Source organism: Hordeum vulgare, chromosome 1H, assembly GCF_904849725.1.
Source record: "Hordeum vulgare subsp. vulgare chromosome 1H, MorexV3_pseudomolecules_assembly, whole genome shotgun sequence".
Taxonomy (NCBI): domain Eukaryota; kingdom Viridiplantae; phylum Streptophyta; class Magnoliopsida; order Poales; family Poaceae; genus Hordeum; species Hordeum vulgare.
The window spans coordinates 365,520,743-365,592,831 of record NC_058518.1 but is presented as its reverse complement, the minus strand read 5'-3'; the positions used below and the strand labels follow the sequence as shown (position 1 = coordinate 365,592,831).

At 43.6% G+C, this 72,089-nt stretch overlaps 2 protein-coding genes across 2 annotated transcripts; one reads left to right on the top strand and one right to left on the bottom strand.

Annotated features, from left to right (window-relative positions):
* Window positions 1-21,453: 21,453 nt before the first annotated feature.
* LOC123411189 (myb family transcription factor MOF1-like) lies at window positions 21,454-26,030 on the top strand. Its single transcript, XM_045104132.1, has 6 exons — window positions 21,454-21,787; window positions 21,940-22,016; window positions 22,117-22,159; window positions 22,662-22,827; window positions 24,503-24,839; window positions 25,044-26,030. The coding sequence occupies exons 1-6, from the start codon at window positions 21,646-21,648 to the stop codon at window positions 25,317-25,319; spliced, it is 1,041 nt and encodes a 346-aa protein (XP_044960067.1). The 5' UTR covers window positions 21,454-21,645; the 3' UTR covers window positions 25,320-26,030.
* Window positions 26,031-35,794: 9,764 nt separating this feature from the next.
* On the bottom strand, window positions 35,795-39,570 carry LOC123437459 (probable protein phosphatase 2C 47). Its single transcript, XM_045115711.1, has 5 exons — window positions 39,344-39,570; window positions 38,635-38,815; window positions 38,353-38,550; window positions 37,472-37,677; window positions 35,795-36,643 (listed from the first exon to the last, which is right to left on the bottom strand). Exons 2-5 carry the CDS (start codon window positions 38,785-38,787, stop codon window positions 36,085-36,087), a joined length of 1,116 nt encoding a protein of 371 aa, XP_044971646.1. The 5' UTR covers window positions 38,788-38,815; window positions 39,344-39,570; the 3' UTR covers window positions 35,795-36,084.
* Between the last annotated feature and the right edge of the window lie 32,519 nt (window positions 39,571-72,089).

Below are 72,089 nucleotides of genomic sequence, written 5' to 3'. Positions count from 1 at the left end.
ATGACGAGTAGCTGGTGTCCCACCTACGACCTGGCCCCTTCCACAAGGGATCTGTAGATAGTCAAGCTTTATGCCTTTCCCTTTCATCCGTCTGTACTCAGACAGCTTTAATGCTTCCACATGGCTTGTATGACTTGAGTGTCGGGTCATGTGACCCCTACCTATATGAACTTATTCTGCAAGGCTCTTCCGAGTCTTCTAAACAAATGTTGTGATGTTGTATGGTTATGTTGTGATGCCATTGTTGTATCTATGCATATTGAGTATGTCATGCGTCCGTGTGATGTACTGTAATATGTATGGGGTGTGACACCTAGTCGTGTGCCTTTAGTAGCCATCTTTACACAGAAATGCCCCTCTATGCTTCCACTGAGCCTTGGTAGCTCGCTACTGTTCCGGACACATTGATTGACCGGCATGTATCCTTCTTACCTGTTGTATCTGTCCCTACGGGGAAATGTCATGCGGTCTAATGGAGACCTTGTAGCTTGCTATGACTCGTCTACAACACGTTGATGGCCGACACCTACTTTGTTGGGTTATGTATGCCTGTCTCTGTAGAGTTGTGCCACTTGGGTTTATGACTAGTTATGTCGACTCGGGTTCTTTGACATTGGAATGCTAGCGACACAATTGCATACGTGAGTCAAAAGACGCAAACGGTCCCGGCCAAGGTAAGGTGGCAGCCGTGGGGTTAGCCGCGTGAGACCGCAAAGTGATGCAATGTGTTACAGGCTAGATTCCTATGGCTTAGGATCGGGGTCCCGACACCATTCGTATTAGGTGCATGACAATTGAAGGTTTTATTAAAGTAAATAGAGTAACCATTATTCTCTTTAAATGAATAATCGTATTGCAATAAACACGATCGAATTATGTTCATGCTCAACGCAAACACCAATCAATATTTAGGTTTAATACTAATCCCGAAGGTAGAGGGAGCGTGCGATGCTGATCACATCAACCTTGTAAATACTTCCAACACACATCGTCACCACGCCTTTACCTAGTCTCCGTTTATTTAGTAGCTATTATTTCGAGTTACTGACATTTAGCGACCAAATCGGTATCTAATACACACGTGCTACTAGGAGTACTAGTAAAGTACACATCAATAACACATATATCCTATATACTTTTGTTGACGTTGCCAGCCTTCTTATCTACCAAATGTCTAGGGCAGTTCCTCCTTAGTGATTGATACGTCTCCAACGTATCTATAATTTTTGATGGTTTCATGCTATTATCTTGTCAAACTTTGGATGTTTTGTATACCTTTTATATATTTTTTGGGACTAACTATTTAACTCAGTGCCAAGTGCCAGTTCCTGTTTTTTCCATGTTTTTGACCCCTTTCAGAGGAGGATTTTGAATAGAGTCCAAACGGAATAAAACTGCCAAAAAGATTTTTTCCGAAACAGAAAAAGATCGGGAACCCAGAGAATCAGGGCACGGGGCCACCAGGGACCCCACAAGCCCTCATGGCGCGGCCAGGGGGCCCGCGCCCCCCTGGCTTGTGGGCTCCCTAAGGCTCCTTTGCCCTCGGTTTTGCGCATATATATTCCCTAAAATTCCATAAAAATCAGGAGATCATCGAAAGTACTTTTCCGCCGCCGCAAGCTTTTGTCTCCGCAAGATCCCATCTGGGGCACGTTCTGGTGCATTGCCGGAGGGGGATTCAGATACGGAGGGCTTCTTCATCAACACCATGACCTCTCCGATGATGCGTGAGTAGTTCACCATAGGGATACCCAGTGACAGAAGGGGTAGCAAGGCATGCATCATGTTGTTGCCATCAAGGGTAAAAAGATGGGGTTTTCATCATTGGTTTGAGATTATCCCTCTACATCATGTCATCTTGCTTAAGGCGTTACTCTGTTCGTCATGAACTCAATACACTAGATGCATGCTGGATAGCGACCGATGTGTGGAATAATAGTAGTAGATGCAGAAAGTATCGGTCTACTTGTCTCGGACATGATGCTATATGTATGATCATTGCCTTAGATATCGTCATGACTTTGGGCGGTTCTATCAATTGCTCGACGGTAATTTTTTCACCCACTGTAATACTTGCTATTTTGAGAGATGCCTCTAGTGAACATTATGGCCCCCGGGTCTACTCCACACCATATTTTCAGCCTTACAGTTTTTACTTCGTCGCACTTTCCGCCTTCAGATCTCACTTTGCAAACAATATTGAAGGGATTGACAACCCCTTTATAGCGTTGGGTGCTAGCTCTTTTGTGTTTGTGCAGGTACTCTGGACTTGACGAGATTCTCCTACTGGATTGATATCTTGGTTCTCAAACTGAGGGAAATACTTACTGCTCATGTGTTGCATCACCCTTTCCTCTTCAAGGGAAAAACCAACGCAAGCAAGTCTCCATCAACGTGTCACGTTTTGGCGCTGTTGTTTGAGAAGTAGCAGAAGGATTTATGGCGGCGTTGCCGGGGAGGATCAAGTCAAGAACTTATCCAAGTAAGTGTCGCAAACTCATCTCTTGCATTTACTTTGTTTGCCAGTTGCCTCTCGTTTTCCTCTCCCCCACTTCACCAATTTGCCTTTTTCGTTTGCTTTTTTTCGTTCGTCCTTTCTCTCGCTTGCTCTTTGTTCGCTTGTGTGCTTGCTTGCTTGCTGAAGTCACCATGAATGAAAACACCAAACTTTGTGACTTCTCGAATACTAATAATAATGATTTTATTAGTACTCCGATTGCTCCCGCCACTAGTGTGGAGTCATGCGAAATCAATGTCGCTTTGCTGAATCTTGTTATGAAAGAGCAATTCTCTGGCCTTCCTAGTGAAGATGTCGCATCCCATCTCAATACCTTTATTGAGCTTTGCGATATGAAAAAGAAGAAAGATGTGGATAATGATGTGATTAAATTGAATCTTTTTCCTTTCTCATTGCGAGATCGCGCAAAAACTTTGCCCAAAATAGTATCGATTCTTGGGATAAGTGCAAAGATGCTTATATTTACAAGTATTTTCTGTCGGCTAAGATCATCTCTCTTCATAATGATATCATGAATTTCAAGCAACTTGATCATGAACATGTTGCACAATCTTGGGAGAGAATGAAATTGATGATTAGAAATTGTCCCGCTCATGGCTTGAGTCTTTGGATGATTATACAAATCTTTTATGCTGGCTTGAATTTCGCTTCTAGAAATATCTTGGACTCCGCCTCAGGTGGAACGTTCATGGAAATCACGTTAGGGGAGGCCACAAAGCTCCTAGACAATATCATGGTGAACTACTCTCAATGGCACATTGAAAGGTCACCTACTAGTAAGAAGGTACACGCTATAGCAGAAATTAACTCGTTGAGTGGTAAGATGGATGAGTTAATGAATTTGGTTGCTAGTAGAAGTGCTCCTTTAGATCCTAATGATATGCCCGTGTCTTCTTTGATTGAGAATAGCAACGCTAGCTTGGACGTTAATTTAGTTGGTAGGAATAATTTTGGCAACAACAATGCTTTTAGAGGAAACTATGTTCCTAGGCCTTTTCCTAGTAACTCCTCTAATAACTTTGGCAACTCCTACAACAATACTCATGGAAATTACCATAGATTACCCTCTGATCTAGAGAGTAATATCAAAGATTTTATCAACTCACAAAAAAAAAATCAATGCGTCCATAGAGGAAAAACTACTCAAAATTGACGATTTGGCTAAGAGCGTTGATAGAATGTCTAGTGATGTTGATGCTTTGAAAGTTAGATGTGCTCCTCCCAAGATCAATATGGATGAAAATTTGAAACTATGCGTGTTTCCATGATTGAGAGCAAAGAAAGAACCGCCCAAATTCGTGCTAGTCATGAATGACTTAAAAAGGTGTGTTCTCGTGATAAGAATCACGAAGATCTTAAAGTGCTTGGTGTGACTCCCATTGAATCTTTGTTTTATTTTGTCAAACCTAATGATTATGGGGCTAGATATGAATCCACTTTGGTTTAAAAGTGCCCCAATGATTCGGAGTCCATCTATCTTGATGCTAAAAGCATTAAAAGTGGAGTACAAGATACTAAAACTTTGAGTAGTAATGAAATTACTACCTTTGATTTCAAGGAATTCAATTATGATAGTTGTTCCTTGATTGAATGCATTTCCTTGATGCAATCCATGTTAAACTCTCCGCATGCTTATAACCAAAACAAGGCCTTTACCGATCATATCGTCGAAGCGATGATAAAATCTCTTGAAGAGAAACTTGAATTGGAAGTCTCTATCCCTAGAAAGCTTCATGATGAGTGGGAACCTACCATCAAAATCAAAATCAAAAACTATGAATGCAATGCTTTGTGTTATTTGGGTGCTAGTGTTTCCGCGATTCCAAAGTCTTTGTGTGATGTTCTGGGTTTTAATGAGATTGAAGAGTGTTCTCTTAATTTGCATCTTGCGGATTCTACTGTCAAGAAACCCATGGGAAGGATCAATGATGTTCTTATTATTGGAAATAGGAACTATGTACCCATGGATTTCATTGTGCTTGACATTGATTGCAATCCTACATGCCCTATTATTCTTGGTAGACCTTTCCTAAGGACTATCGGTGCTATCATCGATATGAAGGAAGGGAACGTTAGATTTCAATTTCCTTTAAGGAAGGGCATGGAACACTTTCCTAGAAAGAAAATAAGATCCACAAGTGTAAAGGGTGATGTAGCACAGTGACGACAAGAATTCCCTCAGTTTGGAAAAAATGTATTGAACCAGTAGGAAGATCCACAAGACTATGTAAGCAGTACCTGCACACAAACAACAAATCCTCGCAACCCAACGTGTGTAGGGGTTGCCAATCCCTCGTGGGTAAGATAAAATGGTAAATAGATAGATTGATAGATGCAAATAAAGTAACGACAAATAAAACGCAGCAAGGTATTTTGGGTTTTTGATAATGTAGATCTGGAAAAATAAAAGAGAAAATAAATTTGAAACACGAATAGAAAAATAGATCTTGCAAATAGAGGATGAGAAATAGACCCGGGAGTTGTAGGTTTCAATAGTGGCTTCTCTCGAGAAAATAGCATACGGTGGGTAAACTAATTTCTGTTGGGCAATTGATAGAAGAACGAATAATTATGACGATATCCAAGACAATGATCATGTATATAGGCAACACGTCCAAGACAAATAGATCGACTCCTGCCTACATCTACTACTATTACTGCACACATCGATCGTTGTCCAGCATGCATCTAGTGTATTATGTTCATGGAGAAATGGAGCAACGCTTTGAGAATGATGAAAGCACATATGCTCCCTTTGTGGTTTTGATAATTCATGACAACATACATTGTCTCTTGGACTAACACTTTTACCTAGTATATTTCAGGTATAGTCCACAGAGAGCATTGGCTATAGGATTGTGAGGATAAGCCCCTTCATGAAGGAAAGGAATAGGATTGGCTCAAGCTTCAACCAAGAAGACTCTACATTTTATATTTGTGAGAAATCACTTTGAGTCCATAGGAAAGCCAATACTATTAAAAGGGGGTAAGGTATTATGATGAATTGGTTGCTCAAGTGCTTAGAGATGGCCACCAAAAATACTGAGTCATTCTCCGACAATATATTTGTACCAAGCTACATAAGCAAAATTCGTGCCACCAACATTTCCAACTCGGCCCTATCGATTTTACACTTAGACAGATCCTATGCCAAACCCACCATCTCGGTACAACCAACATTCCTATCGGTGCCACCGAGATTGTGTGACCAACTTTCCGTTGAGGAGATTTCAAGTTTCGGAATTTCTGAGTTTGAAATCGGTCTCACTGAGATTTGGAAACCAGTCTAGGTCATCATATTGGTACCACCGAGATTCGTATATCGGTCTCACCAAGAATTCAAAAGTTGTCAGATTTAGTGCAACTCGGTACCACCAAGATTCATTTCGGTGTCACAGAGTTGGGAATAATGTTGTAACAGTTGGATTTTGGGGGATGCCTATATATACCCCTCCAGCAACCTCTAACTCACAGAGGAAGCACTCAGAACACACTACACTTGCCAGATCCATATTTCTGAGAGAGAGCCACCTACTCATGTGTTGAGATCAAGACATTCCAATCCTACCATTTGAAACTTGATCTCTGTCCTCCCCAAGTTGCTTTCCACGAGATCAATCTCTCTTAGTGATGCCAAATTTGGGAGAGAGTGATTGAGTGTTAGGAGACTATCTTTTGAAGCACAAGAGTAAGGAGTTCATCGTTCTACCACATCTATTACCTTTTGTAGGGTGGTGCCTCCTAGATTGGTTAGGTGTCGCTTGGAAGCCTCCTACTTCGTGTTGTTGAGTTGAACCAAGATGTTTGTAAGGGCAAGCAGATTGCCTACTTCGTGAAGATCTACTGTGAGTGAGGCTAGTCCTATGTGGATGGAAGTCGTGGTGGAATAGAAAAGGCCGCTTCTTCGTGGACCCCTTGTGGATGGAGCCCTCCGTGGATTCTCGCAGCCATTACTCTCTGTCGGTTAAAGTCTGTGCTAACATGGACGTACGATAGCCCTCCTATCGGAACCAAGCCAAAAATCGCCATGTCAACTTCTTCGTGTTTGATCTTCATAAACTCTACTCCTTACTACATGTGCAAAGTCTTTACTTTCCGGTGTTATATTTGTTGACAGCATGTGTAGGGTGCACTAGACTTGTTAGAATCGTTGAAATCTTCCAACCATTAAATTGGGAAAAGGCTACGATTTTAATTTATGCAAGTAGTCTATTCACCCCTCCCTCTAGACACCTCTTCTATCGATCTCATAATTGGTATCAGAGCAAGGCTCCAAACCCTTGTTTTAAACACCATCGGAATAAGATGGATGTGCCTACTTTAGGGAATATTAGTTGTAGAGTGCCTATTCTTGATGGGGAATTTTTAGACAATAGAAATATGAAATGCTTGATATATTTGATAAGTTCCCTTTGCGCAAGTATGTCAAATATACCTATGAGCCTCACATTGATCCTTTGCATCCTTCTCATGATGAAGAATTGATATGCTTGGTAATCTTAAAATTGTTAATCTCATCATTAGAGGATTGCAAAGAAATGTGCTTGATCAATTAGAATTTTGAGTCTGCTCACACTTTTTGGAAAGATTTAGAGAAAATATATCCCTACTATTCACTGAAAAATGTTGAGATCATTTTCCATAAATGCATTGCCTTTCACAAAATTAATCCAACCGATCCTAATTTTGAAAACTGCCTTTTTGAGCTTTGTGACCTCATGTGTGCTAAAGGAGATGTCATTACCATTAACAATGTCATTGTTGAAGCCATTCGCATGCATAAATATGAACATTGTCATTGTAAAAATTCTGATGAAATTCTAGTTTCTTATGATGAGCATATTTTGTCCGACGATGACAATGTGGAGCATGCATACTACAATGAAGATGAAGAGTTTAACATTGTGTATGAGAAGACCTTGAGGAACCTTAGTCTTATGGCGAACCTTAGAGACTACATGGCTGGAAGGAAGGAGTGGGTTCTTTGACAGTGGATGCACTTATCACATGACCAGAGATAAAGACATTTTCCATGAGATCACACCAAACTATGGACCTCGAAGGTATGTGACCTTTGGAGACAACTCCAAGGGTAAGGTACATGGTCTTGGTAAGGTTGCCATATCTCATGATAGTTCTATTCAAATTGTCATGCTTGTTGAATCCATTGGCTATAATCTTCTTTCCATATCTAGACTAGCAGACTTTGGTTCCAACGTGCTATTTAGGGAAGTTGACTGCCAAGTGTTTCGCCGTGATAACTATAACATGGTCTTTATTGGTTTCCGTAGAGGTGATCTATACATTGTCGATTTCACTAAAAAAATCCAAACCCTATACATGTATTATTATAAAATCTTCTAAAGGTTGGTTATGGCATAGAAGGTTAGGACATGTAGGTATGCGTAACCTTTGCAGGATTATCAAAGGTGATCATATTCATGGTGTTAGAGATGCTATCTTTGACAAACATAGACTTTGTAGTGCTTGTCAAGCAGGAAAGCAAGTCGGTGGAAGTCATCCCATGAAGAACATCATGACTACAAAAGGCCACTCAAGCTACTTCATATGGATCTTTTTGGTCCCAATGCTTACAAGAGCCTCGGTGAAAATTCTTATGGTTTAGCCATTGTTGATAATTTTTCCATATTTACGTGGGTATTCATTCTTGATGATAAGTCGCGGGTACAAATGATCTTCAAGAACTTCGCTCGGAAAGCCCAATATCAGTTTGAAGTGATGATCAAGAAAGTTTGGAGCGGTAACGGAACAGGAGTTCAAGAACACTAATGTGGATACGTTTGTTTACGAATAAGGTATCTCACATGACTTGTCGGTGACGTACATACCTCAACAAATGGAGTTTTTGAGAGGAAGAACCGGACTCTCATAGAGATGGCTAGAATGATGCTTGACGAATACAAGACGCCAAGAAACTTTCGGGCAGAAGCCATGGAAACAGCTTGTCACGCCATAAACCGACTCTACTTACACAATCTTCTCGGTAAAATAGCATACGAGCTACTCACCGGTAACAAACCCCAAGTTGGATACTTTCGAGTATTCGTCTCTAAGTGCTACATTCTTGATAAGCATCGTTGCACTAAATTTGCTCCTAAATCTCATGAAGGTTTCCTACTTGGTGATGGATCAAACCCTCACACTTACCGTGTCTTCAACAGCTTCGGTCAAAAAGTTGAAGAGACGGTAGATGTGAAGTTTGATGAATCTAATGGTTCGCAAGTCGAACAATGGCCAAATGATGTAGGAGATAAGGAACCTTTGGAAGGCATCCAAGATCTACCTATCGACAAAATTCGTCCCATGGAGGTGCAGGAAAGTACTTCCTCAATTCAAGTGGAAGCTCCTACTTCGCATCAAGTTGAACCACAAAATGACATGGAGGCATCCACAAGCGGTACATGACATGATGACGAAGAGGAAGAAGTACATCGTTATGATCCACCTCAACCTTCCTCACCACCACCTCAAGGAGATAACACCGTCAATGACAACATGCAAGAAGATGATGATGAAAAAGCTCCACCATCCAACAAGAAGAAGCTATCCCAAGTTCGAGCAAGAGTGGACAAAGATCATCCGCTGAATCAAATCTTCAGTGACATACAGACCGGGAGAATCACTTGCTCTAAATCTCGTTTAACTAACTTTTGCAAGCATTATTCTTTCATCTCTAACATTGAGCCTCTGAAGGTAGAAGAATCCCTTCAAGACCCAGATTGGGTGAATGCCATGCACGAAGAGCTACAAAACTTCGAGATGAATCAAGTGTGGACACTTGTTGAGAAGCTCGAAGATGAGCACAACATCATCGGTACAAGATGGGTGTTTTGGAACAAGCAAGATGAAGATGGACAAGTTGTATGCAACAAGTCGAGTCTCGTAGCCCAAGGATACACGCAAGTCGAAGGTATGGACTATGGTGAGACTTATGCCCCCATTGCTAGACTTGAAGCCATTCACATTCTTGTCGCTTTTGCCAATCACCATGATATTACTCTTTACCAAATGGACATGAAAAGTGCTTTTCTAAATGGTAAAATTGAGGAGGAGGTTTATGTCAAACAACCTCCTGGCTTTGTGAACCCCAAGAAACATAATGATGTTTACAAACTTCGTAAAGCATTATATTGTCTTAAACAAGCCCCTAGAGCTTGGTACAAATGCCTAACGAAGTTTCTCATTGAAAGGGGTTTTGAAATTGGTAAAATTGATGCAACCTTATTCACTAAAAGAGTTCATGGAGAAGTATTTGTGTGCCAAATATATGTGGATGATATTATCTTTAGTTCTACTAAATCACATTTTAGTGAGAAATTTGGAAAGTTGATGTCAGAGAAATATGAGATGTCAATGATGTGCGAGCTGAAATTCTTCCATGGATTGCAAGTCAAACAATCGAGAGAAGGTGTGTTTATCTCTCAAACCAAGTACACAGAGGACTTAATCAGGAAGTTCAATATGCAAGAGTGCAAAGGTATGAGAACCACCATGCCTACTAGTGGACATATTAACCTCACTAAGGAAGACAACCCGATTCATCAAAGAGTTTATCGATCAATGATTGGTTCATTGCTATATCTATGTGCCTCCCGTCCTGACATAATGTTGAGTGTTCGCATGTGTGCCCGATACCAAGCAGCACCAAAAGAGTGTCAACTATTGGTTGTGAAAAGAATCATGAGATACCAAATACGTACACCAAACTTTGGCATCTGGTATCCTAAGGGATCTTCTTTTAATCTTGTTGGCTATTTCGACTCAAACTATGCTGAAGACAAGGTTGATAGAAAATCCACATCGGGTAATGTAAATTTCTTGAGAGATATTTTTTGTCTCGGTCATCCAAGAAACAAAACTCGGTATCTCTATCTACTGCCATAGCTGAATATATAGCCGCGAGATCAAGTTGTGCACAATTACTACAGATGAATCAAACTCTAAAGGATTATGGCATTCATATTAGAAGCATTCCATTATTGTGTGACAATGAAAGTTCTATTAAAATTGCCTATAATCTTATATCTTGGAAAACTATGCTCCCATGTATTGCATCTAACCTTTTGTAGGTACTTGGAAGAACTACACTCCACAATATTGCCATGAACTCACATCAAAAGCAATCTTGACAGGACCAAGTATCAACAATCCTTTCTTCAGAGATGAAGGAAGAAGACAACAAAATCCTATCCTTGACAATTATATGATGATGAAATCCACTCATGGATATATTATGGTCTTCCTTGCATGACTAACTATTGTAGGTGAAAACTGAACCAAAACGACAAGGATAGCTCCAAACTCAAGATGATCATCATCAACTTTGAGCATCCACAACAAGTTCACCTACATGCCACGTCATCAACATGATTCGAAGGTATGTACTCATATCCCTTATAAAGCTTTGCACCAAGTCATGATGCAAAGCAACTCAAGTGATATGAAGACATTAAAAGGAATAATCGAAAAATGGTATCCCCATTTTGTGCTTAAAGGTGAGTATGACCTATGATCAAGCATTCTTTCTTGACTCCTAAAGTCAAATACTCTAATATAGACGACCTGCTCACCTCCCCACATCTGATGGATATTCTTGTATGGTTCACATTTTTCATCGCATACCTTCTTGGAACCATACAACTCTCATCTAAATGTATGTGTATACATTTTCAAAAATTCAAAAAAAATATTATTTGGTGTTCTTTTATGTCTTCCTTCACTATTGGTATCTTGTAACAATATTTAGATTATTTCTATCTATTTTAATTTAGGAGTTGATTTTCATTGCAACTTGATTTCACCGATCTAGGAAACTCAGTCCCACCAGTTTCTTCCACATGCATGTTTTCATTATCGGTTCTACCAAACCATATCGCTTCGGTGACTCCGAAATTTATCACTCCCTTTTATTTTCAGATATTTTCTGGACTTTTTCCTTAGGGATAGAAAGATTGTCAATGATCCCAAGTTTCATTTCCTTTTAAGATTTTATTGAACATTTTGGGAAACAAAATCCGTTAACATTATTTTCTAGGGGGGGGAACTTCTCTAGGGGGAGAAATCCTCACTGATCCCATACAATATGAGAGGGAGAATCATCTAGGAACCCTAACATAGGGGGAGATAGTTCAAGGAACTCTTATGAGTTCTTAAGGGGGAGAAAAGTCAAATTCAAGTAACCCTTATCAAAGAGAGTAGTATCAAGGATCCCTTTCTCTCAATGATCCCTTACCCACTGAAATTTTTGGAAATTAATGCCAAAGGGGGATATCAAAGCTTCCAATAAGCTTACATAAAGGTGGAAAAATATCACCAATAATCTTACACAGAAGGGGGAGAAATATCAAAAGGGGGAGATATATGTTCCTAAGGGAAGGTCTGCCTAAGGGGAGATCTACCAAAGGGGAGATGTATCAAACCTTACATATCAAGGGGGACAGAGACAAAATTGTTTCAGATATATTTGCTTTTCACTATCGTTTGTTTGAACTTGTCTCACCCTACCTACTCCCAATATCTACATGCTATGATTCACGCGGAGAAGTAATCTTACTCACTAATCCTTAGGGGAGAAAGTTCTTAATTCTCTTGGAGACATATTTATCATCAAATCTTATTTTCAATATGTCTTCAATATCTTGGTACCTTTGAAGCTCTTTGCATATTTACAATAGAGTACTCTTCTGTTATGTAACATTTGTTTTCCCAAGTGTACTCCTACTGCTAAGACGCACAAGAACCTCAAGGTAAGTATATGCATCATATCCTTATTCATGATGATCTCCTGTCTCTTGCACATATTGTTTCCAAGAGTGAGTCATGAACATGGAAGTTCTACATTAACATATATTTGATGCATATAGCCAAGATCTATATGACTTGTCTTGTCCTTCTACCATGTGTGTGCCCATGTAGTCCAAAGCAACTATCCTTTAAAAGGGATTGCACACATTTAGGGGGAGCTCGTACTAGTCATGTTTCTTTCAAAGTTGTCATATTCTATTGTCTATCCTTATGTGAACCTTTGATTGTATGTTGTCATCAATTACCAAAAAAGGGGAGATTGAAAGCACAAATGATCCCTTGGTGGTTTTGATTATTCATGACAACATAGAGCCTTGGGTATATGATTGTGAGGAGAAGCCCCTTGATCAAGGAAAGGAATAGGATTGGATCAGGATTCAAGCAATAATACTCTACATTTTATATTTGGGAGATATCACTTTGAGTCCATAGGAAAGCCAATACTATTAAAAGGGGGTGAGGTATTATGATGAATTGGTTGCTTACGTGCTTAGAGATAGCCACCAAAAATACTCAACCATTCTCCCATAAAATATATATGTCCCAAGGCACATAAGAAAAATCGGTGCCACCAACATTTCCAACTCGGCCCTATCGATTTTATACTTAGACAGATCCTATGCCAAACCCACCATCTCGGTACAACCAACATTCTCATCGGTGCCACCGAGAATGTGTGACCAACTTTTCGCTGAGGAGATTTCAAGTTTCAGAATTTCCGAGTTTGCAATCAGTCTCACCGAGATTTGGAAACCAGTCTAGGTCATCGTATCAGTACCATCGAGAATTCAAAAGTTGCCACATTTAGTGCAGCTCGGTACCATCGAGATTCATTTTGGTGTCACCGAGTTGGGAAATATTGTTGGAACGGTTGGATTTTGGGGGATGCCTATATATACACCTCCACCTACCTCTCACTCGAAGAGGAAGCACTCAGAACACACTTACACTTACCATATCCATATTTCTGAGAGAGAGCAACCTAGTCATGTGTTGAGATCAATGTTGGGGAACGTTGCATGGGAAACAAAAATTCTCCTACGCACATGAAGACCTATCATGGTGATGTCCATCTATGGGAGGAGATTTGGATCTACGTACCTTTGTAGATCGCAAAGCAGGAAGCGTCAAGAAATGCGGTTGATGTAGTGGAATGTCTTCACGTCCCTTGAACCGTCCCACGAACCGTCCCGTGATCCGTCCCACGATCCGTTCCGATCTAGCGCCGAACGGACGGCACCTCCGTGTTCAGCACACATACAGCTCGACAATGATCTCGGCCTTCTTGATCCAGCAAGCAAGACGGATAAGTAGATGAGTTCTCCGGCAGCGTGACGGCGCTCCGGTGGTGGTGATGATCTTCTCCTGCACGGCTCCGCCCGAGCTCCGCAGAAATCTGATCTAGAGGTAAAACTACGTGGTATAGGTTTGAGTTGCATGTGGAAAAGTTGTGTGTCTCAAATTAGCCCTAAACCACCAATATATATAGGAGGGAGGGGGAGGGCTAGACTTGAGGCACAAGGCCTCAAGGTGCGCCGGCCAAGGGAGGAGGAGGACTCCTCCTCCAATTCAGTTTGGGAAGGAGGAGTCCTCCTCTTCCTTCCCACCTCCCTCTTTCCCTTTTTTTCTTTTATTTTTTTGGTATTTTCTTATGTGGTGCCATAGGCCCCTTGGGCTGAATCCACCAGCCCACTAAGGACTTGTGGCGCCACCCTAGTGCCTTGGGCTCACTCCCGGGTGGGTGGGCCCCTCCCGGTGAACTCCCGGAACCCATTCATCACTCCCGGTATACTGTCGGAATTGTCCGAAACTTTCCGATGACCAAATGAAACCATCCTATATATCAATCTTCGTTTCCGGACCATTCCAGAAACCCTCGTGATGTCCGTGATCTCACCCGGGACTCCGAACAACATTCGGTAACCACACATATAACTCAACTATACTAAAACGTCATCGAACCTTAAGTGTGCAGACCCTGCGGGTTCGAGAACTATGTAGACATGCCCGAGGCACTCCTCGGTCAATATCCAATAGAGGGACCTGGATGCCCATATTGGATCCTACATATTCTCCGAAGATCTTATCGGTTGAACCTCAGTGTCAAGGATTCATATAATCCCGTACGGCATTCCCTTTGTCCTTTTGTATGTTACTTGCCCGAGATTCGATCGTCGGTATCCGCTTACCTATTTCAATATCGTTACCGGAAAGTCTCTTTACTCGTTCCGTAATGCAAGATCCCGTGACTTACACTTAGTCACATTGCTTGCAAGGCTCGTGTGTGATGTTGTATTACCGAGTGGGCCCCGAGATACCTCTCCGTCACACGGAGTGACAAATCCCAGTCTTGATCCATACTAACTCAACGGACACCTTCGGAGATACCTGTAGAGTACCTTTATAGTCACCCAGTTACGTTGTGACGTTTGATGCACACAAGGTATTCCTCCGTTGCCAGTGAGTTATATGATCTCATGGTCATAGGAACAAATACTTGGCACGCAGAAAACAATAGCAATAAAACGACACGATCAATATGCTACGTTCATAGTTTGGGTCTAGTCCATCACATGATTCTCCTAATGATGTGATCCAGTTATCAAGTGACAACACTTGCATATAGTCAGAATACCTTGATTATCATTGATCAACTGGATAGCCAACTAGAGGCTTGCTAGGGACATTGTTTTGTCTATTTATCCACACATGTATCTATGTTTTCATTCAATACAATTATAGCATGTATGATAAACGATTATCTTCAAACAGGAAATATAATAATAACTATTTATCATTGCCTCTAGGGAATATTGCCAACAATCAAGAGATTCCAATCCTACCATTTGAAACTTGATCTCTAGGCTCCCCAAGTTGCTTTCACAAGATCAATCTCTCCTACCCCTGCCAAATTCGAGAGAGGGTGATTGAGTGTTTGGAGACTATCTTTTTAAGCACAAGAGCAAGGAGTTCATCGTTCTACCACATATATTACCTTTTGGAGGGTGGTGCCTCCTAGATTGGTTAAGTGTTGCTTGGGAGCCTTCTACTTCATGTTGTGGAGTAGAACCAAGATGTTTGTAAGGGCAAGGAGATCGCCTACTTCGTGAAGATATATCATGAGTGAGGCTAGTCATGTGTGGACGGAATCCGTCATGGAATAGAAAAGGTTGTTTCTTCGTGGTCCCCTTGTGGGTGGAGCCCTCCGTGGACTTTCGCAGTCGTTATCCTCTGTGGGTTGAAGTCTCCACTAACATGGATGTACGATGGCGCCACCTATCGGAACCATGCCAAAAATCGTCGTGTCAACTTCTTTGCGTTTGATCTTCCTAAGCTCTACTCCTTACTACATATGCGACGTCTTTACTTTTTGCTACCATATTTGTTGACTAGCATGTGTAGGGTGCACTAGACATGTTAGAATCGCTAAAATCTGCCAACCATTAAATTGGGAAAAGGCTAGGATTTTACTTTATGCAAGTAGTATATTCACCACCCCCCCTCTAAACACCTCTTCTATCAATCTCACAAACGATCACATGATGTAGACAAGATCTATTCATGTAGGAATAGACCACATCGTTTTATCCTTAATAGCAACAATACATGTGTGTCATGTCTCCTTCTGTCCGTGAGATTGAGCACCGCAAGATTCAACCCATCACAAAGCACCTCTTCCCATTGAAATATAAAAAGATCAAGTTGGCCAAACAAAACCCAAATTTCGAAGAATAAATACAAGGTTATAATAATCAATTATGGATATAATCTCATAGATCTGATCATAAACTCACAGTTCATCGGATCCCAACAAACACGGCGCAAAATAAAGAGTTACATCAAATAGATCTCCAAGAGACCATTGTATTGAGAAGCAAAACGAGAGAGAAAGCCATCTAGCTACTGCGTACGGACCCGTAGGTCTGATTTGAACTACTCACGCATCATCGGAGGAGCATCAATGAGGACGGTGAACCCCTCCATGATCGTGTTCCCCTCCGATAGGGTGCGAGAAATGGCTCTAGATTGGATCTTGTGACTTCTGGAACTTGCGTCGGCTGAAACAATTTTTCATCGACTCCTCCACGGATTCTGGAATATCTGGGTATTTATGGAGTCAAGAGGCGGTGGATGAGGTGCCCGAGGCCCCCACTACCCACCAGGGCATGATGGGGCCCAGGGCGCGCTCTGGTTCATAGTGGGTCGCCTGGGCCTCCCCTGGTGAGCTTCCTTGGTTCTTATGTTTCCTTATGGTCCAAAAAATCTCCAAACAGTTTCGTGGCATTTGGACTTCACCTGATATTGATTTTCCGTGAAAGAAAAAACAAGCAAAAACAGCAAGTGGCATTGGGCACTATGTTAGTAGGTTAATCCCAAAAAATGATATAAAGTTGCTATAAAATGATTGTAAAACATCCAAGAATTATAATATAATAACATTGAACAATAAAAATTATAGATACGTTGGATACATATTATAGATCACTAAGTGGAGCCGTATATAACACGGTTGACGTCATGGTACGTCTTCATGATCCAATCGTGATCCGTCCCGATGTAGTGCCGAACAAATGGCACCTCCTGTTCGGCACATGTGTAACTCGATGACTTCTCCACCTCCTCGATCCAGGAGTGAGGGTAGATTAGTAGATGAGTTCTTCAGCAACACGATGGTGTGGTGGCGGCGGTGGAGGTGCTATCCCGGCGGGGATACGTCGAGCGCTACCAAAACCGCGGATGGAAGAGAAAACGAACTAGGAAGAGAGATGGGTGCCAAGGGCTTGGTGTGTGCTCTTGGGGCGCCCCTCCCTCTATATATAGGTCGAGCGGCATGGGGAACAACCCCTCCAAGCCCTATGGCGCAGCCAAGGCGGAGGAGGTGGGGTCCTACTCCTCTTCCTTCCCTTCCATATAAAGGTTGACTTTCCACCTTTCCCATCACATGGGTCTTGAGGGACATGTGTGCCTAGCCCAATAAGGACAGGGCGTCTCCTCTCAGCCTATGCAAACCGTTGGGACATGGTGGAACCGTTGGTGGACTTCCAAACTACTCCGCAAGCTTCCCGGTACAATAACGGAAAAGCCCGAAACTTTTCCGGTAGCCAAAATATGACTTCCCATATATGAATATTTACCTCTGGAGCTCGTTGTGATGTCTCAGACTCCGAACAACATTTAGTCACCAACATACATAAACCAATAATACTTATACGTCACCAAATGCTAAGCGTCCGGACCCTACGGATTTGAGAATCGTGTGGACATGACCAAGACACCTCTCCAGTCAATAACCAATAGCAGGACCTGGATGCCCATATTAGTTCCCACATATTCCACGAAGATCTTTATCGATCGAACCACGATGCCAAGGATTCAATCAATCCCGTATGCAGTTCCCTTTATCCAGCGGTATGTTACTTGCCCGAGATACGATCATCGGTATTTCCATACCTACTTCGATCTCGTTACCGGCAAGTCTCTTTACTCGTTCTATAATAAAAGATCTCGTGAATAACTCCTTAGTCACATTGCTTGCAAGCTTCTCGTGATGTTGTATTACTGAGAGGGTCCAGAGATACATCCCAGCCATACGGAGTGACAAATCCTAGTCTCAATCCATGCCAACCCAACAGACACCCTCGGAGATACCTATAGAGTACCTTTATGATCACCCAGTTATGAAGTGACGTTTGATACACACAGTGCATTCCTCGGGTACCAGCGAGTTACACGATATCATGGTCTTAGGAACAGATACTTGACATGTAGAAAGTAGTAGCAATAAACTTAGTGATAGAGTCGAATGTTATGCTTACGGTTGGGTCTTGTCCATCTCATCATTCTCTTAATGGTGTAATCCTGTTATCAAATGGTGACTCATGTCTATGGTTAGGAAACCTTAACCATCTTTTGATCAACGAGCTAGTCTAGTAGAGGCTCACTAGGGACGCGGTGTCATTTATATATCCACACACGTATTTAAGTTTCCGATCAATACAATTCTATCATGAATAATAAATCTATCTGGCCATGGGCCGGGCCGGGCCGGGCCTCGGCCCAGGCCCCAACAAGCCCAAGGCGTGCAGATAAGGCCCAGGCCCACGAAAATACTACAATTCTCAGGCCCAGGCCCTCCCAACGCAGAAAGCCCGAAAGCCCTAAGCCCTCCCAAAGGCCCTTGACATTGTAATGAAAGTACATGTCCAGAAATCGTCTATCATTGTACAGCAGCGAAATCATCTACACATTCACACTTATATTCATGTACACCAGCAAAATCATCTACCATTGTTCTATATACAGCAGCAAGAAACTACCTTAGTCCGACTTGGTGGAGGAGACCGGCTTGGTGGAGGAGATGTGGCGACCGGCGGGGCTTCGTCCGGCTTGGTGAAGGAGATGTGGCGACCAGCGGGGCTTCGTCCTCCTTCGTGCGGCGGTAGATGTGGCAACCGGCGAGCAGAACGCGACGGGCGCAGTGGCTGGAGGTAGGACGTGGCGGGCGCGGTGTAGTTAGGGAGGGGCAGACGTTTGTCGGCGCTGTAGTTGGGGAGAGGCAGATGGACGGCCGACGGTGCAGGCTTAGGTTGGAGATGGATCGGCCGCCACCGCCATGTAGCACGGGCAGAGGAGAGAGGATAGAGGGGCTGGAGCTTGGAGGGCTGGAGGCGTGCGGTGCGTTTTGGTGGAGTCGTGGAGACTGGTCTAGGTTTCCTTCGGTCTGTTGGGCTCTTGATTGTTTGCTGCGAGAGGGCCGGTCGGGCCGATTTTTGCTCTATTCTTGAAGCCCAGGCCCGGCCCCAATAACTGCTAGGGCCTACTTTTCAGGCCCAGGCCCGGCCCAATGATTAGGCCAGGCCCTCCCAGGCCCCGTTTTCTTGGCCTGGGCCGGGTCGGGCCGGCCGGGCCGGAGATGGCCAGATATAATAATAAATGATTATTACGAATAAGGAAATATGATAATAACTAATTTATTATTGCCTCTAGAGCATATTTTCAACAATTGATAGTTGAGGGGGCATTTTGGTTACTTTTCGGTTTGAGGTGAGTAAATTGAGAAAGAGTTTTGGAGGTCAATACAAACTTATCTCATTATCATTTCACAGGATCGGGTTTTTACATAAATTTTCAATTTTCATATTTGTCTAGAATTTTCAAATCTATTTTATAAAAAAATTGAATTAGCTAACTTTACCTTCTCCCAAATTTTACGTTTTTTAACATAGTACATTCCTCATTTTCCTGATTGATTTTTTAACCTTTTATGATGGCTGAGCTGCCACACCTGTGAAATCATTGCCACGTCATCGTCTTGAGTGCGGCAAGCCGCTTGCCAAATCTATGTAACTAAATAAAATCGACCGTCAAAACCTAGACATTTGCAGTAGTGACTAGTGAGGGAGGAAATTTGGCTTATTTTTGGGTCCTATGCTATTTATGCTCTCGATTCAATTTTCTACACTAGTAATGCTACATCACTTAAACTTACCACTTAAACTTACCAAAAATGCTAAATATACAAAGAGTTACACACGGTTACACACTGAGTATGACTCTTTCTTTCTAACTAACCCCTCTCTTCTTGATTTTCAAGGGGATGGAGCCTCATCCCTCTTACCCTCCAATCAAAATCCACCTACCTGTAAAATTTCTGTAAATTTATGTACGTGTAGCATTACTGTAAACTTACGTACACTTTTTACGTAACAACAAACGTAGAAACATGAGATTGGATCATTGGGAAGGAAGGGTCCACCCCCTTGAAAATCAGTGTGGAAGAAGGCAAAAATGCTACATCTACGGGGCATTACAGGTTGTTACGGATTCCTTCCAAACCTAATAACTATGGACCCCTGATTTTCATGAGGGTGGGCTCCCTCCCCAATTAACACCCAATCAAAAACTGCCGCATAAAATCAATCATGTAAGCTCCTGTAAAAATATGCATGTGTAGCATTGTTGGGGAGAAGGGTATTAGTTAGAGAGGTTATGTAGGTTTAAGTAAACTTTTAGGTACATGTAGGATTATCGTTTTTACACCCTCCGTCGTTTTAGAGGTTAAGGCCTTGGTACTATTTTATATCTTGTTAATTTGACAATATACAAGGTTTGAGAAACCCAAGGATGAAACCAACCAGATATTAGTTGCACCATCATCAATGGTAGCATCGACTGATTAGCTAGCTAGTCTCAACAGGGTTAGTTGACCTGTGATGGTCTCGTTGATCTTTGCTGCACCAACAACTTTTCAGACTGGAAACGATGGATATTGAATGCCGAGAGTGCAGCAGACTGCGATCAAACCGCATCCAACGCAGTGTTTGCCGGTATGTGATGTACTCTCGCCCAGCATTACTATGTAAAAACCCACAGTAACTTCTCTCATAACCCAGGTTGAAAAGAAAAAGACCGACCAGAGGCGCGCGCTGTAGAACTCTGCGGCGAGTCAGGCATGCAAAAGGAATTTTCACAAGCGCCCGCCCAACCAACCCGCACTGTTTGCCGTCCATGAGACCTGCATTTTCTACCCACTTGGGACGGGTGACAAGATGAGCACCACTTCAGTGGTTTTTACTTAGACTGCACTTTTTGTTCTTGTTTTGACCGAACATCATGCATGCTCTCTCCACTCTCGGCTTTTCAGTGGTTCGGTTATGTTGGAGCATCAGCGTCTGAATCTTTATAAGGCTGTACTGGCGATGTTGCGCTCATGAACTGAGCTCTTAGAATTAGGTTAATGGCGTGGTAATCCCACGTAGTATGTAGGAACACGTTCTGCCGTGAGTTCAGATGGAGCGAGAGAGGAGCAAGCGAGGCGAGGCGAGGCAGGGCAGGCGGGTGTCAGCGGCGAGGTACTTGGGCATGCACCATGCTTCCCTTTCCTCGCGTCCTGTTGCGCTTGGGGTCAACACCTCTGCCCCAATCTCATAATTATCCCCCCTCTGCGGCGAATGGCATGATCACATCTGAAGACGCCTGAGCAGCTGGTTTGTCTCCAACCTTTTGTCTCTTCCTCCTCCTTCTCCTCGCTCTCTCTCTCTCTCTCTCTCTCTCTCTCTCACACACACACACACACACACACACACATTTCTCTGTCATGCAAGGAACAAACTGCACTGGTTATTTATGGAGAACCTCCACGCTTTGTCGAGCGTTGGAGTTCATATACAAGTTTTGGTCCCATGTGTGCAGGTGCAAGGGTCTGCATAGACTAGAGTGAGAGTAGTGTGCTGGTACCTGGTAGTGCCTAGCTATAGCTCTCAAGAGTGAAGGCAGACTTGTTTCCAAGGTGATCTTGCGACATGACAATGGCGGCCGGAAGAGATCATCAGAGGGTCGAAGGGGTGAGGCAGTACAACAGGTCCAAGGTGCCTCGCCTCAGATGGACGCCCGATCTCCACCGCTGCTTCGTCCACGCCATACACAACCTTGGAGGCCAGTACAGTACGTATAGCCAAAGCATACCCTCTAATAAACCCACTTCATCTCCTTGCTTGCTTTCGCTTGCTTTCTATCTTGTTGTTCTTGCGTTCAAGCTTGGCTGTTGCTGACTGCTGGTAGTTTGTTTGTGCAATGCGCGCGGATGATTTCTTCAGGGGCTACGCCTAAGAGAGTTTTGCAACTGATGGGGGTGGCAGGGCTCACCATATCTCATGTCAAGAGCCATCTACAGGTTTGTATATATGCGCTTGACGATGCTTATTCATCTTTGTAAAAGTGTTATCCTCTCTTGTTCTGATGGTTGATATGCCGTGTGTACTTGTTAAAAACAGATGTACAGGAACATGAGGGGTAATGATCTTGACATGATGCAAGGTATGCGCTAATATGAGATGGTTAATCTTTCTCCTATAATCATCATCAACTTTTTATGTTTGTATAACGGTGTGCATGCCCAAGATAATACATACATGCACTTCAGTCTAGCTAATGGTAGCCTAATTAATAGATGTGTGCATCTTGTGATGCAGAGGCCAAGGTTACTTCCCTTTTCGGAAGAAAAAAAAAACTAATGGTAGCCTAATTAATAGCTTGTCAAAGAAAACAACATGCAGTATTCCTCTCTTCTGGTGATAATGCAAACATTGAAGGTCATCATTAGGATCATTCTCATGTCATAGACACATGTGCATGCATGTCTGGCACACTTCTAAACAACCATCTACACATTCTCTGTGTGCTAAAGAAAAGCTACAATTAATTAAAAGGCAAAGGATGCTACAAGAAGGTGGTACTTTTATTCTCCATGCATGCATGCAGCAATGAGCCAAAGCTTAAGCAGTTCCTCCACCAATCTCTCTTTTCTTGTGAATGCCAGGCATTCAGCAAATGGATCAGCAGCACACATTCGCAGGAGGCATGGAAGTTTGGACAGATATGCAGCAAGTTCATCATCATACTGAGTACTGTGATGGACCCTGTTGCAGGTGCCACTCTCCAAAGCATACAAAGGGGTCACTGCTCCACCACCCCCAACTGAAAAGGTCATTGCCTTTCCTCTCTCTCGATCCATGTTTTGCCAATATCCCTAGCCCATCAGTCACATCATGAAGCATTCCTTGATTCTTTCACCTCTCTCACATGACTGAATGAATGCATGCATCATGACAAGAGAACAGCAACACCTGTGTTTGACACTGCACAAACTTTGCATTCCTTTTGCATGCTTGCTGCATGAGGGCTCCATCACATGCATATTCCTACCTAGGATGCCTAGAGATGCATACTGTTCTGATGTTTGCTACATGGGCGTTTGCATGCCTACAAGTAGAAAGTGAGGTAGCTTTCAGAGACTGTATACTGGTGCACTCTGGTAGGAATATCCATAGTGAAGAATTATTGACCAGCCTACTTTGGTCACATCACACCTCTCTTTTCCAATTATTATTATTAAAAAATTCAAAAAACACATTTCCCTTTATAAACTATTGTTTTAGTTTACATGCCTTTTTAACATTTGTTGTTTCACCCAAATTTTTATAACCCAAAGAGTGCTTCTGGATTTTATTGTTTTGGAAAATTTAAAAAGAGAATCATATATGTAGATTTGGCATCAATGTTTTTATACCTATTTTCTACGACCCTAGAAAAAAAATATTCCCTCCATTCCAACATATTTGATGTTCTAGTTTTCTCCTAAGTCAAACATTTTTAAGTTTTGTCAAGTCTGTTCAAAGATATAGCAACATCTGAGTGGTGGGCTAATGTAAAAAACATGAGTATTTTGGGATGTAAATTGGTAAAAAAAACTCATCTAAGCCATACCTTAAAAGAGTTTTTCAGAGTTTGGTCCAAGGCTGGAAGGGTAGCGGCCCCCCTCGGCCTCAACATAGCTCCACCAGTGCATCTGAAACACCTAATCAATTTCATTAGATTCATAATAAAACATATTTTCATAGTATATAAAAGTGGGCTCTATAAAAATATATATATATATTTGATGTTGTAGATAATAATATATTTTTCTATATACATGGTTAAACTTAATTTCTTTTGTCTTAGCACAAAGCTAGCATTTTAAATATTTTGGTATGGAGGGACTGTTATTTTGAGAGTAGTATTTTTTGTGTTTACACGCCGCAACTTCCTCGCCAGGCCCGCCTGGCCGCTCAAGCATGTAGAATCTGCCGAAGAAATAATGGAATCACTACATATGTTGTTACTCCCACCATCCACGTATAGGGCCTAATGAGTTTTTGAGACTAACTTTGACTGGACATGTTAAGACAATAATCAGTGACATGGATAGGGCCTAGTAGTTTCCTAACCCTAAACTCTAAACCTGGAGGCCAAAGGCCATGGATGTACCTTTTGTTTCTCCAACTCTCTCAACTTACAATTTGAAAACAAAAACGTCATTTTCAATTATGTATATGTGCATAATCTATTGCTCATTGTTTAGCTCATCACTCATGTCGAATGGTGTGTCTCTTCCTCCGTTCCTAAATATAAGTCTTTTTAAAAGTTCCACTAGTGAACTATATACGGATGTATATGGACATATTTTAGATTATAGATTCATTCATTTTGCTTCGTATGTAGACTCTTAGTGAAATTTCTTAAAAGATTTACATTTAGGAACGGAGGGAGCAGCAAAGGTACTACATTATGAGTTTTAAATTAAACTGAATAAGAGTAATTATGGCACCATGCATGCAGGCCATCTGGGATGGAGACCACACAGGAGGCAGGAGCAAGCCCCCAAAAAAACTCGGTCAGGGGCCAAGGAATATGCGAGAGGGACGTGACCTCGGGCGCGTACTGCCTCGCCGCTGCAGGCCAAGCATACTACTACTACGCCCACTGCATGCAGACGACGACGACGCACGAGCAGGGCCACCACCTGCCGCCGCGCTCCCGGACATGGCAGCGCACACCTGCAGCAGGCGGTGGTGGCGAACAATCCGCTCGCCCCGGCTGCACGCTCGCGCCGCGGGAGCCGGAGCGGGACCTCGCCGCGCCGAGGCGTGGTGGTGGTGGTGGTGGTGGTGGTGAGGTATAGCCATCTACGCACTGCTGCAAAAGCGTTTGGGACAAGTCGCATGCGCGCGCGGCGCGTGGATCCTTATGGCCCATCGAGCCTCGCGTCGCCGATCGGTCGCCATGCATGTCCCTTGTACCAGTTGGTCGCTGAGTCGATAGACGGCAGCGTGCGTGCGTGCGCGCACTGAGGCACTGACAGAAGTGCTGCGTTTTGCAGGAGCGGACCGGCGAGCTGCTAGCCCACGGCCACCACGGTGTCGCGCCGGCGGGTCACGGGACGGCGGTGGATGGGGGCGACGGCGAGCTGTCTCTGTCGTTGATGCTGGAGCTGGGCTCGGGGCGCCTCGGCAGGAGCGGCGTGGGGCAGTGCTGCACCGACAACAGCGGGCAGGGCAGCTTCCTGACGTCGTCATCGTCGAGTCTTGGCGGCTCCTGCTCGGGCCGGCGCCGCGCCGGTGTTAGCCTGGACCTGTCCCTTTCATTGTACAACTGAAACCGGCTAACGAGGGGTCGAAAGCATGGATGCCGGTTTCGAAGAGATGGCCTATTGGTGTACCGATCCTAGTTTGTATGTGCACGTTTGGACGTTTGGACCTCACGGGCGGGCCGCGGTCACCGGGCGCGTGCGCGTGCGCGTCGCGCACCGGCACGAGTGGCGCGTGCTCTGCTACCCTGGCCTGGGGCTCCCGCCCCTCGCTGTGGGCACGCAACAGCTGCAGCGCGAGTTCCACCAGCTTATGCCTTGTTCGGTTAGCCAGTGTTTGAAGAGGTCTGAGAGGGATTGAAGGGGATTGGAGCGTGGGGATTAACGGATCGAACATGGTCTTAGGGATCGCAATGAAAGAGGCGCGGTGATTCTGCTACCACGGCAAATGCTCCGGGGTGTGAACAATAGAATTGTTTAAAATAACAGAAACACTAAAAAGTAAAAAAGTAATGGGAAACGTTCGGAACGGTGCGCCGGTCGAACGATTCGGCCTGTCCCGCGTGCGTCGCGCGATCCCGTGCATGGACTCTCCCTTCCTTTTATACTGCGAGGCGTCATTTTTTGTTGTAACTGTAATTTTTTTGCTACTACCGACATGATTTTGGCTGCAAACATTGGTGATTGTTGCTACATTTTGTCCATTAAAAAGTTGCATTCAAGTTTAGTTGTAACCCGAGTTTGTCAGATTTTTTGCTACAACCGTGTTAAATTTTGCTATAACCGGTATCATTTTTTGCTGCAACCGTTCATTAAAAAAGTTGCATACACGTTTGTCAGAGTTGCAAACCGAGTTCACCGGATTGTTTTGCTACAACCCATATTCTGTTTTGCTACCGTGCATCATCAGTGTGTTTCTTTTGCTATGACCATGTTGATATTTTTTGCTATAACCATATTTTTGCTGCATCCATGTTAAAATTTGTTGCATCGTAGCCAACATTTGTTGCATCGACAATTTTTTGTTGCATGGACATATCTAACGATGCAGCCCGCATGCAGCCGATGAATCGGGCGGCCCGTGCGGTCGGCCGAAAAATTCGACCGACGCGCCGACGCAGAGCACTATCCATAACAAGAAACACTAAAAAATAAAAATGATGGTACAAGACTGTGGATGCGTGATGCCCGTGCCAAATCTGATGGAGCTTGGACTTTCAAGGAGCCCCTGGCAACAATACATAATTCATAACCGATATTTTTGGTGGCGAGCTCCTCCGATGTTGTTTTTGCACGCACGTGACGCACTCAAACATAGCTTGCGTGAACAATAGTTTCAGACTTTTTTTGAATTGTTTTACTATTTGTTTTGATTTCATTGTTCATAGGATGTAGATGAGCCTGAGCTCCGAAAAAATATTATAATTACCATGCCTTCCTACAAATCCTCTTTCTGTTTTTGTGAGGCAATGAAATCACTAATAATAAAATAAAGAGTCCCCTTGCAAACAAAGGGTGTCTGTCCTATTTGATGGTGACAAATGATGCATTGCATATGGACCACTTCTCATGGTTAGAGAGTTTTGGTGAAATTTCTTTTCACATGAAGGGAAGATTGATGTGTTTGTTTATTTTTTTCGTTGATTTGATTTTTTTCAAAGGATTTATCTGTCAAACTATGCACTCAAATAACAAATTATTTTCATGTTTGCATTAATAGCATCAAAATCTTTAAAACTAGATTACATGTCGATAGATTTCAATGAATATTTTTGGATGAAAGTTGTGCTTCGAAATTGTAAAGCTTTGTGCTTCAAAGCTTGACTAACTAGTGTACTAAGTATGCTTTCAAAACGCGAAAGTGTATAGGAGCTCTCAGGTGCTACGCGCCTCATATTAAAAATAATTTAGTAATTCAAAAAAGTCAAAAAATCATGAAACTTTTACAAAATAAAACGTGACCAAGTATTGCACTCGTATAAAGAAATAAACATGGAAATACGATTTCCCAAAAAGGCTAGTTAAAAGCACTATTCATATTGTATTGTTGTTATAAATTTATTTATTTGTTGCTCTAAATTCAACGGGAATAATTCATTGGCCAAACCTTTTATACGAGTACATTACTCGTCATACTGGTTTCTAGAAAAAGTTCAGAGACTTTTTTACTCTTTTCTTGAATTACTAAATTCTTTTTCAATATAGGAGGGTGGAGCATCGAGTGCTCCTAATCCGCTCCCTTTCAATACCATACTATTTGTGCTTCAGCACACATATGCTTCGTTTGTTGCAGAAATACAACTGCGCTTCATTTTTAAGGAAGCACAAAGGAACGACGTGATAGAGGTGTGGGGCCCGATCTTTCGATGAGATGGTGGCTATTGATTTGGTGGAGACGAATTTGACGATTCGACTACAAACATGCACGGCGTTTCGCCTTAGCAATCACTAAACTAACTTCAAGAGGTTATTGACCACGCCAGAGCACGATCAACCTGATCATGAAGGTCTCTTCCTGCAAGCAATCGAAGAACAAGCAAGAATATGATAAAAGCAATCTGAATATTGCGAATATATATGAACTATTGATAAGGGTGGGGATCCGAAAGCGGTCTTGGCCTGGTCATTGAACACAAACAAAGTACACAAAATTGCAATGGTTAACTTTTAACTAAACAAATCCCAAGCAAAAAAGCTACTAGGTTGATCTACTTATATAGGAGCAAGGGGTGGCGGCCAAGGAGGTGGGAGGATGTCCCAAGGTAGCCTAAAATCAACCCTAGGCCGTACAAGACCCGTGGGCCCCAAGTGGAAGTGATGCAACACCTTTGGAGTTATGGTTTGACTCAAATTCTGATACAACCTCAGATTGTTTCGTCCTTATCTCCATGCTCCGGACAAAATTTAAAGTCATTTCAATTGGGCTGGAACGTAGATAAAATCTACTTTCAAACAAAAAAAAGAATCACCCAATTCGGAGTTCGTATGCAAACGTTGTTGACCTTTTGAGACAGGTGTGTGTGTGCAGTCCGAATCTGAGTCCAGAACGTGAGAGACTTGGACTTTATCTTCTTTTGGCTAAAAGTAACGTGAGAAAACTTCTTGAACAACACATAATCATTTTCTTTGATGTGAGAGGACTTATTGAACAACACCTAATTATTTTCTTTTCCTTTATTTTCACACGTGGTTCGTGCAAGCGTTCAACAATTCTCCATTTAGACAGTAAAAATGAACGAAGTATTTTTGTTTCGGTTAACATAAATAAATTATTATATAATTATTATAAAAATTCACTTCACAAATATGCAAATATGAAATATTTTTTATCATATTCAAAGTAGCCATTTCCTCATCACGACGGTGCTTTCGCATGAAAGCACAAGTATGTTTCACTCTTTGGAAAAGCACAATCGTGGTTTTCACGCGAGAAGCACAATTATGCTTCAAGGAAAGCATAACTATGTTGAACGCTCCTAAGAAACAAAAACTGAAATAACCAAACAAATAGAAAAGAGAAAATTAGGCAAAACTGGGGAAAGGGGAAAAAGAAACCCACAAAACATAGCAAAAATGTTCTGATGGGAGAAGCGCCAACGTTCGACATGTAGCAACGCTGGGAAGTGTTGCGCCTAGGTACCCTCGAGTTATTTGCTTCCCCGAGGCCACCTCTGAAACCTCCTCTATAACGCTTCTCGCGTTGGATCGCCAACCACCCATGGTCCGACAGTGGCGAATGCACACTAAAAAAAGTTCGTGAATCTGAAAAAGTGTTCATGAATTTGGAAAATGTTTGGGAATTCGAAAAAGTTTACCAATTTGATTTAAAAAGGTCATGAATCTGAAAAGTCTCTATAAATTTGAAATGTTTGAGAATTTGACAAAATTCAGAATTTTAGAAAAGGTGCACAAATTTGAAATATATTCATGAATTTTAAAAAAACAAGAATCTAAAAGAAGTTCGTGAATATAAAATAAAAGTTCACGAATTTCATAAAATTTTGTGAACTAGAAAAGTTCATGAATATGAAAATGATATTTATGAATTTATATAAGATTAATGAATTAATACTTGTTCACAGATTTGAAGAAATGTTCACGAGTTAAAAAAAGAAAAAAAGAAAAAAATCTGAAAAAACAAAATAGCAGAAGCTTTCTAAAACCGGGATGAGCTTCCGCGGAAACTAGACTTAGATGGGCCGGACCATTAGATACAAGAAGGCTGTCAGATGCATACCATATGAATTGCTAATTTAATGATCTTGATTTCGTTCCTGTAAACTTTATGACGAATAAATAAAGCTTTAGGGTTTGTCTAGAAAAGAATTGCCGACTATTTTGGTCCACCTTTAATTATGAGTCGATGGATATTGTGAGTAGTACTTAGGGGAATCCATATCGACCACTCAAGCACTCACTCACCCCGCAAAAAGAAACTCAAGCACTCACTTCGTCAAGTAGCCGGCGCTTTGCTTCTCAACCGAGTGGCAAGAGCAACTAACAAATTTTTTGTCCTACAAAAAAACTAACATTCTTTTATCTGAATTCTTTTCGATCTATTCATGAACTGTCAGATTAGTACAAAGAACATCAGGAATAAAAATTACATGTAGATTCGTAGACCACCTAATGACGACTACAAGCATTGAAGCGAGCCGAAGGCGCGCCGCCGTCATCCCCTCTCCCTCACCGGAGTTGGACAAACAGTGTTATAATAGACAAAAGGAAAGTCATCGTGTTAAGGCCCTACATGATCAGTGGACCAAAACAACAACCTCCGCCGATGAAGAAAATCGTAGATCAGAAAGATCCAACTTGTAAACACACAAACACATATGAACAAAGACCGGATCCACGTGGATCCATCAAAGACAAAAGCCGACCAAATCTCACGAGATCCGTCGGAGTCAAATCTTCACAGGCCCTTCGACAACGCCAGAAGCACCGTCGGACAGGGTCTAGCTAGGCGGGGAGAAGCAACTAACTGGGTGGAACACCGTCGGAACAAAAGGAACTAACTGAGTGGAACCCCTCGCAAGAGCTCCTCACAAATTACTTTTGGTGGGTTTAGAGCATGCCACTTGGCGAGCTCTCGGTTGCCATGAAGTGTCGCATGCTACGCATAGGTGTTTCCGGGCTTTCCATTTTGGCGGGAATCAAAATTTGTTTGCATGAAAATAAAAGGTTTTCCTTTTAGCTTTCATAAGAGACACGGATTTGCTTCTCGCGAAAGCACACGTTTGCTTCTACGAGACGGAAAGAGAAAAAAAATATTTTTTTCTTTTACAAGAGGAACAGATTTGCTTCTCGTGTACGCGCGTGTTTGTTTTCGTGAGAGGTACTATACTCTCAGAAAAAGGTAATATATATCGAGAGAGGTGTTTTGGAGGCCGAGCTCCATGAAGGCCTTTATTTTTGAAATTTTCAAATTCAATTTTTTATGGTTTAAATTTTTTTGAAAACAAATATGCATGTATGTAAGGATGTAACCCACATGTGTGTAAAAATTTATGATGAAATACCTTGAGTTGCGACCTGTACAAAAAAGATAAATTCGTGGTCTCGAAGGATGAATAGTATCATGTGTTAAACAACCCTAGATTTGTTTTTTTTTTTTGCATAGCCATCATTTCAATGTATTTTGAACTGAAAAATTACACACATGTGTGTTATATCTTCATGTATATCTGTATTTTTTCAGAATTTTTGGAAATATAAAAATATGAATTTTGATGAAACTTCAAATTTGAACTTGGAGGCTTCACTGGAGGCCGAGCTCCAAAAGGGATATATGTTTTTCTTTCGCGAGAGGTGCAGGTTTGCTTGTCGTAAAGACATAGATTCACTTTCATGAGAGGCATAGTTGCGCGTCTGTATCTCTCGAAAAGAAAAAAAAGAATGTCAGAAAAAACCATGATTTCGGCTTTTTTTTCATTTTTTCTCATCAAAACCTGTTAACATGGATCTAGTTCCAGTATAAGAAATCCAATGATGAAAATAATTTAAAATTTAAACGCATGGCTTAAAATATAAATATTTTAAATAAACAAATATATAAAAATAAAAAAACTTTCAGATTGCGCCAAGTGACACACATATAATGTTGTGTGCCACTTATTGCAATATAAGAAGATAAAATTGAACTTTGCAAGGGGTCGCAGCCAAGCATCAAAGATTTTGGATAATCTATTTATAGAGATTTGAGACGGCCCATTTAGCATGTTTGTGCTCTACACAACCCCGGTTATAGGACTATTTCACAAGGTTCCGGTTCGTTGAATCGGTTTTGGGAACCTTCTAAAAGGTTCCTGACTGTATCGTTTTGTTTGGATTCACATTTTTTTTTCTTTAAAAAGGTTCATTTGAAATTTAAGTTTTTTAAAGTTTATTTGGAATTTAATATTTGTTAGGATTTCGATATATTATGTTTTCAAATAATTGTTCATAATTCTTTAAAAACTCTTTCACAAAATTGTTCATAGATTAAAATAATGTTTGAGAATTTTCAAAATAAATAATATTAAAAAGGTAATTTTGCAAAATGTTTTTGTTTAAAAAAGTCAGGTTTTCGTATTTTTTTAAAGTTCAAATTTGAAAAAAAAAAAACCTTCAGTGACCGGGTCGCTACAGTGTGTCATCGCTACAATGTGGACAATGTGGACCAAATAAGTCGGCCCAGTCATGGCTTCCCCTCTTAGTGTTGTGTCCTTATTTGAGGCATAACCCGTCATATATGAGCATCCCAGGAACAGGACCCTGAATTGTGGTTGTTCAGTGCGTTTATAGTAATGAAAATCACCGTAGAACAGTTGTTCTATGAATCGGGGACTAAAAAATGTGTCAGAAGCACTCGAATTAACATTCTTTGCTCCGGTCGGAGTCTGGACTTGGTTTGTTTTTTAGGGAAGACTGTGGACTTGGTTTGTTTTTTAGGGGAGAGTGTGGACTTGGTTTGTTTTTTGAGGGGTGACATGCCTTACTTTATTGAACGCTTGGGCGGCGGCCCTGTTTCCGGCGGCCACTGTGACCGCGGGGGCGGCGCAGCGGCTGGTCCTGGGACGCCCCAGACACTCTCCATGGCCTACCATGGATCTGGAGTTGGTTTGATCCAGCTCGAGGTGCTGCAATGGCTGGTGACGCGTGTGAGCTTGGTGGTCGACGGCGGAGGGAGTTTGTCGCAGCGGGAACAGCTCCGACGTTCTGGCCCAAATGTGGATGCCTCTTGTGCTGGGTTGGATGAGTTCCAGGCGAAAGCCTTGGCCCGACTCTGTTGGTCCCATCGATGGCGGCGTTTTTGGGCGCCGTTTTCCTTGTCGTGGAACTCCTCCTCCTGCACGAGGGGTTTGAGCTCTCCGGTGAAAACCTAAGCTTTGAATGGTTGCCAGAGCAGCGGGTGACGGCGGCGTCTTCGTCGTTTCCTTATTGGGGGCGTCGCTTGGAAGAGCTAATTTGTGCTTGTTGTGTCAGGTTTTCTCCTACGTAGGGTTTCATGGATATCGGGGCAGCGGCCCCGGACGACTGATGTGCGTCGAGGCGGCGGCCTTGGCGAGCGATGCGCGAGATGGCTTCATGGGGAGGGGCAGCGGCTCGGCCTTCGCTTCGGTGGCAATCTTGAGCCGCTTGGGTGGCAGGTTTGTTGGCTCGGTCGACGCATCCTAGTGGGGGCTGTTGGACGGTACGTCAGGGCAGCGGTCCAGATGTGGTGTAGCGTTCGTGGTCTCCGTGCAGTTGTCTTGAGCAGCGTGCGTTGCGGGCAGCTGGATCGTGCGGCATTGCAGCTTGAGGACGAGCGATGGTATGTCGGGGCAGCGGCCTCGGAAGGAGGTTTTGGTTGAGTGCACAGGGTGCGTCGGACAATGGATGTTGGGGCGGCGGCCTCGAAAGATTTGCAGCTTCGCCGGACTGGACTATGTGTCGAGTGGGCGACATGGTTTGTGTCTCCACATGACCTCTACGATGAAGGTTGGGTCGCCGTTCGTCTTCGGTGAAGGCGGAGTCGCTTAGTTTAGTGAGGGCAATGACGCCCGTTGGGGAGCAATGACGACGATGACGCAAGGGTGTATCTTGTCGAGGCTCCTATTTGTTGAGGTGTGTACATGTCGAGGATGTCATGTGTGTGCTGCTCGGATGATTTTAGCCCGGTTTTTCGTTAGTTAACTGGACAACTCTTTTCTTCTTAGTGAATGCAGATTTTCTGTCATTTTAAAAGAAAAAAAGATAGTCCGAGAAATAGGAATTACAGATGTACCATGCGGACGGATTAGCCAGAAATAGGGTCCCTCATCTAAATGTAAAGAACGTTTGGCTAAACTATGTGCCTCCATGTTAGAGAGCCTACCATCAAAAATGAAATTACATGAAATAAAATCACTACTAGTAGCATGTATCTCATCCACGATTGGTGCAATTGGTCCCAAGGTACCTCCATGTATATCCTGTACCATCGATTCGCAATCTGAAGCAATTCTGGACTTGGGTGTGAAGAATCTGGGTTAGGGAGTGTAACGTTTAAGATACGGTTCTATCCTTATTTTGACACGAGGGCCTCGACGGGGATAGAAACGCATCTCGTCGTTTCGTAAGAATGAATATCGTTACAATTTCATATACTCATCTTTTCAGTACAAGTACTTGTAACGGTATCCACTCTTGCGAAACGACTAGATTCGTTTCTATCCCTATCAAGGCCCTCGCGCCAAAATAAGGATAGAACCGCATCTTGAAAGGGAAGCCCATCTTCCATCTTGGATATAAAGGGATACAGGGATAAATAAAAAAATAAAACCAACCCAGAGCTAACCTTGTTGGGTGTTTTTATAGGAGAAAACTTCATGAGCACCGGGCGCTAGAGCCAAGGCTCAAACGCAGGTGGGCTTACAGCTAACCCAGCTGTCCAGCCAACGGGTCGATGCCCTGTTCTCGTACAAGGATAAATTGGGTCCTTATTCTGATGCTTTCTCCCCTGGAAACAATCCTAATTTCTTTCTAAAAGGTACTCTACCCATAAACTAATATAAGAACGTTTAGATCATTATTTTAATTATTTAAACATTTTTATATTAGTTTACAGAGGGAGTATAAAGGAGCTCCCAAACAAGACCCTTTAACCCCAACGGCTCACCGGTCACCATAGTGGGCCTTTGTCATTCAATGGATGGAGGGATTAGATGGGGTTAAGGTTACAAAATCAATGTAGTTTATAGGAACCAATGAACAGTACCACACCTACAATGTAGCTGCAGTACCGTGACATGGTGCTACATAGATGGTGTTTCTTTACCCAGGGAGTAGACTAAAAAGTCCCTTTTAGTCCCTAGGTAAAGAAACAGGAGGGACTTTTCCTTAAGGGACTACAAAAAGATCTGTTGGAGGGACTTTTTTCTTTAGTCCCTGGGACTAAAAAAAAGTCTAGTCCCTGGAATTCGATCTGGGATGTTTGTTCTAGATCCAATGGACCTCGGAGCAGGAGAGGGAGAGGCAAGCAGAGGGATCAGTGGAACTGTTGCAATGCAAGTAAAAAAATATTTACAAGTTTGAGTACATCTATATGTTAAGTCATGGGCCCATCAATGGATGTTTGTTCTAGATCCAACGGACCTCGGTCCAGGAGAGGGAGAAGCAAGCAGAGGAATCAGTGGAACTGTTGCAATGCAAGAAAAAAATTTACAAGTTTGAGTACATCTACTCCCTTCGTTCCTAAATATAAGTCTTTTAAAAGATTTCACTACGAGACTACATACGGAGCAAAATGAATGAATCTACACTCTAAAATATGTCTATATACATCTGTATGTACTCTCTTAATGAAATTCCTAAAAAGACTTATATTTAGGAACGGATGGAGTATATGTTAAGTCATGGGCCCATCAATGAGCTTGGTACTACCACACTACTATCTTACCAAGAATTTATCCAAACTATGCGTGAACTTACAATGCTACCATAAGACAATACTGTTACGGTTCCTTTGGTTTGAAGATATTTCATAGGAATTCTACTTCTTCTGTTACTAAATTTTTCTTTTTAAGTTTTCACTAAGGATTACATATGGATGTATATAGACATATTTTAAAGTCTGAATTCACTCATTTTGTTTTGTATTTAGTCTTTAGTAAAAAAATTAATAAGACTTATAGTCTAGTTCTTCCCAACCATAATTATTTTGATATCGAGGGAGCATTTAGGAACGGAGGGAGTATATGATAAGATTCTTATATAAATCTTTCTTTAAAGCCATTTGATTCATTTGAATGGATTCATATTCCTATATAGGATTGGTTCCTATCCTTCACATTTCATAGAAAAATAAACATGAGTCTAGACTCGATAAAATAAATTCTATTCATAGGATTTTTGATACATGTGATCTCATTTCATGCAAGTTTCCTATTCCTATGAAACAAAGGAGGCCTAAATAGTTATAGAGCGAGGATTAAAAGTAAATTTCTCTGCCAGGTTTATAATCATAAAATTACTCTCATTTATCATCCGAGGGGGATAACAGAGAGTTCATAATTTAGACAGTATAAGTTATAAGTTCGGAGTAGAGCAAAATTGATCAGCTATAAAATCTGTCATTCATACCAGAATAAGAATGCCGGGCATTGCCCAATTACACTCTGGACAATCAAATGCTAGCCGGTACAAACAGAGCATTTGCCTTCGCAAAATGATTAGCCTACACCTCAACAAAATTTGGAACATGATTCTACACAACTTATTCCGAGACCTATAGTCGAGAGACCTGGGCAAAACTTCAAGGAACAACAACAACAAATAATATAAGATCATACAACAAAAGGGTTACGCGAGGGAAGACATGTTTTGAGGGAGGTCAGGCATTACTGTCGAGAGCACCCTTTAGCATATGCAACCCTTCCATCGAAATACTTCTCCGTACCCGGAATCTTGGGATCTCAATTTGAGGGGGTGGGTCGGCTGAGAAGCATACAACCACTGCAGTTAGGTTGTCGCAAGTGTCTCGTCGGAGCGCTTCCTGAACAAGTTCTCTTGAGCACCTTTCCGGATCGTTGTGAGCCATCAGCTCTTTCCGTACCATTGACACAGCACATTGGCTGGTCATCACATCCCAGAGGCCATCACATCCAATTATCAAGAACTCGTCTTCCTCAGTGAGTCTAACCTCCTGAAATTCAGGTTCTGGAGTGAGAGGGCTTATAGACCCTTTGGAACCTTTGACGTGCCAGTCACCGATTGCCCTTGCTACAGACAGCTGACCATTGAGATAGCCATCAAAGACTATGCCACCAAGGTTCTCAATCCTGAGCTTTTCACTCTTGCAGCTGGGTTTGTGATCTTTTGACAGCTCAACGGCCCGTCCTCGCTTTCCTAATACTGCTCGACAATCTCCAGCATTTGCAACAAGCAATGTCCTGTACCATTGAATGACATGGATGAGAGTATATCATTCGATGCAAATAACCAATCTAAAGATAGCAAACACAGGCTCTACTCTGGTAATGCGTCAACTAATAAAGGCAAGGAGGCCCAGAGGACAGCTAGGTACAGCAAAGAACCTTGTTTCGGTTGAGACATTGTGGGTTGAAGCAATAAATGTGAAGTAGCTGACAGATATAAAGGATATGAAGTAGCCTCTATAATTTCAAAAACGGGAAGGAACAGTGTCTAATTATTTACCACTAAGTCGCAAAAATGCCAAACCAACAACCCATTGAGTTCTTCTAACCAAGAATAACTCAACGACCACCTTCAAATAAGTTTCTTTTCTATGTCAACATGATTATAGGAAGGACTCATTTAGAGTCTATTCTGAAGGCTTCCCTCAGAATACTCTTCCATTAAATCCAGTCTTTGATATGGCATTGTTGGGATTAATTTAACTCCTTGCAATATTGTATAGTGAATGAAAAACATTATTACAAACTGGAGAAACATTTGATATACTCCCTCCAGTTGATTTTATAAGTCAGGCATGGATCTTTAGGTCTTCAATTTTACTAATAAAATATGTGTCATATGTCACAAAAAATATATATTTAGAAACTTCATTCGACATCAAATCTAACAATGTATTTTTTGTGGCATTTAACACATGTTTCTTTAAATTAAGGCCCATACCCGTACCCGACTTATAAACCCAACCGGAGGGAGTACAATAACATTGACAGGTGTCTTCTTGGGATGCCATGTGTCAGTAAAATTAAAAGGTTTGGTACTAGCACCAAAACTTAGTAACTTACCTGCCAAAAATAAGGGCCGTCAATGCTGTGGTCCCCGAACTGCGGTCAAGAGAATGGGAATCCGCAATCGCGTGATCAGCCTTTAGAAATGCACTTCTGATTGCTTTCTCCATGCTGTTGGGGAAGTGACCATCTTCGATTATGAACTTCAGCAAGTTCTTCCGAACGAAACAGACTGCATCTGTACCACCATGACCATCAAACACCTGCAAATTATGTCAAGAAAATGTATTATTATACATCTGTTGTGCTAGGTAAAGTGACATGCCACCAAAATTACCCCCATAAAATGAACAATTCCTGCACTCAAGAACCAGCAAACATGCTTTCTATACAATGCATGGTTTTTCTTTAGTTTTTTTTTTCTTTGCTAAGCTGTGCCCTGTATTCTTTAGTTGAATACAGGGCACAGCTTAGCATAAAAAACTAATATAAAATTTCAAACCACAGTTTACTGTTTAAAAGAATTACTTGTCCTTCTCTTAACAGCATGATTGAAGAAACACACTTTTTGTTTGCAGGGGTTTTCATTGTACTAAAATATAAGAAATGAAACTAAAAGCATCTATCAATGCTCATACTGAACTGATTCACCTCAACGCAATCATTGAACCACACTAGTACAATCATTTCCACTATCATGCGTCCACAACCGATGTAATCATGGATTTCCAAGTTGAGCAAATGAACACACCTAGAAGCTATTATCACAACATTAGTGGTGGACATAAGTCACAATGGGTGGTATTATTATCACAGAGAAGTCGCAGCAGACTAAATCATTGATTCATAATGAGCACATGCATTGTTAAACAGTTAATGAGACAAGAACAGCAAGGAACCGCCGGATCGCAATTTATGGTAACTGTAATCCAACTCACCCCATAGAAGGCGCCTGGTGCAGGGATAGCAGGGGTACGCATTCCGAGGTGCTCAATGAGGCTGTCGATGCAAACATGCTCGTCCTCCATGTACGTCTTCGGCCCGATATTGGCATAGCTCCCAGACCGGTAGACCGGCAGGAAGCTGGGACGGATCTCTGTGGGTGAGATCAAGCTCAGCGTCCCCGAATCCAAGCCCTGCAAGAAAACAAAAGAGAAGCACCGTAGTAGTTTGAGGAAATGGCCGGGCAATGAGCCGGAGGGGATAGTCAGTGTGGTTACCAGGTCTGTGGAGGCCGCGGCTATGCGCGCACTGCTGGCGCAGTGGCGTATGGCCGTGAGCTGGTGACGCGGCGGCTTGCGGGCCATGGGGCTACCGGTGGCGCCGCCGCCGCCGCTACTGGGTGGGGTCTCCGGCTCGACGCCTCCGCTCATGATGTCTGGTGCTCTTGGCTACTCTGTTCTGTTGGTGATCAGAGACAGTACAGGAAACGAAGAACATTTTTTGAGTTAAAAAAGATGCAACTTTCCGCTCCTGAAAGCTAGGAACGATTTGAGAATAGGAACATTTTCAGATTGCTGAGAGATTAAAAACAGTCCTTCCAATCGGCCATGATTGGAGCCGTACCAATTACGCCGCCATAATAATATTAATATCCAAATCGAGCGGAAAAAGGAACATCCACAGCGTCAATAACAGGAAAGAATTGAAATCTGCTCCCCTCCCGCCCGTGCAATGATTGGAACCAATATCCGCGCCGGGAACCGGAACGGCGCCATTTCCGCCGCCCCGGGACCTCCGCCGGCGCAGAGCAGCAAGACAAATCCCTCTTCCAGCACTGCCCCAGCAGCCGACCAAGAACGATCCGATTTCCCCCCTAGCGACCACGACGAATCCGCCCACCCGCCCATCCATCCATCAGGACGAACGAATGAACCGGAGATGCAGAGTTGCAGACAATACATATCAGATCAGGGGGGTAGCGCTCACCACCGGAGAAGGGCCGTCGCCGCAGCCGCGCCGCGCGATGCGTTGGGTAGGTGGAGGAGGAGGAGGGGGGAGCTGGTGGCGAGGATGGGGGAGGAGCGTGCAGGAGGTGGTGGAGGGGGGAGGAGGAGCTCGTGGCGGATTTGGGGATGGGACGGGGGCGGGGCGAGGAGGGAGAGGGGGCTGGTCTTTGGGGGCGGGCGGGCGGGCGAGATGGTTCGTGTGATCCCATCTGCGGCGCAGCTGTGCACGGCTGGATGTGGGTGGGGTGCGGCTCCGGTGTGCATTCCGTGTCTCTGTCGGGTCCGCCCGTCCGTCCCTTCCTTCCCTCGCTTTTTGCGTGCATAAAATAATGCCCGTCTAGTGCTTGGACCTTTTCGCCCCCTTTCCCTGCTGTCTTAGATTTTTTCTTGTCTGTACTGCCACTACTTCTTATCGAGATCAAACCTGTATGTGACTCTGCCAATGCATCATCGCATCATCTCTTAGCATGTACTTCTCCAATTTTTTAGTCTGTATATAAGCTTTGGTCAAAGTCAAGCTTTGTAAAATTTAACTAATTTTATATTAAAAAATATCAACATTCACAACATGAAATCAATATTATCGGATGCACCACGAGATGTATTTTCATACTATGTAATTTTAGTATACTAGATATTCATATTTTTTGATATAAATTTGGTCAAACTTTATGTTGTTTGACTTTAAGTAAACCTTATACGCGGAGTAAACAGAAACAGAGGGAGTACTCCCTTCGTTCCTAAATATAATTCTTTTAAAAGATTTCACTAGGAGATCACATACGAAATAAAATGAATGAATCTACACTCTAAAGTATGTCTATATACATCTGTATGTAGACCCCTAGTAGAATCTCTAGAAAGACTTATATTTAGAAACAGACGGAGTAATTATATACGTAATAAAAACATAAGGTTACTTCCAATGCTTCACCTTATACAGGTGCTAAGGCTGCTACATAGGCAAAAACACTGATGTGGCAAGCTAATTAATAGGAGAGAGATGAGTGTAGTGATCCACAAAGAAACAATGTTAAGCGCGTGAACCTAGGTAAAACAATTAAATGAAAGAAATGCACCAATGCATGCACAACTTTAGTTGCAAAAGCATTAAATAAGGAGGCTTAGCTACGATAAGCTAAGCAACTATGCATTGGGGGCTTTAGTTGCTAAATTATTTAATATGCTTACCACCTTATCTTAGCACCAATGCATTGGAAGTGGCCTAAGAAACAACTAGTACAATGCAATGTATCTTATGTATTGTATGTAATTTAATGATTTGTGGCTCATGCATGCATGTGATTGGGTTAGCACCTCTTTTTTACCTATGGTCATGTTTGGATACTCTAACTCGGTTAGAGGTTAGGGTAAGATTCTAACCCTAGACTAATTTTAAACTAACTCTAACCAAAGAGGTGTTTGGGTGACACAGTTAGATTGCCAATAAAAGCACTTTTTCAATCATTTGGCTCCTTTAACAAGAATTTGGTGTGGTGGAGGTAGAGGGAAAAGTAACTTTTTCTCGGCCCCACCTAACTCTAACCCAAACAAGCATCTCTTGGATGGGTTAGTTTTTGTGGATGGGCTAGATGAAGATGCATCTAACCAACTCTAACCCTCCTGTTTGGATGTTTTAGGGTTAGTTTGGACCAATCTAATCAACTCTAACTCTAACCCATGGATCCAAACAGGGCCTATGACCACGTGTCAAGGTTGTATGTTAGCTAAGATACAACCTCACTATCTCTCTTCATTAAATAAAGTGCCACATAAGAAAAATGCATATGAAACCGCACTAAGAGACCTGCATTGGCTCAGGCCTAATGCTTCACTAGAAAAATATCTTTTAGAAGTTTTTTCTCGTGAAACTTCCTACCTATTATTCATTATTAAGCGTCGGAAATGGTACAAATTACATTCATGTTCGTAAACCATCAAAAATGGTAGAACGAGCTGAAAACGCATCGTTGTTATCGCTCCTCTCTCATCAAATCCAAAAAACATTTTTATAATAAATAGACAAGAAGTCACCATGCTAAAGGTCCCAAAAGGCGGATGCATTAGAGCAGTTGTCGTTGGTCACCTCGCCGATGAAAGAAACGTAGAATGAATGGATCCAATTAATAGACACACAAACGCAAACAAACGAACACCGCATCCAGGTAAATCCATCAAAGACAAACACCTATCATATCGAGTGAGATCCGTTGAAGACGCACCTTCACATGCCCTCTGATGATGTTGGATGCACCGCTGGGACAACAGTTAGACAAAGAGAAACTTGTTCCATCCTCAAGGAGTTGTCATCGTTGTCCCGTCTTCATGAGAAGGACACAAAACCTAAACTATAAATCATATGAAAACGAAGCAGAATCCCTTCCGACAACATGAACCAAGGTCCACCTAAGGTCACAAAAGAATAGGTAGATCATAGACGACACCAATGAAAGATGAGTGTAGAGGAATAGGATGCAACTCTCGATGTATTGATCGGGTTGAAAGATGAGTGTAGAGGAATATGATGCAACTCTCAATGTATTGATCATGTGCAAGCACATTTATATATGATGTACAAGGTGGGACAGAGCCTCAACTATACAAGAAACTAGGAGGTGGGGCAGGTATACAAGATACATGCGAGATATACTCAATCCCCCAGTCGAAGCGTCATCGATGTTGACGCAAAGACTGGATCAGAAATCTTCAAACGACGCCGTAGGCAAGCCCTTGGTCATGATATCTGCAAATTGTTGGGAAGTAGGGACGTGTAAAACACGGACATGGCCAAGGGCTACCTGTTCCCGAACAAAGTGAATATCCATCTCAATATGTTTGCTCCGATGATGATGAAAGGGGTTGGCGGAGAGGTAGATGGCATACACGTTGTTGCAGTACACCACCGTGGCCTTATCAACAAGACATGAGAGCTCGAGAAGTAACTGGCGAAGCCACGAGCACTCGGCGATGACATTGGCTACGGCACGATACTCGACATCCGCACTGGAACGGGAGACTATAGGCTCTCGCTTGGACGACCAAGAGATGAGTGATGGTCCAAGGAAGACATAATATCCCGAGGTGGAGCGGCGAGTGTCGGGGTAGCCAACCTAGTCGGCATCCGAGTAGGTAGTGATGTCAGTGGCGATGGAGGCGTTCAACGTGATGCCAATATCCATAGACCCCCCTAATGTACCAAAGAATCTACTTCATCGCAGTCTAGTGAGCATCCCGAGGGGCATGCATATGAAGTCACACCTGTTGGACCGCATGCTGCAACTCCGGTCGAGCGAGGGTAAGGTACTGAAGAGCACAAACAATAGACCGATAGAAAGATGCATCAGGAGCAAGCGAGTCGTCAGTGGCAGAGAGCTTGGCCTTCGTATCGATCCGAGTAGGAGCAGGTTTGCAATTAAGCATTCCGACGTGATCGAGAAACTCATGAGCATACTTCCGCTGATGGAGAAAGAAGCCATCGCCGCTTCGCACCACCCCAACACCGATGAAGTAGTGCGAAGGACCAAGGTCCTTGATGACGAACTCAACGCGAAGATGAGAAGTGAGCTGGCAGAGTAGGCCATGTGTGTAGGGTGTCAGAATGATGTCGTCGATGTAGAGAAGCAGATATGTCGTGTTAGCGCCCTGGTGGTAGACAAACATCGAGGCATCGGAGCGTGTAGAGCGGAAGACAAGTCGATGAAGAAACGTTGCGATGCTATGATACCATGTAGGGAAATAGGATGCAACTCTCGATGTATTGATCGGGTGCAAGCGCACGTATATATGATGTACAAGGTGGGCCACAACCTCAACTATACAAGGAACTAGGAGGTAGACCAGGTATACAAGATACATGCGAGATATACTCAATAATGAGGAAACCCTAGTCGGTTTGGAAGGGCTGGGGAAAGTCACGAGACGGTAGATTCACTGAATTGACGTATGTACTACATACTTCTTCCATTTGTTTCATAAGACATTTTAAAGAGCTTGTTTTGTGTTGTTTTAGACAGTGTTTGAATGTTTAAAATGTCTTGTGAAAATAAACAAAGCGAGTACCAAATTTACAAGATGTTGTTTTGTCTCGCTGGTGTGGTTCTTCCGTCGGCGGTCAGAGCGGCATCCCGGAGGAAGACAACATGGGCGGCGGCGGCGGCGGTCCGTCCTCGAGCAGACGCATGTGGCAGTCTACAGTTTGCCACTCGTGAGGTGAGCTCGGCAGTGGGTCGAGCGGCGCTGCCAGGGCGGCCCTCACAGGTGGTGGCTCGGACGGGCGACGGCTCACTGGCACGGAGTGGCGGCTGTCGCACATAGAATCGCCGCCTGTGGTCCCCCTGTGTCAGGCGACTTCAGTTCAGGAGAGACCCTCGGTCTAAAAGTATTCTTTTGACCGGTTGGCGGGACGCGTGGCTGGTGGCATAGACAAGGCACCGCTTAAGGCCGCCACAGTGGGACCAGCAGAACCTCCGCCAGACTCTTTGCCGGGGAAGACAGGGGTCTCGCGGCCCAATTAGGAGATGAGGAATCCAAATCGGGATCAGGAGCTGCTTCATAGCAGGACGCTGGTGCCGTCCAGCGAGGTGCCACCCACCACCATGTCGTTGATGCACGAGGGTTGAGAGGACAACCAGCCTAGCCCGGCCATCCAAAGCGAGGTGCAGCGGATTCGGGCTACGAGCCATCCGGGGGAAGGGATTGTTGGGGAACATTGCATGGGAAACAAAAAGTTTCCTACGCACACGAAAGACCTATCATGGTGATGATCATCTACGAGAGGGGAGATCGAATCCACATACCCTTGTAGATCGCTAAGCGGGAAGCGTTAAGAAACGCGGTTGATGTAGTGGAACGTCTTCGCGATCCAAATCGTCGTCGTTCCACGATTCGTCCCGATCTAGCGCCGAACGGACGACACCTCCGCGTTTAGAACACGTAAAGCTCGACGACGATCTCCGCCTTCTTGATCCAGCAAGAGGGGCGGAGAGGTAGATGAGTTCTCCGATAGAGCGACGGCGTGACGGTGATGATGGTGGAGCTATTCCAGAAGGGCTTCGCCTAAGCACCGCTGAAACTAGACTAGAGGAGAAATAGATCTAGAGAGAGGGCAGCACGTGGCTGATTGTTGTGTCCAAAACCCTCAAAAACCTGTAGTATATATAGGAGGAGAGGAGAGGAGGCATCCTTGGAGCGTACTACAAGGAGAAGGGGTCAGCCGAACCAAGGAAGATTCCACCTTCCCACATATTCCTTTTAAAGGTCTTTTACCTTTTACCTCTTCTCCTAGCCGCATGGGCCTTTGAGAGAGGTTTTGGCCAGCCCATCAGGGGATGGTCCACATCCTCTCACAGCCTATAAGGATCTTGGGTTATCACACCCCTCCCGGCGGTCCCCCGGCACCCTCCCGACACTCCCCGTACACTACCGATGAGCCCGGAACTTTTTCGATGACCAAAACAGGACTTCCTATATATCAATCTTTACCTCCGGACCATTCCGGAGCTCCCCGTGACGTTTAGGATCTCATCCGGGACTCCGAACAACCTTCGGTCACCAACACCTATTACTCAACTATACCGAAACGTCACTGAACCTTAAGTGTGCAGACCCTGCGGGTTCAAGAACTATGCAGACATGACCTGAGACACTTTCTGGTCAATAACCAATAGCGGGACTTGGATGTACATATTGGCTCCTACATATTCTACGAAGATCTCTATCGGTTGAACCTCTATGTCAAAGATTCACGTAATCTCGTATGTTGTTCCCTTTGTCCTTTGGTGTGTCCATACCGATGAGATTCGATCGTCGGTATCTCCATACCTAGTTCAATCTAGTTACCGACAAGTCTCTTTACTCGTTCTGTAATACAAGATCCCGTGACTAACTCTTTAGTCACGTTGCTTGCAAGGCTTATTGTGATGGTGTATTACCGAGTGGGCCTCGAGATACCTCTCCGTCACACGGAGTGACAAATCCCAGTCTTGATCAATGCGAACCCAACAAACACCTTCGAAGATACCTGTAGAGCACCTTTATAGTAACCCAGTTATGTTGCTACGTTTGATACACACAAGGTATTCCTCCGGTGTCCGGGAGTTGCATGATCTCATGGTCATAGGAACAAATACATTGACATGCGGAAAACAGTAGCAATAAACTAACACGATCATATGCTACGTTCATAGTTTGGGTCTTGTCCATCACATCATTCTCCTAATGATGTGATCCCATTATCAAGTGACAACACTTGTCTATGGCCAGGAAACCTTGACCATCTTTGATCAATGAGCTAGTCAACTAGAGGCTCACTATGGACAGTGTGTTGTCTATGTATCCACACATGTATTTGAGTTTCCAATCAATACAATTCTAGCATGGATAATAAACAGTTATCATGAACAAGGAAATATAATAATAACCAATTTATTATTGCCTCTAGGGCATATTTCCAACAGTCTCCTGCTTGCACTAGAGTCAATAATCTAGTTCACATCACTATGTGATTGTAATGAATCTAACACCCATACAGTTCTTGGGTTTGATCATGTCTTGGTCGTGAGAGATGTTTTTAGTCAACGGGTTTGAATCTTTCAGATCCGTGTGTGCTTTACAAATCTCTATGTCATCCAATAGATGTTGTTACAACGTGCCATTTGGAACTATTCCAAATGACTGCTCTACTATATGAATCCGGTTTACTACTCACAGTCATCTGGATTAGTGTCAAAGCTTGCATCGACGTAACCCTTTATGACGAACTCTTTTACCACCTCCATAATCGAGAAAAGTTCCTTAGTCCACTAGTTACTAAGGATAACTTTTGACCATTGTCTAGTAATCCATTCCTGGATCACTTTAGTACCCCTTGACAGATTCATGGTAAGGCACACATTAGGTGCGGTACAGAGCATGTCATACTTTAGAGCCTACGGCTAAGGCATAGGGGACGACCTTCGTCCTTTCTGTTTCTTCTCCCGTGGTTGGGCTTTGAGTCTTACTCAAATTCACACCTTACAACACAACCAAGAACTCCTTATTTGCCAATCTATTTTGAATTCCTTCAAAAACTTATCAAGGCATGCATTTCGTTGAAAGTTCTATTAAGCGCTTTGATCTATCTCCATAGATCTTGATGCTCGATGTTCAAGTAGCTTAATCCAGGTTTTCCTTTAAAAACTCCTTTCAAAAAATCCTTTATGCTTTCCAAAAGTTATATATTATTTCCGATCAACAATATGTCAACCACATATGCTCATCAGAAATTCTATAGTGCTCCCACTCACTTCTTTGGAAATACAAGTTTCTCATAAACTTTGTATAAACCCAAAAACTTTGATCATCTCATCAAAGCGTATATTCCAACTCCGAGATGTTTGCTCCAGTCCATAGAAGGATCGCTATAACTTGCATACTTGTTAGCATCCTTAGGATCGACAAAACCTTCTGGTTGTATCACATACAACCTTTCCTCAAGGAAACCGTCGAGGAAACGATGTTTTGACATCCTATCTACAAGATTTCATAAATAATGCAGCAACTGCTAACATAATTCCAACAGACTTTTAGCATCGCTACGAGTGAGAAAGTCTTGTCATAGTCAACTCTTTGAACTTGTCGGAAACATATTTGCGACAAGTCGAGCTTTCTTAATGGTGAAACTTACCATCATAGTTCGTCTTCCTTTTAAAAATCCATCTGCACCCAACAGCCTTACGACCATCAAGTAGTTCTTCCAAAGTCTACACTTTGTTTTCATACATGGATCCTACCTCAGATTTCATGGCCTCCAGCCATTTGTCGGAATCCGGGCCCACCATCGCTTCTCCATAGTTCGTAGGTTCATTGTTGCCCAACAACATGACCTCCAAGACAGGGTTACCGTACCACTCTGGAGCAGTACGTGACCTTGTAGACCTACTAGGTTTGTAGTAACTTGATCCGAAGCTTCATGATCACTTTCATCAGCTTCCACTTCAATTGGTGTAGGAGCCACAAGAACAACTTCCTGCGCCCTACTACACACTGGTTGAAGTGATGGTTCAATAACCTCATCAAGTTTCCACCATCCTCCCACTCAATTATTTTGAGAGAAACTTTTCCTCGAGAAAGGAACCGTTTCTAGAAACAAACACTTTGCTTCCGGATCTGAGATAGGAGATATACCCAACTCTTTTGGTTATCCTATGAAGTTGCATTTATCCGCTTTGGGTTCGATCTTATCAGGCTGAAACTTTTTCACATAAGCGTCGCAGCCCAAAACTTTTAAGAAACGACAGCTTAGGTTTCTCCAAACCATAGTTCATACGGTGTCATCTCAGCGAAACTACGTGGTGCCCTATTTAAAGTGAATGTGGTTGTCTCTAATGCCTAACCCAAAAACTATAGTGGTAATTCGACAAGATACATCATAGTATGCACCATATCCAATAGGGCACGGCTATGAAGTTCGGATACACCATCACACTATGGTGTTCCAAGTGGCATGAGTTGTGAAACAATTTTTACATTTTCTTAAATGTGTACCAAACTCGCAACTCAGATATTCATCTCTACGGTCAGCATAGACACTTCATGCTCTTGTCACGACGATCTTCAACTTCACTCTGAAATTACTTGAACCTTTCAATAATTCAAACTTGTGTTTCATCAAGTAAATATACTAGTATCTACTCAAATCATATGTGAAGTAAGAACACAACTATATCCACTGCGTGCCTCAACACTCATTGGACTGCACACATCATAATGTATTACTTCCAACAAGTTACTTTCTTGTTCCATCTCACTGGAAAACGAGGCCTTCAGCCATCTTGCCCATGTGGTATGATTTGCATGTCTCAAGTGATTCAAAATTAAGTGAGTCCAAACGATCCATCTGCATGGAGTTTCTTCATTCGTTTGTACCAATAGACATGGTTCACATCTCTCAAACTTTTCAAAAACGAGTGAGTCCAAAGATCCATCATAATGGAGCTTCTTCATGCGTTTTATACCAATATGACTCAAGTGGCAGTGCCACAAGTAAGTGGTACTATCATTACTACTTTATATATTTTGGAATCAATATTATGAACATGTGTATCACTACGATCGAGATTCAATAAACCATTCATTTTGGGTGCAAGACCATTGAAGGTATTATTTAAGTAAATAGAATAACCACTATTCTATTTAAATGAATAACCGTATGCAATAAACATAATCCAATCAAGTTCATGCTCAATGCAAAACACTAAACAACATTTAGGTTCAACACTAATCTCGAAAGTAGAGGGAGCGTGCGATGGTGATCACACCAACCTTGTAAACACTTCCAACACACATTGTCACCTCGCCTTCAGCTAGTCTATGTTTATTCTGTAGCTTTTATTTCGAGTTACTAACACTTAGCAACTGAACCGGTATCTAATACCCTGGTCCTACGAGGAGTACTAGTAAAGTACACATCAATATCATGTATATCCAATATACTTTTGTCGACTTTGCCAGCCTTCTCATCTACCAAGTATCTAGGGTAGTTCCGCTTCAGTGACTGTTCCCCTCATTACTAAAGCACTTAGTCTTGGGTTTGGGTTCAACCTTGGGTTTCTTCACTAGAGCAGCAACTGGTTTGCCGTTTCATGAAGTATCCCTTCTTGCCCTTGCCCTTCTTGAAATTAGTGGTTTTACTAACCATCAACAATTGATGCTCCTACTTGAAATCTACTTTCACGGTGTCAAACATCATGAATAGCTCAAGGATAATCATATCTATTCCTGATATGTTATAGTTCATTACGAAGCTCTGTAGCTTGGTGGCCGTGACTTTGGAGAACTATGTCAATCACTATCTTATCTGGAAGATCAACTCCCACTCGATTCAAGCGATTCTAGTACTCACACAATCTGAGCACATGCTCAACGATTGAGCTTTTCTCCCTTACTTCATAGACAAATAATATTGTCGGAGGTCTCATACTTCTCAACAAGGGCACGAGCCTAAAATCCCAATTTCATCCCTTGGAACATCTCGTATGTCCCGCGACATTCGAAATGTCTTCAGCACCTCAATTCTAAGCCTTTTAAGAATTATGAATTGAACTGCCATGTAGTCATCAAAAACGTGTATTTCAGGTGTTCGCAACATCTACACACAACACTCGGGGTTTTAGCACACTGAACGGTGCATTAAGGACATAAGCCTTCTGTGCAGCAATGAGGACAATCCTTAGTTTATGGACCTAGTCCGCATAGTTGCTACTATCATCTTTCAACTAAATTTTCTCTAGGAACATATTAAAGACCGTAGAGGTACAACGCAAGCTACAACATAATTTGCAAAGACCTTTTCAGTATGTTCATGATAATGAGTTCAATTAATCATATTACTTAAGAACTCCCACTCAAATTGACATCCCTCTAGTCATTCGAGTGTCGCATGATCCAAATTCACTAACTCAAGTCCGATCATCATGTGAGTTGAGTTTAGCTTCAGTGGTGAACATCTCCATGTTGATCATGTCAACGATATGATTCATGCTCGACCTTTCGGTCTCTTGTGTTCCAAGGCCATGTTTGTACATGCTAGGCTCGTCAAGTTTAACCCGAGTGTTTCGCGTGTGCAACTGTTTTGCAGCCGCTGTATGTGAACTTTGAGTCTATCACACCCGATCATCACATGGTGTGTCAAAACGACGAATTGTCGCAACGGTGCACAATCGAGGAGAACACAATTTTATCTTGAAATCTTAGTGAGGGATCACCTTATAATGCTATTGTCGTCCTAAGCAAAACAAGGTGCATAAAAGGATTAACATCACATGCAAATCATAAATGACATGATATGGCCATGAACTTGTGCTTCTTGATCTCCATGATCGAAGCACCGACATGATCTCCATCGTCACCGGCGCCACACCATGATCTCCATCATTGTGCTGCCATCGAGGTTGTCACACTAACTATGATGATACTACTAAAGCTACTACTAGCAATAAAGTAAAGCATCACCAAGCGCAAAAATAATTAAAGACAATCCTATGGCTCCTGCTGGTTGCCGTAGCATCGATGTGCAAGTCGATATTTAACTATTACAACATGATCATCTCATACATCCAATATATCATATCATGTCATTGGCCATGTCATATCACAAGCATACCGTGCAAAAAGAAGTTAAACGTCCTCTAATTTGTTGTTGCAAATTTTACGTGGCTGCTATGGGTATCTAGTATGATCGGATCTTACTTACGCAAAGCCACAACGGTGATATGCAAATTGCTATTTACCCTTCTCCAAGGACCGCCTTAGCCAAATCCAATTCATCTAAAGTTGAAGGAACAGACACCCGCCAGTCATCTTTATGCAACAAGTTGCATGTCAGTCGATGAAACCGATCTCTCGTAAGCGTACGAGTAAAGTTGGTCCGGGCCGCTTCAATCCAAAAATACTGCCGAATCAAGAAAAGAATAAGGAGGGAAGCAAATTGAACATCAACACCCACAAACTCTTTTGTGTTCTACTCGAGATATCATCTACGCATGAACCTAGCTCTGATACCACTGTTGGGGAATGTTGCATGGGAAACAAAAAATTTCCTACGCACACGAAATACCTATCATGGTGATGATCATCTACGAGAGGGGGGGGGGGTCGGATCCACATACCCTTTTAGATAGCTAAGCGAGAAGCGTTAATAAACGCGGTTCCGTCATCCCACGACCCGTCCCGTTCTAGCGCCGAACAAACGGCACCTCCGCGTTCAGCACACGTATAGCTCGATGATGATCTCAGCCTTCTTGATCCAGAAAGAGGGGGCGGAAAGGTAGATGAGTTCTCCGACAGCGCGACATCGTGGCAGTGATGGTGGTGGAGCTATTCTAGCAGGGCTTCGCCTAAGCACCGCTGGAACTATACTAGAGGAGAAACATATCTAGAGAGAGGGCAACACGTGGCTGATTGTTGTGTCCAAAACCCTCAAAACCTCGAGTATATATAGGAGGAGAGGAGAGGAGGTAGACTTGGCCCCTACTCCAAGGAGAAGGGGTCGACCGAACCAAGGAAGAGTCCACCTTCCCTTGTGGGAAGGTGGACTACTTTGGGAGGATTCCTCCTTCCCTTCCTTTTAAAGGTCTTTTACCTTTTATCTCTTCTCATAGCCGCATGGGCCTTTGAGAGAGGCTTCGGCCAAACCACCAGGTGTTGGTCCACCTCCTCTCACAGCTCATAAGGATATTGGGTCGTCACACCCCTCCCAGTGGTCCCCCGGCACCCTCCCTGCACTCCCGGTACACTAACGATGAGTCCGAAACTTTTCTGGTGACCAAAACAGGACTTCCTATATATCAATCTTTACCTCCGGTCCATTCTAGAGCTCCCCGTGATGTCTAGGATCTCATCCAGGACTCCGAACAACCTTCGGTCACCAACACCTATAACTCAACTATACCGAAACATCACCGAACCTTAAGTGTGCAGACCCTGCGGGTTTGAGAACTATGCATACATGACCTGAGTCACTCTCTGGTCAATAACCAATAGTGGGACCTGGATGTCCATATTGGATCCTACATATTCTACGAAGATCTCTATCGGTTGAACCTCTATGTCAAGGATTCAGTTAATCCCGTATGATGTTCCCTTTGTCCTTTGGTATGTTACTTGCCCCAGATTTGATCGTCGGTATCTCCATACCTAGTTCAATATTGTTACCGACAAGTCTCTTTACTCGTTACGTAATACAAGATCACGTGACTAACTCTTTAGCCACATTGCTTGCAAGGCTTATTGTGATGTTGTATTACCGAGTGGGCCCCGAGATACCTCTCCGTCACACGGAGTGACAAATCCCAGTTTTGATCCATGCCAACCCAACAGACACCTTCGGAGATACATGTAGAGCACCTTTATGGTCACCCAGTTACGTTGCGACTTTTGATACACCCAAGGTATTCCTCCGGTGTCTGGGAGTTGCATGATCTCATGGTCATAGGAACAGATACATTCACATGCAGTAAATAGTAGCAATAAACTAACACAATCATATGCTACATTCATAGTTTGGGTGGTGTCCATCACATCATTCTCCTAATGATGTGATCCTGTTATCAAGTGACAACACTTGTCTATGGCCAGGAAACCTTGACCATCTTTTATCAACGAGCTAGTCAACTAGAGGCTCACTAGTGATAATGTGTTGTCTATGTATCCGCACATGTATTTTACTTTCCAATCAATACAATTCTAGCATGGATAATAAACGATTATCACGAACAAGGAAATATAATAATAACCAATTTATTATTGTCTCTAGGGCATATTTCCAATAGAGATTATGTCTCTGCAACCCATGGTTTCGAGGCTTCACTAGTCGGCGGCGTGCCCAGTGGCCCCCCACAGGCAGTTTCGCTTCAGCAAAACGTGGAGGCTGGCTCGGCTAGGCCATCGTGCATGCATCCGGGCCCGTTGGTCACATCCAACGCTGGTGAGGCCTTGGTTGCAGAGGCATTATTGCCAGGCGATGCGGCGCTAGCTTCAGGAGAAAGGACAAAGGAGCCCGTGAATTTCGTGAAGGAGTATCGATCATGCTTGCGGGCTAAGGCAGGGAGATCCGGTCTCCCCCTGCTTTGCATCATCTCTATGGAGGCCCTAACTGCCATGTTCACTAAAGCCATGGATGAGGGGGCCATGAGCTCGTTCCATGGAGTCATAGCCACTCAGCGGCTATCATTTTGTGCCGACGACGTCGCCCTTTTCATCAAGCTACCAGTCTCTAACCTAAACTTTGTCCGCTCGGTTTTGTATATTTTTGGCGAAGCCTTAGGATTCAAGATTAACTACGGCAAATCGAGTGCCATCATAATCAGAAGTTGTGTGATTGACCAGAACCGGGTTTTTGGGATCCTCTAATGCAGTATCGACTCCTTCCCGTGCAAATACGTTGGAATCCAACTCGTGATCTCTCCCCTGACGAGAGGGGAGTGGCAACCTATGCTTGACCAATGCGGGCATCTCGTCCCTGCGTGACAACGAGGTCTGATCAAGAAATCGGGGTGTGTGATTCTTGCCAAATCAGTGATGGCGGCCCGCCCCATTCACCATCTGATGATCTTGGAAGTCCCCAATTGGTTGCTTGATGAGATCATTAGCTGGCCTCATGCTTTCTTTTGAGTGGGCAACGAGAGGGCCAATGGTGGGCAATGTCTGGTGGCTTGGAAATCGATCTGTCGTCGTATAGTTTGGGAGGCTTGGGTGTGAAGGATCTCAAGTTACATGCTTTGGCCATGAGGGCACGGTGGGAATGGCTTAGAAGGACGGACGCGTCTCGCCCCTGGCAGGGACTGAAGGTGTTCATTGACGAGGATGCTAGAGAGCTGTTCGACAGCCTAGTAGCCATTACGGTTGGCGACGGGAAGAGAATTATTTTTTGGAACGATAGATGGATTAACGGTCGAACATCAGCGGAAATCGCCCCCTCCATCGTGAGCGAGGTTCCCACAAGAAGGAAGAATGCTAGAACGATGCACCAATCTCTTGAGATTGGCGGATGGGAGCATGACATCTCCGAGGGCCTATCCTTCACGATGCACATACAACTCTATATGTTGCAACATGCTATCGCCCATGTCGACAGGAATGCTGAGATTCAGGACAACTTTACTTGGCCCTTCAACAGCTCAGGTCAGTACTCGGCAAAGTCCAACTACAATAGGCTATGTATGGGTCTTACCTTGTTCGAAGCGGCATCGTGCATTTGGAAGTGTTGGGCACCGCTAAAATGCAAGATCTTCATGTGGTTGGTCGCCGAGTATAAAGTGTGGACCTCGAACCGTCGTGCGTGACACGACCTGCAAGACCAAACGTCAGAATGCTTCACTTCCCACCAAGAGGAAGACAACGTGGATCATGTGCTGCTCCAATGTCCTTTCGCGAAGGAGATTTGGCATCTCATCTTGAGCCACTTTCATCTGGGGATCGTTATCCCGACAACTCAGAGCACGTTAGTGCAATGGTGGGTGATCTCTAGGAGGTGTCTCCCAAGGAGACCCCACAAAGGCTTCGACTTCCTCTTCATTCTCACATGCCGGTCATTGTGGAAACAGCGAAGCGAGAGTTTTTGGAAGAGGAGATCAACAACTGGACCCCACACAATTGAAATCCCAAATCATTGACGAAGCAACGGAGTGAAAGACGGGAGAAGCAGGAAGCTTAGATCACTTAGTGAAAGAGTAGTTTTTTTCCTTTCGGTAGGTGTGGGCGTTCAATCTAAGCCTTTGTTCGCATTGATTCGGGTCTTCTTATAAATTGTCTTGTTATCTTCTATAAAAATAATGATACGTCTTTGACACACTCTTCAAAAAATAAACTTTGCAAAGAACAATACGAGAGTGGAAGCCACGCTACGCATGCTTTTGAGTTGAGATCGATCCATTCTAGGCCAATTTTTCTGTTTTAACCTATGGAACAAAGAAACTTCAAATTTGACCTCGTTTTCAAAAAAAATCCTGATATAACCTCTTTTCCTCACGCCAACATCCCTGGCGTCTGGTTTGCATGCGAGACGTCAAGGTCCCTAGCGTCTGGTATGGGCCTACATGACCGGCTGACCTGCTGAGTTTCTGATGTGGCATGATACCAAACGCCAGGAACCCTGGCTTTTGATTGCAGAGCACATTTTTTTTAATAATGTGTGCCACGTCATCCAGACTCGAGGGTCCGTGGCGTCAGGGTCCCTAGCGTTTGGTACCAATGCCACGTCAGAAACTTAGCAGGTCAGCCGGTCATGCCACACCCTAGACGTCAGGGACCTTGGGTCTTGCATGCAAACTAGAAGCGAGGGATGTTGGCGTCAGGAAAAGAGGTTAGATTGAGATTTTTTTTAAAACGAGGTCAATTCTGGATTTTGTTTGTCTCATAGGTCAAAACAGAAAAAATGTCCTATCTCTCTCCCTCCCTCCCTCTCGATCCCCCTCTCTCTCTTCTTATAAATTGTCTCGCTATCTTCTATAAAAATAATGATACGTCTTTGACGCATTCTTAAAAAAATAAACTTCGCAAAGAACAGTACGAGAGTGGAAGCCACGCTACACATGCTTTTGAGTTGAGATCGATCCGTTCTACATCCACGGCGTGTTCCACTTCAAACCTACTATACTACAGTATAAAATATTATCCCATCCACGATGGCCTGGCCTGTCCCTAGCGTCCGATGTTGCGCCATGCCGTGCCGGTGCCGATGTGTAAAGGCCTACCCAGCAACACCCAAAAGCTGTGTTTAATCTGTATCAAAGCTTTGGATGGAAGCCGATCTGTTCCGCAGCTATCCATATCAGGACAGAAGAGAACACGCAAGTGCCGCATGCAGCTGCGTGCGTTTTGGTTGCGGGCCGCGTGGGTTGGCCCCTCCCTCCCTGTCGTGGAAAGGGACGAGAACCCACCATGTCAGTCAGTGAGTACGTACGGCGGCGACAGCGACGGCAACGGCAACGGGACTGGAGGACGCAGTGGGATCCTGGATGCGTGATCCATGTGCTTGGCCCGAAACAGCAGCGTCATCCACTAGGCCATCCAATTGAACGCCGTGTTTATCGATCTCCCTTTTCGCGGATCGCTTTCTGCCTTCTTTCCCCGCCTCCGCCCCTGTCGGCTTCCTATTTGCTTGGCCGGATCGGTGCATTTATGTGCGGATATATGCTGCAGGTGAAAGCGGCGGATGCAGTGGGTATGCGGAGAGGAAAGGTGAACCATGTTTGGTTGTTACTACTGGTTTCTAGTGGGATGGAAATGGTTCAGGTCTTGTTTACCGAGGGAGTAGAAACGATGGTTGGCCGACCCATGCTGCAAGTTGAGTGTCAAAGTTGAGCTACTTCCATCTTTAACTAGATTTTAAGTCTCTGTCATATCAATTCCAACCGTTCGATCCAAATGTACAATCATTTTGTTATTTTTCTGTCCGTTAGGATTGACCTAACGGACATCAATATCCGTTTCGTTGTTTGGGACGGCGTATGCGTCCAACGCTGACCCGATTCATTTTTATCGCGTGCGTTTTTTTTTACAAAAATAATAAACATGCATAATTAAATATTAAAAATCGGCCATGAAGATCGACCATAGTCCACGCGTCCGCATTTCTTTAATTAAAAAAATCCTAAAACTACGAGGCAGCCCTAGGCGGCGACGGCGTCGTCGTCGGAGCCGGTGAGGTCGACCAGCATAGGCGCAGGGCCGGCTCATGGGAACGCCGTGTTCAAGAGCGCAGCTGCATGGGCCCGCGTCGACTGTCCCGCGAGCGTGGGTTGTGATGGTGGCGGTGGCAGCGCAGCAGCACGGGCGCGCTCCTCCTCCTCTAACTCCCGTCGTTCCTCCCCCGCCTCCTTCTCCAGCTCCATCAGCCGAAGGCCTTCGACGTGCTCCGCCCGCAGGTGCTCCATCCTCCAGTGCTCGAGGTAGGCTTGCTCCTGCTGCGTTGTCGCGCCCAACCAGATGGGCGGCGTACTGACGAACTCGCTGATGATGCCGGTCCACTGGTAGACCTCCCGCGACTCCGTGGGCTCGAGCTTCGGCGGAGGTGGCACGACGCAGCCGGCGGCGACCGACAACGCGATGGCCTCCGCGAGCTGCTGCTGGTACGCCGCCTTCTCGTCGGCCTTGCGTCGCTCTTCCTCCTCGCTCTCGCGGGGCACAGCTGCCAGCGCCGCCTGGTAGGCGGCCTCAGCCTCCCGGTCCTCCTAGCTGACGACAAGCGGGTACGATGGCGGGCCTCCGACTGCACGTCGCGCATGCCACAATGGCGCTGCTCCTCATGCTCGACCGTGAACTAGAGCTCCCAGTTGGGGGAATCGGCCGCGTATGCAGGGTTTTGCCGCTGCTTTGGTGTCAACAGACGTCAACGACGGCTCACCTCCTCCGCGTGCACCAGCGTCGACTGCGGCACGGCCGGCACCGGGATCCTCTCCGGATCGAGATGCTAGTGGTGCGGAAGGGTGACGTCGGGGTAAGGCAGCGGCACACAGTGCTCCCAATGCCACCGCACTTGGTGCATCGGGACGTTCACACGCTGGTGAGGCCGGCGGGAAGACGTCGACGGGTAGATGCCGCGGGGGTAGAGCGGGGCCTTGCCCTTGTTTGGGAAGGAGTCGACCATGGTGCTAGGGTTTGGTCACTGACGAGGTGGCGAGATAGGGACGGGTGGGTTCTGGAAGCAGATGACGCAGAACACACCGCACGAGCGGAATAAAAAAGGCCGACCGCGACCACTGACGCGTGGGCCCGAGAAGGGCGCCCTCATTAATAATATTGACCGTGGGTGGTTGGGACAGATACCGATAGGGCGCGTGTAACGCCCAAGATGCGGTCCTATCCTTATTTTGGCGCGAGGTCCTCGACAGGGATAGAAACACATCTTGTTATTTCGCAAGAATGGATGTCGTTACAATTACATGTATTAAAAAGATGAGTATAAAGAGTTGGCTTACAGTCGCCACAAGCTACATCAAAATCACATCAATACAACAATATACAGTCATCATGAAGAAGAGCATGGTCTGACTACGAACGGAAACAAGCGATAAAAGAACGACGTCCATCCTTGCTATTCCAGGCTGCCGGTCTGGAACCCATCCTAGATCGAAGAAGAAGAAGAAACTCCAAATAGCACAATGAGCGCGCTCACGTCAAAGTAACTCTTTACATGTACCTGCAACTGGTGTTGTAGTAATCTGTGAGCCACAAGGACTCAGCAATCTTATTTCCAAAGGTATCAAGACTAGCAAAGCTTAATGGGTGAGATATGGTTAGGTGGTGAGGCTGCAACAAGCGGCTAAGAATTTCTTTGAGGTGGCTAACTTACGAGTACAAGAATAAAAGAGGGGGATGATCTACGCATAGCGGACATGAACTGCTGATGATCAACTGAATGATCCTGAACACCTACTTACGTGAGACATAACCCCACCGTGTCTTCGACCGGAAAAGGAGCTCACGAAAGAGACAGTCACGGTTACACACTCAGTGGCATGTTTTAATTTAATTAACTTCAAGTTGTCTAGAACCGGATGTTAAACAAAGTTTCCAAGTTTCCACGTAACTGCGGGAATGAATTTCCAAAATATTTAGCCCTGGAGGGGTGCTCCAACTAGTCCATCACAAACTACCACACACTGCGACGGAATGACCTCGATCAGGGAAACCCGTGATCTCTTCGGGTTCCTATTGGAAAACCTCAACCTCGAGATAACCCAAAGCATCCTCAGAATCCCTCGCACAAGATGCTCGAGAAAGGTAAAACAAGTCCTCAAGGCTGCCCGGCGTGTCGACGATCCTGATAGGAGCCGCGTATCTCGTTCTCAGGACACGGCGGATTGTCCATACTTCCGATAGGCCAATCACACAATTGCCCCTGGTAGCCACCGGCGATTGACAGGTTGGACCAACACTCATGCGGAGCACTGGCACGGGGGGTTGATTAATTATCCACGGGGTGATCATACCCAATGCATATTTTAGTTTGTTATTAAGCAAATAGTACTTATGTTGGGCCTTGCCAAACGAGCTTTATACCAAAATAGAATCTAGGGGGTCCCCATAACAACCCCAAGCATGTTAGAGCGTTCATTTATGTAACATAACACCGGTAGCCGAAACTAAGGCAACAAAGGTGGAACAAAACACCAGGCTAGAAGGCCGATCCTTTCACCTTTTACCAAGTATATAGGTGCATTAAATTAATTAGCAAATATATGGTGATATAACAAGGAATCCATGTTTGCACATGGAAGCAACTGCACCTAGAACTAGCAACACTATCTAATGGTTAAGCAAGTGGTAACATAGCCAATCAGTGATTTGCTAGGTTGTAGAAAGGTTGAAGGTTTTCATGGCAATGTTTGGAGGTTGATATTTTAACAGGTGGTAGACTGAAAACACGAAACAACTAGCATGGCAATGATAGTAATGGTATCTAGGAAAATGATCATCTTGCCTGTGATCCCTCTTGGAAGAAGAACGACTCCGTGAAGCAGACGAACCGACGTAGTCGAACGGATCCTCACACTCCAAAGCGGTTCGGACTCTATCGAGACGAAACAAAACGAAAACAAGAATCAAGACACGATATTCACACAACACATGCACGACATGTTGCACAACCTAATATGATGCATGTTGAGTTCAAATATGCAAGGCATGACATGGCTATTCACACAGTCAAACGCTACACATTAAGTGAAGCTCAATATGCATCAAGTTGCGTATTGACGGAACTCCACATTTAACTATATAGTCCACTCCCATTTGTTTACACGGTAATATTAAATGTTGTTAAACATGGCGAGGGGTGAAGCACAAATAAACTTCCTATCTAGACATTTTAAATGGGGCCGGAAATGACATATAGCGTCTCCGAAATGACCCCATGTGTTACCTTTGAAATCTGCCCAGATTTATCCTAATCACATTTTATGTTTTTTAAACGTCAGATCAAAGTGGTTCACGTGATTCTACTTGTCGTTCTAGTCTATTTACATATATGGCTCATCTCCAATGGAGCTACGGTTAATTAACTACGACCTAAACCATTGCTATTACGTCCACATGCAAACCGATGCAAACAACACGGTTAACAGATTTAAATATGCATGAGAGCTAGAAAATATTAATCTGCGCAAAATTCTATATGTTCTACATATACAACTTGTTGTGATCCGACACACGGTTTATACGGACGTTTTAAAATAATGCATTTTTCTGAAAAAGAATTAAATCGTAGGTTAAAGAAAAAAAACTACTCGGGCCGAATCTGAGCAGCTCGGCCAACACGGCATGGGCGCACAATAGTAAAATGTGAGCGGGGCGTTGGATAGCATAGGCTAGAGGTGTGCTCACCCTGGGGCTCGGGCCCGTCGGAAGGCAGCCCAACAACAATTGGGAAAGTTCGGCTTGGGGGTGAAGCGGACTCGGCCGCGAGCGACAGGGCCCCCTTGCTGGGCCGGTCTGGTGCGAGGCGAGGCTTGCTATCCCACAGACAACAACGCCAGAAATTGACACGTTGACACAGGCTAGGCTTGCGTTGGTTTTTTCCTTCAAGAGGAAAGGGTGATGCAGCACAGGAGCAGTAAGTATTTCCCTCAGTTTGAGAACCAAGGTATCCATCCACAAGGAGGGTCTCGTCAAGTCCAGAGTACCTGCGCAAACACAAACAAGCTTGCACCCAACGCTTCAATGGGGTTGTCAATCCCTTCAAGATTGTTTGCAAAGTAAAATCTGAAGGCGGAAAGTGCAACGAAGTAAAAGTGTAAGGCTGAAAATATGGTGTGGAGTAGACCCTCGGGGCCATAGTGTTCATTAGAGGCTTCTCTCAAAATAGCAAGTGTTACGATGGGTGAACAAATTACTGTCGAGCAATTGATAGAACGCCCAAAGTCATGACGATATCTAAGGCAATGATCATACATATAGGCATCACGTCCGAGACAAGTAGACCGATACTTTCTGCATCTACTACTATTACTCCACACATCGACCGCTATCCAGCATGCATCTAGTGTATTGAGTTCATGACGAACAGAGTAACGCTTTAATCAAGATGACATGATGTAGAGGGATAATCTCAAACCAATGATTAAAACCCCATCTTTTTACCCTTGATGGCAACAACACAATGCGTGCCTCGCTACCCCTTCTGTCACTGGGTGAGGTCACCACACGGTATGAACCCAAAACCAAGCACTTCTCCCATTGCAAGAATCATAGATCTAGTTGGCCAGACAAAACCCACAACTCGAAGAGAATTACAAGGATATGAAATCATGCATAAGAGAGATCAGAAGAAACTCAAATAAGATTCATAGATAATCTGATCATAAATCCACAATTCATAGGATCTGGACAAACACACCGCGAAAGAAGATTACATCGGATAGATCTCCATGAAGATCATGGAGAACTTTGTATTGAAGATCCAAGAGAGAGAAGAAGCCATCTAGTTACTAACTATGGACCCGTAGGTCTATGGTGAAATACTCACGCATCATCGGAGAGGTCATGGTGTTGATGAAGAAGCCCTCCGTATCTGAATCCCCCCTCCGGCAGGGCACCAAAACGTGCCCCAGATGGGATCTTGCGGAGAGAGAAGCTTGTGGCGGCGGAAAAGTACTTTCGATGATCTCCTGATTTTTTCTAGAATTTATGGGAATATATAGACGAAAGACCTAGGGCAAAGGGCGTCCAGGGGGCCCACAAGCCTCGATGGCGCGACCTCCCCCTGGCCGCGGGGTGGGGGCTTGTGGGACCCCTGAGGCTCCCGTGCCTTGGCTCCCAAGCTTCGCGATCTTCTTCCGTTCCAGAAAAAATCTTTTCGGGGATTTTCTTTCGTTTGGACTCTTTTCAAAATCTCCTCTGAAAGGGGTAAAAAACATGGAAAAAATAGGAACTGGCACTTGGCACTGAGTTAATAAGTTAGTCCCAAAAAATATATAAAAGGCATACAAAACATCCAAAGTTTGACAAGATAATAGCATGAAACCATCAAAAATTATAGATACGTTGGAGACGTATCAAGCATCCCCAATCTTAACTCCTGCTCGTCCTCGAGTAGGGAAGTGATAAAGAATGAATTTTTGATGTGGAATGCTACCTAGCATAGTTGTCCTTTGCAACTTCTTTCACGTGACATGAATGTTCAGATCCGTAAGATTCAAAACAATAGTTTGCTTTGACATGAAAACAGTAATACCTCAAGCAAACTAGCAAAGTAATCATGAACTTTCAAAATAACAAGGCCAATGAAAGTTATCCCTACAAAATCATATAGTCTGGCTATGCTCCATCATCCCCACACAACTAATGTAAATCATGCACAACCCCAATATTGGCCAAGTAATTGTTTTCGCACTCTTACTTTCTCACACTTTTTATAACTATCACGCAATACATGAGCGCGAGCCATGGATATAACATTATTGGTGGAATAGAGTGTGGTGGTGGTTGTGAGACAAAAAGGAGGAGATGGTCACACTGACTCGGCATATCAATGGGCTATGGAGATGCCCATTAATAGATATCAATGTGAATGAGTAGGGATTGCCATACAAAGGATGCACTAGAGCTATAAGTATGTGAAAGCTCAAAAGGAAAACTAGTGGGTGTGCATCCAACTTGCTTGCTCACGAAGACATAGGGCAATTTTGAGGAAGCCCATCATTGGAATATACAAGCCAAGTTATATAATGAAGATTCCCACTAGCATAAGGTAGTGACAAAGCAAGAAGCTCTCAATCATGAAGAACATGGTGCTAACATGAAGCACAAGTGTGGGAAAAGATAGTAGCATTGTCCCTTCTCTCTTTTTCTATTTTTTTCATTTGGGCTCTTAGGCCTCTCTTTTTTTCTCCTTTTTTTTGTTTTGGGCTCTTTGGCCTCTTTTTTTTTCCTCACATGGGACAATGCTCTAATAATGATGATCATCACACTTTTATTTACTCACAGCTCAAAGATCACAATGATGATGACTCCATAGGAAATGCCTTTTGCAGTGTACCGGGATGTGCTACGATCTAGCATGGCGTATGACGTTGGAACATCTCACTAGCTATCTTACGATCATGCAATGGCAATATGATAGTGACGACACAAGTCATGATACGGAACGGTGGGAGTTGCATGGCAATATATCTCGGAATGGCTATGAAAATGCCATAGTAGGTAGATATGGTGGCTGTTTTGAGGAAGGAATTTGGTGGGTTTGTGTACCGGCGAGAATTGCGCGGCACTAGAGAGGCTAGCAATGGCGGAAGGTGAAAGTGCATCTATAGCATGGGCTCACATTAGTCATGAAGAACTCACATACTTGTTGCGAAAGTTTTTATTAGTAATCGAAACAAAGTGCTAAACGCATACTCCGAGGGGAAGGGTTGGTAGGTGTTAACCGTCGCGCGATCCCAACCTCAACACAAAGGATGACAATCAATAGATCAATTATGCTCCAACTTCCTAACATAGCGGTTCACCATACGTGCATGCTACTGGAATCACTAACTTCAACACAAGTATTTCTAGATTCACAACACCCTACTAACATAACTCTTAATATTACCGAATCCACGTCTCAAAACTAATTGAGAGGAATCAAAACTTCTCTTTCTATTCAATGTACATGAAGATGGAGGTTTTTGTATCCTCTTTGGGTACCTATCACATTTGGGACTACTTTCATAGCATAAACCAACTACCAAATCATGCACCGCCGTGCTCTAAAGATATAAGTGAAGCACAAGAGCAAAAGTGTCTAGCTCAAAAAGATATAGGTGAAGCACAAGAGCAAAAGTATCTAGCTCAAAAGATATAAGTGAAGCACTATGATCATTCTAGCAAAATCACGATGAGTGTATGTCTATCTCTCTCAAAAAGGTGTGCAGCAAGGATTATTGTGACACAACAAAAGGAACAAACTCCTACGATACAAGACGCTCCAAGCAAAAACACATATCATGTGGTGAATAAAAATATAGCTCCAAGTAATGTTACCGATGGATTGAAGACGAAAGAGGGGATGCCTTCCCGGGGCATCCCCAAGCTTAGGCTTTTTGGTGTCCTTGAATTTGGCTTGGGATGCCTTGGGCATCCCCAAGCTTGAGCTCTTTCCACTCCTTATCTCTTTGCCCATGAGAACATCACCTAAAACTTGAAAACTTCACAACACAAAACTTAAACATAAACTTGTGATAACATTAGTACAAGAAAACAAACTACCACTTCTTTTGGTATTGTAGCAAACTTGAATTCTATCTATATTTATGACGTGCTACTGTATTCTCACTTTTCCATGGCTAGTACCCCCCCGATACTAACCATGGTTTCATCAAAACAAGCAACCAACTCAACAAAAACAGAATCTGTCAAAAACAGACCAGTCTATAGCAATCTGTATACTTCGCATACTTATGGTACCTCAAAATATCTGAAAAATTACGACGGCCTGGGAAAAAAGCATATCAATCAGAATAAAAAAGAATCAACTCAAAATCTCTTACTGAATAAAAATAAAAATTCATCTCGTGAGCGAAACGTTTCTGTCTTTTTCCAGCAGGATCAAACAACCATTACCAAGACTAGTCATAAAGGCTTTGCTTGGCTCAAACGCAAAAGAAACACAAAAAACACAATCACAACATAATTATGAAAGTGTGGACGCAAAAAAACATAAATTAAAAGATAAATTCATTGGGTTGCCTCCCAACAAGCGCTATTGTTTAACGCCCTTAGCTAGGCATAGAAGCGATATAATCACGTATCGTCGCCTTTGGTGCTCAAACCATAAGTGGCCCTCATCATGGATTCATAAGGCAATCTTTTTTTATTTCTAGGAAAGTGTTCCATGCCCTTCCTTAAAGGAAATTGAAATCTAATATTCCCTTCCTTCATATCGATGATAGCAACGATAGTCCTTAGGACAGGTCTACCAAGAATAATGGGGCATGTAGGATTGCAATCAATGTCAAGCACAATGAAATCCACGGGTACATAGTTCCTATTTGAAATAATAAGAACATCATTGATCCTTCCCATGGGTTTCTTGACAGTAGAATCAGCAAGATGTAAATTAAGAGAACACTCTTCAATCTCATTAAAACCTATAACATCACATAAAGACTTTGGAATCGCAGAAAGACTAACACCCAAATCACACAAAGCATTGCCTCATATTTTTTGATTTTGATTTTGATGGTAGGTTCCCACTCATCATGAAGTTTTCTAGGGATAGAGACTTCCAATTCAAGTTTCTCTTCAAGAGATTTTATCATAGCTTCGACGATATGATCGGTAAAGGCTTTGTTTTGGCTATAAGCGTGTGGAGAGTTTAACATGGATTGCATCAAAGAAATGCATTCAATCAAGGAGCAACTATCATAATTGAATTCCTTAAAATCCACGGTAGTAATTTCATTACTACTCAAAGTTTTAACATCTTCTACTCCACTTTTAATGCTTTTAGCATCAAGATAGATGGACTCCGAATCATTGGGGCACTTTTCAACCAAAGTGGATTCATATCCAGCCCCATAATCTTTAGGTTTGACACAAGAAAACAAAGATTCAATAGGAGTCACACCAAGCACTTTAAGATCTTCGTGATTCTCATCACGAGAACACGCTTTTTAAGCCATTCATGTCTAGCATGAATTTGGACGGTTCTTTCTTGGCTCTCAATCATGGAAACACGCATAGCTTTCAAAGTTTCATCCATGTTGATTTTGGGAGGAGCACATCTAACTTTCAAAGCATCAACATCACGAGAAATTCTAGCAACGCTCTTAGCCAAATCGTCAATTTTGAGTAGTTTTTCCTCTATGGACGCATTGAAAATCTTTTGAGAGTTGATGAACTCTTTGATATTACTCTCTAGATCAGAGGGTAATATATTGTAATTTCCATGAGTATTGTTGTAGGAGTTGCCAAAGTTATTAGAGGAGTTACTAGGAAAAGGCCTAGGAACATAGTTTCCTCTAAAAGCGTTGTTGTTGCCAAAGTTATTCCTACCAACAAAATTAATGTCCAAGCTAGCGTTGCTACTCTCAATCAAAGAAGACAAGGGCATATCATTAGGATCCAAATGAGCACTTCTACTAGCAACCAAATTCATTAACTCATCCATCTTAGCACTCAACGAGTTAATTTCTTCTATAGCGTGTACCTTCTTAGTAGTAGGTGACCTTTCAGTGTGCCACTGAGAGTAGTTTGTCATGATGTTGTCTAAGAGCTTTGTGGCTTCCCCTAACGTGATTTCCATGAACGTTCCACCTGAAGAGGAGTCCAAGATATTTCTAGAAGCGAAATTCAAGCCAGCGTAAAAGATTTGAATAATCATCCAAAGACTCGAGCCATGAGCGGGACAATTTCTAATCATTAATTTCATTCTCTCCCAAGATTGTGCAACATGTTCATGATCAAGTTGCTTGAAATTCATGATATCCTTACGGATAGAGATGATCTTAGCCAGCGGAAAAATACTTGGATATATAAGCATCTTTGCACTTATCCCAAGAATCGATACTATTTTTCGGCAAAGAAGAAAACCAAGTTTTTGCGCGATCTCGCAACGAGAAAGGAAAAAGCTTTAATTTAATCACGTATTTTTCATAACATCTTTTTTATTTTGCATATAGCGAAGCTCAATGAAGGTATTGAGATGGGATGCGGCATCTTCACTAGGAAGGCCAGAGGATTGCTCTTTCATAACAAGATTCAGCAAAGCGGCATTGATTTCGTATGACTCCGCACTAGTGGCGTGAGCAATCGGAGTACTAATAAAATTATTATTATTATTATTCGAAAAATCACAAAGTTTGGTGTTTTCATTCATGGTGACTTCAGCAAGCAAGCAAGCACACAAGCAAACAGAGAGCAGGCGAGAAAAAGGGCGAACGAAAAGGCGAACGAAAAAGGCAAATTGGTGAAGTGGGGGAGGGGAAAACGAGAGGCAACTGGCAAACAAAGTAAATGCAAGAGATGAGTTTGCAACACCTACTTGGATGAGTTCTTCACTTGATCTTCCTCCCCGGCAACGGCGCCATAAATTCTTCTGCTATCCCACAAACAACATCGCCAGAAATTGACACGTTGACACAGGCTGGGCTTGCGTTGGGTTTTCCCTTGAAGAGGAAAGGGTGATGCAGCACATGAGCATTAAGTATTTCCCTCAGTTTGAGAACCAAGGTATCGATCCAGAAGGAGGGTCTCGTCAAGTCCAGAGTACCCGCGCAAACACAAACAAGCTTGCACCCAACGTTTCAAAGGGGTTGTCGATCCCTTCAAGATTGTTTGCAAAGTGAAATATGAAGGCGGAAAGTGCAACGAAGTAAAAAGTGTAAGGCTGAAAATATGGTGTGGGGTAGACCCTGGGGGCCATAGAGTTCACTAGAGGCTTATCTCAAAATAGCAAGTGTTACGGTGGGTGAACAAATTACTGTCGAGCAATTGATAGAACCGCGGAAAGGTTATGACGATATCTAAGGCAATGATCATATATATAGGCATCACGTCCGAGACAAGTAGACTGATACTTTCTGCATCTACTACTATTACTCCACACATCGATCGCTATCCAACATGCATCTAGTGTATTGAGTTCATGACGAATAGAGTAACGCTTTAAGCAAGATGACATGATTTAGAGGGATAATCTCAAACCAATGATGAAAACCCCATCTTTTTACCCTTGATGGCAACAACATGATGCATGCCTCGTTACCCCTTCTGTCACTGGGTGAGGTCACCACACGGTATGAACCCAAAACCAAGCACTTCTCCCATTGCAAGAATCATAGATCTAGTTGGACAGACAAAACCCACAACTCGAAGAGAATTACAAGGATATGAAATCATGCATAAGAGAGATCAGAAGAAAATCAAATAAGATTCATAGATAATCTGATCATAAATCCACAATTTATTGGATCTCGACAAACACTCCGAAAAAGAAGATTACATCGGATAGATCTTCATGAAGATCATGGAGAACTTTGTATTGAAGATCCAAGAGAGAGAAGAAGCCATCTAGTTACTAACTATGGACCCGTAGGTCTATGGTGAAATACTCACACATCATCGGAGAGGTCATGGTGTTGATGAAGAAGCCCTCGGTATCCGAATCCCCCCTCCGGCACGGCACCAGAACGTGTCCCAGATGGGATCTTGCGGAGACAGAAGCTTGCGGCGGCGGAAAAGTACTTTCGATGATCTCCTGATTTTTTCTGGAATTTATGGGAATATATAGGCGAAAGACCTAGGGCAAAGGGCGTCCAAGGGGCCCACAGGCCTGGATGGCGCGGCCTCCCCCTGGCCGCGGGGTGGGGGCTTGTGGGTCCCCTGAGGCTCTCCTGCCTTGGCTCCCAAGCTTCCCGATCTTCTTCCGTTCTAGAAAAAATCTTTTCGGGGATTTTCTTCCGTTTGGACCCCGTTTCAAAATCTCCTCTGAAAGGGGTCAAAAACATGGAAAAAACAGGAACTGGCACTTGACATTGAGTTAATAAGTTAGTCCCAAAAAATATATAAAAGGCATACAAAACATCCAAAGTTTGACAAGATAATAGCATGAAACCATCAAAAATTAAAGATACATTGGAGATGTATCAAGGCTTTGGCTGGGCCAACGGCGCCAACGAGCAGGAGGTGAGGCGCTCCTGCTTCCGATGGAGGCAGCGACCACGGCGGCGGGTGTTGAAAATATGCCCTAGAGGAAATAATAAATTGGTTATAATTATATTTCCTTGTTTATGATAATTGTTTATCATCCATGCTAGAATTGTATTGATTGGAAACTCAAATACATGTGTGGATACATAGACAACACACTGTGCCTAGTGATCCTCTACTTGACTAGATCGTTGATCAATGATGGTCAAGATTTCCTGGCCATAGACAAGTGTTGTCACTTGATAACGGGATCACATCATTAGGAGACTGATGTGATGGACAAGACCCAAACTATAAACATAACATATGATCGTGTCAGTTTATTGCTATTGTTTTCTGTATGTCAATGTATCTGTTCCTATGACCATGAGATCATGCAACTCCCGGACACCGGAGGAATACCTTGTGTGTATCAAACATCGAAATGTAACTGGGTGACTATAAAGGTGCTCTACAAGTATATCCGGAGGTGTCTGTTGGGTTGGCATGGATCAAGACTGGGATTTGTCATTCCGTGTGAGGGAGAGGTATCTCAGGGCCCACTCGGTAATACTACATCACGATAAGCCTTGCAAGCAATGTGACTAAAGAGTTAGTCATGATATCTTGTATTGCGGAACGAGTAAAGAGACTTGTCGGTAACGAGATTGAACTAGGTATGGAGATACCGACGATCGAATCTCGGGCAAGTAACATACCGCTGGACAAAGGGAACAGTATACGGGATTAACTGAATCCTTGACATAGAGGTTCGACCGATAAAGATCTTCGTAGAATATGTAGGAACCAATATGGGCATCCAGGTCCCGCTATTGGTTATTGACCATAGAGGTGTCTCGGCCATGTCTGCATAATTCTCGATCCCGCAGGGTGTGCACACTTATCGTTTGGTGACGCTAGAGTAGTATTGGGATATGTATGTTGGTGACCGTATGTTGTTCGGAGTCCCGGATGAGATCCTGGACGTCACGAGTAGCTCCATAATGGTATGGAGGTAAAGATTTATATATGGGAAGTCCTATTTTGGCTATCGGAAAAGTTTCGGATTTTATCGGTATTGTACCGGGAAGATTCTGGAAGGTTCTAGAGGGTTCCGGAGGAGTCCGGAAGGGTCCCTCCACCCCCTAGGACGTGCATGAGCTGTAAGGTGACGTCCAAGCCTTGTTGGGCCAGCCACCAAGGGCCCATGCATGCGGTTTGGAGGGAAGAGTCCCTAAAGGGGATGGCACCTCCTAGGTGCCTTGGGGAGGGAGGTAACCTCCCTAGGCCCACGCCCCTCCTTGGAGGAGGGGCTAGGGCTGCGACCCAGCCCTCCCTCTTGCCTCCCATATATAGTGGGACAGAGGGAGGGGCTGAACACATCAATTCCCATGCCCCGGTGGCAGCCCTACCTCTCCCATAACTTCGTTTTCTCCTCAGATCAGTTTCAACAGCGCTTGGTGAAGCCCTGCTAGCACTGCTCCACCATCATCTCCACCATGCCATTGTGCTAGTTGAGATCCCATCTACTTCTCCTTCCTCTCTTGTTGGATCAAGAAGGAGGAGATGTCATAGAGCCGTACATGTGCTGAATGCAGAGGTGATGTCCGTTCGACACTTGATCTGGATGGATCGTGATGTGATCGCGGGACGGTTCGTGATGAGATAGTGGGACGAGCTGCGATTCGGATTGTGAAGATGTTCCACTACATCAACTGCGTTATATACGCTTCCGCTTAGCGATCTACAAGAGTATGTAGATTCACTCTCCCCTCTCGTAGATGATCATCGCCATGGATACGTCTTGCTTGTGCGTAGGAATTTTTTGTTTCCCATGCGACGTTCCCCGACTGTGGCATCATGAGCTAGGTTCATGCGTAGATGATATCTCGAGTAGAACACAAAAGAGTTTGTGGGCGTTGATGTTCAATTTGCTGCCCTCCTTAGTCTTTTCTTGGTTCGGCGATATTGTTGGATTGAAGTGACCCGGACTAACTTTACTCGTATGCTTACGAGAGACCAGTTTCATCGACTGACATGCAACTTGTTGCGTAAACATGACTGGCGTGGTGTCTATTTCTTCAACTTTAGTTGAATCGGATTTGACCGGGGCGGTCCTTGGAGAAGGTTAAATAGAAATTTGCATATGACCGTTGTGGTTTTGCGTAAGTAAGATGCGATCATACTAGATACCCATAGCGGCCACGTAAAACACGCAACAATAAATTAGAGGACGTCTAAGTTGTTTTTGCAGGGTATGCATGTGATGTGATATGGCCAAAGACATGATATGATATATTGGATGTATGAGATGATCATGTTGTAATAGTTAAATATCGACTTGCACGTCGATGCTACGACAACCGGCAGGAGCCATAGGGTTGTCTTTAATTATTTTTGCGCTTGGAGATGCTTTGCTTTATTTCTAGTAGTAGCTTTAGTAGTAACAGCATAGTTAGCGTGACAACCTCGATGGCAGCACAATGAAGGAGATCATGGAGTGGCGCTGGTGACGATGGAGATCATACTGGTGCTTTGATGATGGAGATCAAGAAGCACAAGTTCATGGCCATATCATGTCACTTATGATTTGCATGTGATGTTAATCCTTTTATGCACCTTGTTTTTCTTAGGACGACGGTAGCATAATAAGGTGATCCCTCACTAAAATTTCAAGATAAAATTGTGTTCTCCCCGGCTGTGCATCGTTGTGTCAGTTCGTCGTTTCGAGACACCACGTGATGATCGGGTGTGATAGACTCAACGTTCACATACAACGGGTGCAAAACAGTTGCACACGCGGAATACTCGGCTTAAACTTGACGAGCCTAGCATGTACAGACATGGACTCAAAACACAAGAGACTGAAAGGTCGAGCATGAATCATACACTTGATATGATCAACATGGAGATGTTCACCATTGAAGCTAAACTCAAGTCACATGATGATCGGACTTGAGTCAGTGAATTTGGATCATGCGACACTCAAATGACTAGAGGGATGTCAATTTGAGTGGGAGTTGTTAAGTAAAACGATTAATTGAACTCATTATCATGAACATAGTCAAAATGTCTTTGCAAATTATGTAGTAGCTTGCGTTGTAGCTCTACTATTTTTTAATATGTTCCTAGAGAGAATTTAGTTGAAAGATGATGGTAGCAATTATGCGGACTGGGTCCGTAAACTGAGGATTGTCCTCATTGTTGCACAAAAGGCTTATGTCCTTAATGCACCGCTCGGTGTGCTCAAACCCAAACATCGTCTGTGGATGTTGCGAACATCTGACATAAACATTTTTTATGACTACGTGATAGTTCAGTGTGTAATGCTTAATGCCTTAGAATTGAGGCACCGAAGACGTTTTGAACGTCACGGAACATATTAGATGTTCCAAGAGCTGAAATTGGGATTTCAGGCTCGTGCCCGTGTTGAGAGGTATCAGACCTCCGACAAGATTCTTTGCCCGCGAAGTAAGGGGAAAAAGCTCAATCGTTGAGCATGTGCTCATATTGTGAGAGTACTACAATCGCTTGAATCGAGTGGGAGTTCATACTCCAAATAAGATAGTGATTGACAT

Bases quoted from the DNA above. Each gene is read 5' to 3' on its own strand.
- LOC123437459 (XM_045115711.1), bottom strand. From the start codon at position 38,787: ATGAGCGGAGGCGTCGAGCCGGAGACCCCACCCAGTAGCGGCGGCGGC. The intron at 37,678-38,352 runs GTGAGTTGGATT...CATAATTTGCAG, and splicing joins CACCAGGCGCCTTCTATGGG to GTGTTTGATGGTCATGGTGG. The intron at 36,644-37,471 runs GTAAGTTACTAA...TCAATGGTACAG, and splicing joins ACGGCCCTTATTTTTGGCAG to GACATTGCTTGTTGCAAATG.
- LOC123411189 (XM_045104132.1), top strand. From the start codon at position 21,646: ATGACAATGGCGGCCGGAAGAGATCATCAGAGGGTCGAAGGGGTGAGG. The intron at 21,788-21,939 runs GTACGTATAGCC...TGATTTCTTCAG, and splicing joins CAACCTTGGAGGCCAGTACA to GGGCTACGCCTAAGAGAGTT. The intron at 22,828-24,502 runs GTCATTGCCTTT...CCATGCATGCAG, and splicing joins CACCACCCCCAACTGAAAAG to GCCATCTGGGATGGAGACCA.